The 71,878-nt window shown below is 46.8% G+C and overlaps 2 protein-coding genes across 3 annotated transcripts; both read left to right on the top strand.

The window, feature by feature from the left end:
• Positions 1-13,909: 13,909 nt before the first annotated feature.
• LOC149361762 (chymotrypsinogen A-like) lies at positions 13,910-32,653 on the top strand. Of its 2 annotated transcripts, XM_089572797.1 has the most exons (7): positions 13,910-14,447; positions 18,781-18,964; positions 21,699-21,822; positions 22,220-22,267; positions 23,427-23,571; positions 24,136-24,263; positions 31,850-32,653. In XM_089572797.1, exons 1-7 carry the CDS (start codon positions 14,387-14,389, stop codon positions 32,057-32,059), a joined length of 900 nt encoding a protein of 299 aa, XP_089428923.1. In that variant the 5' UTR covers positions 13,910-14,386; the 3' UTR covers positions 32,060-32,653. The 2 variants fall into 2 exon arrangements, with proteins under 2 accessions (XP_089428923.1, XP_089428924.1); XM_089572798.1 differs by lacking the exon at positions 22,220-22,267 and having other exon boundaries at positions 14,279-14,447.
• Positions 32,654-37,472: 4,819 nt separating this feature from the next.
• Positions 37,473-71,588, top strand: LOC149361761 (chymotrypsinogen B-like). Its single transcript, XM_089572799.1, has 6 exons — positions 37,473-37,696; positions 44,378-44,561; positions 49,311-49,434; positions 68,760-68,904; positions 69,477-69,604; positions 71,257-71,588. Exons 1-6 carry the CDS (start codon positions 37,615-37,617, stop codon positions 71,464-71,466), a joined length of 873 nt encoding a protein of 290 aa, XP_089428925.1. The 5' UTR covers positions 37,473-37,614; the 3' UTR covers positions 71,467-71,588.
• Positions 71,589-71,878: the final 290 nt, after the last annotated feature.

Here is a 71,878-nt window from a genome sequence, read left to right as displayed (position 1 = left end):
CTCTGAGACGCTTGCCAGTTTCCGCGCCTGCGGGAGGCGGGAGTTTTTCGAGGGCGGAGGCGAGTTCTGGCGCACCCCTGTTTGCTATAACGGAATGGCGCGGCTGTATTTATTGCTTGCATTTGAGACACCGTACTATTTTTTAAAGGCACATTTTGGTATTAGCCCCACCGTCGTTCGTAATAACTGGGTGTTTGTTACAACTGCGGCCACTATAAGTGGACTGAACTGCACTCCATTTCGCGCACAGCTGCGTTCTTACGGGGCCAAAATGATTTCCGAACACCACCAGCCTGCAAAGATGGTTCATGATTCTGTTGGGAGGTTCAGTGGAGTTTCGAGACTTGAGTGAAATTTAAATGAGTTCGGTCTACAAGAGTTAACCAAATGAAAATGTGTCCCAGTTTTAGAAGAAAGTTTCAACAGATCGGCATTGCGTCAACAGAAAAAAATAGGGCCGCATGTGGGCTTTTACCGCATAGGGTGGATTTAGGGTTGCTTAACGGTGGAACGAACCACTGGCCCGTCAGTGCAACGGTTGGGCCAAAAGCCTTTTCTCAAGTAGTTCACTCCAAAAAATCCGAGCACGAGCCCAGGGGAAATCTTGTATACCATAAAAAACCGCTGGGTACCGGGTGGCAATAGTGATAGAATCCAGCAGCTCCGAATGTGAGTGGATGCTGTACCAGAAGGCCACCGTTTTTTTTTCTTTTTTTATTTTACCACAAGTCCACGTTTTGGTCCATATTTTGACAGTAAAGCCACACTAATTCGTAATAAGTGAGTATTCGTTATAACTGCCACCACTATAAATGGACTCAACTGTACTCCCCTTCGCGCACATTTCGTTGAAGGTCAATTAAGCCACCTATGGTTGATGAAAACGCTGGAAAGCTGAAACGAGGCGTTTTATAAACCTGGGCCCAGGCGAAATTCTCATGAAGTACTATTGAACTACGCGAATTACTTAATCGCATTAGAAAGACGTATAAAACCACATGAGCAATGTACGCATTCTCATTTTGACTTATTTAGAATATACACAAACAAAAGCATGCTCCCAAACTATTTCTGCAGACTGGGCCATCGTGCAAACTAAAATGCAACCACATGCACTCAGTTAGCAGTAGAGTTCTTCAGCTTCACTCTATTAAAAGGACGATATCCAGTAACGGTAACTGAACGAAACATGGACTGCGTTAGGGCTTGAATTTTATCATGGACGACTGTGTAATGCAACAGTTTTTTTTTGCTCAACACTTCGGTTCAAAATCTGAACCTCCCGCCACTTCCATTATGCATGTACCTTTTCCAACTGTGCTCGCTGTTACTTCATGAGGTAAATGAAGTTTTTGAAGTAAATGAAGGAACAAACACTTTGTTGCAGCCACAGCTGCTTATGAAAGTAATGCGCGTAATTCTTGTATGTAATACTTGCATGAGACAGCATAATGTTGCCGCTTACGCGTGACAGTGATGTCGGGTAAGCAGCGCTCGAGGTCATTTGAAATTTGGTCGCACTCCAAGCACTAGGAATAGCTGAAAACATTAGCTCATCTCTCTAGAAGGTCACCGTTAGACCAGACGCCCTACCGATGGATCATTCATTAAAAACAAAGGAAATTGCAAGCGCACAGCGAATAAATATGCCACGCACACTTAAACACAAGGTTCTAGATTCTTTTTTATTTTGCTCAGAGCTTTACGGTGGCATTACATAAAATGAGTTTGCTAACTCAGCCCACTTGATCTTAGAAAACTACCGACACTGCTCTTGAGAAGCGTTTCACGTTGCTGGTAGGCGTGCTTCGTGCACTGTCGGACAGAGCTGTGTTGCTGAAAAAGCTACAATTGGACGGCGAACTAAGGACACCGCTCTTAATGTAATGCCGGGGCAATGCTGAATGAGCAGCTTCTTGTTTACGATACGAAAACGTCCTGTAAAAGAAATTTCCTTTTACCTACTCTCCATTTATGCAACGAAATGAAAATGGCTTTATAGGTATTTTAGAGCGCAGCTCTTAGGCACCTCATGCCGGGTTGAGCGCAGCGGCGAAAAAGCGAAGAGAGCGCGAGGCAGAAAGAGGAGGAGGGGATTACTGTAAAGTGAAGGAAGGTAAGCAAGGCCCCCATGCGGTTGGTTGGATGTACATTTTGATGAAGTAGACGTGCTACACTAGGAAAAAAACAACAACACAAAACCAGCTACACGGGACAAGCGCGCACTGACAACTAAAGGTTTAGTTAAGAGGGCACATAAATACATCCACGCACATAAAGGGAGGTAACGCGGATTTGACCCTGGGCACCACAATGGCATCATCGATGACGTAAACCGATGACTTCACCGGTAAGGTATACGTCCCTCGCCAGAGATGGCATCAGAGCAGCACGAGCTGTAGGCGCGCTGGCCCTTCAGTCGAGGTATCACCGGCGGCGCAATGCTGCGCTAGCTGCGCAAGTAGAAACTCCGAGCCGCCTCCGTTCGACACTGCGTGTTCCGTTTCGCAGCATGCGTTACGTATGCGCAGTTTTTCGAGCAGTCAGCAGCTGCACTCAGAAATAACATTACTTAGACGCGTAATCATCGGCCTATTAAAAAAAAATAAATCTCTCGAGTCTACTCAAGAACAAGAATTGCACAACTTTTGCCCACGTGTTTAGCCCACCATATTGAAGACAGTGCTAGAGGCAGGTGTAGCTGAGAATCGCACCAACACATTGAGCCTGCTTGGACCGATTTGGTCTGCAGTATTCTGTAAATAAATAAATAAATAAATAAATAAATAAATAAATAAATAAATAAATAAATAAATAAATAAATAAATAAATAAATAAATAAATAAATAAATAAATAAATAAATTTTTACACGACAAGACTGAATGCTAGGCTATTTAATAAAACTAAAATATTGACATATTTTGCAGAGCGGAGCCGCATGAGCGCGCACGTCTAAAAATGTTGGGGCATTTTACCTTTTGAGCCTATGCAGCGCGATGGAAGTAGAAAAGGTGTAGTTCACAATGTGCTCAAATGTGGGACAATTGCGCTTTACTCGTGAGGAGTTCTACATTATCTGCCAACCGTGAGGTGGAAGCGAACAACTTGAAATCAAATGATTTCCGTGTGTTAAGCACGTTTGTATCCTTTGAGTGACCGACTAATGCCGATTTGTACCTCCACAAGACTCCGCTGTTTTCGTCAAACGGACAGAGAAGGCGTTTTGAAAGGAAACTGTTAAAATTCTAGCAAGAGCAATGTTTTATCGTGTTTCTGCTTCCATGCTGAATACAAAAAGCTTATAGGGGCCCCTTCAGTCATGTAGACCTGGCACCCGACGAGCCAATCAAGTCGAACAGCAGATAGACAGGAAAGTGAATCTGTATGCCTTAACCCCTTCTGAATGACCGCGCCTGAATTCCATCTAAAACTTCCAGACCATAAGCGACCCGACCTATCCGAGACTCTTGAGCTGACAGTCCCCCTGTCCATACTTTTGGTGCGTCTATGGACCTCGCCTCAAGGTAACCTGTGTGCGGGAAGCTTTGCGGACCGGCGCTCATCCGATCATCTCTTCATCTCGTACATCGTGACGGCAAGCCTTACATCCCCTTCTCTTCTGTTCATCGCTCCTCTCACGCCCGTCGTCACGTCTAAAGTTTCATCGTAACTGCCAATCTTCTAGTTCGCGCGAGCGCGCCGATCATTCAGTGGCCCTGAGTAGTGTCACGGACTAACCATCATAAACAGCCCGACTACGCCCACTGCAGGGAAAAGCCCTCTCTCAAGAGTCTCTAACAAGCCCTGTCCTTTGCCAGCAGCAGCAGCCGTATCCTCGTACACTTCTTAAACTCCTACCGCCCCCCCCCCCCCCCCCTACCTTTCTGGCGCCCCCTCCTACGCTTGCCTTCAATTCGAATCCACTCAGCTACCCTTAAGGACCAGCGTTATTTTGCCTTCGCATTACATGCCCTGCCCAAACCCATTTCTTCCTCTTGATGTCACTAATCCACTTTTGTTTCTTCACCCACTCTGCCTGTTTCCGACCTCTTAACGTTACACCTACCATTTTTCTTTTCATAGCTCGCTGCGTTGTTCTTAACTTACGCTTAAACCTCTGTGTTAGCCTCCACGTTTCTGCCCCATAGGTGAGCGCCGGTAAGATACACCTGTTGTATACTTTTCTCATGAGGGATATTGGTAAACTGCCATTGATGATCTGAGATAACCTGCCACATGCGCTCTGCTCATTTTTATTCTTCTAGTTATTTCCCTCTCATGATCCGGATCAACGGTCACTACCTGCCGTAAATAGACATATTCTCTTACTACCTCCAGCACCTCGCTACCAATTTAGAACTGCTGTTTTCTTCCTAAAGTGTTCAACATTACATTGGTGCTCTGCATGTCATTTTTTATCCCCACCATTCTGCTCTGCATGTCTAACTGATTGATCATGCTTTCTAGTTCATGTCCTGAGCCACTTAGCAAGACAATGTCATCAACGAATTTCAGATTACTAAAGTATTCTCCAATAACTCTTATCCCGAGCAGTTCCCATTTCAGGCCCCGGAATTTCTCCTGTAAACAGGCGGGGAAAAGCATTGGCGAGATCTGGTCTCCCTGCCGTACACCTTTCCTGATCAAAATTTTATTGCTGACTTTATGGAGGACTATGGTGTCTGTGCAATCGCTCTAATTATCTTCCAATATTTTCACATGACACTCTTCTACACCCTGATTCCTCAATGCCTGCATGGAAGGTGCGGTTTCCCCTCAGTCAAATGCTTTCTCGCAATCAATGAAGGCTGTATATAGGGGTTGGTTATATTCGGTGCATTTCTCTATCACCTGATAGTTAGCGTGAATATAGCTTATTGCTGAGTATCGTTCACGAAGCCTGCTTGATCACTCGGTTGATTGAAGTCTAAGGTTGTCCTCGCTCTATTAGCGATTACCTTAGTAAATACCTTGTAGGCAACGGACAGTAAGGATCGGTCTGTAATTCAAGTTCTTGACGTTTGCTTTCTTATAAATTAACATAATGTTACTGTTCTTCCAAGCTCCTGGTACGCTCGAGGCCACAAAGGATTGCGCAAACATGGTGGCTAGTTTCTCTGGGACAATCTTTCTTCCATCCTTTAACAATTCTGCTGTTACCTGACCCTCACCAACTGCTTTGTTCCTTTACATTGCTCCTATGGCTTTCTTTACTTCCTCCTTTGTTACTGGCGGGATATCCCATTGATGTGCGCGACTGCCTCTCTCAGTAACGTTCTGATCTCAATCGCTACTGTATAGATTTGTACAGAACTCTTCGGCTACTTTACTATCTTATCCATATTGCTAATGACATTGCCCCCTTTGTCTCTTAGCGCAAACATCTGGTTTTCACCTATGCCCAGTTTTCCCTTCACTGCTTTTAGGCTACCTCCGTTCTTCTGAGATAGCTTGCCGGTATCCTGTCGAACCATCCTATCGCCTACTTCTACGGCGCACTCCGTAATGATAGCTGTGAGATGTTCGTTCATTGTTTCAACATAACGGTCATCTTTTTCAATTAAGGAGGAAAATCTGTTCTGCAGTGAAATTCTGAATTCCTCTACTTTCCCTCTTAACTATAACTTGTTAATAGCCTTCCGCTTCACTAGTTTCCTCCATTCCTTCTTAATATCGACGCTAATATTATGCCTTACCATTCTGTCGTCGCTACAATGAACCTTTCCGATTGCCTCCACATCCTCTACAATGGCAGGGTGAGCACACAGCAGAAGACTATTGAATTTCATTACATAAGTATTCTTCATTCACTCCTAGTTCCAACTGTTATCCACCCAGGGTTATGAATACATTCCTGGAAACAGACGCTGAATAGCATTATCTAGATCACGTCTCCTTGCCTGACACCCATCCTTATTGGCTTTGTATTGCTTACTTTGTGGAGTAATATAGCAGCTGTGCAGTCGTTATAAATATCATCCAGTATTTTCACATAAGACATTTTTACACCCTGATTCCGCAATGCCTGCACGAAATCACGGACTACAAGGCAACAAGCTGGGCAGTGGAGCGGCATGGAGCGCTCGCTCCAGGCCCAATGTCATTAAATTGGGCCATAGCTATCTGTCATCTTCTCTCTTCATTGGCTTGCCGCCACGTAAAAATATTTTGCAGGCTCATTTACCGCTTAGACACCAAAATGCAGTCAATTTAGGTTATAGACACGCCCTGCAGCATGCTAGCGCATAATTATCAAAACAAAGATACACCAGCGGATAACTCGTGAACGCAGGACATGTTCAAGCCTGCGCGCTACCCCGCTGAGAGAGCGCATGGCTGCCTCCGCGTTTTTTAACTTGAACCACTAACAGCAAACATTTGTAATCCTTGCTTCGAGCCAAAAAGCTTGATCATAACGATAATCAAAATGTGTTTGTTTTTAACTTTGCAAAGACACCATAAAATAACTGTAGGTAACGCCGCACATCATGAATAAAACCACCGCAGTGTCAAAGGGCCTTGGCAAAGGCAGCAAGTCAGTGTGTGCAGGCTTCACATAAGGCCATCTGCATATGTCATTTTTCTGCAGGACGCTGGGCTTTATGCAAGGTCAAGATTGGTCCGACCTTTGTGGCTAGCCTCGGGCCAAGCAGCGAAGCATGGGATCACTGCCTGATCAGCTGAAGAGCTTGTTTTGCCAATCCAGTCGGTTGCCTACCTGAAGCCACTGAGCGGCCTATGGATGGCAGGGCTTGTCTTCAGGGCTTGTCTGTCTTCAGGGCTTCTCTGGCCATCTTTCAATTCTCTGGCGCACCTTGGAACTCCTTGAGCTGATGTATGCGCATTCAACAGCATGCTGAAGGCTCTCATAAATTCCTTCCGATCAAACGTCCTTTTCGACGAGATATTTTATGACTGCACGTTCATGGAACTAGACGTCATGGAATGCAATTTTAATGCGCCACTTAAAAGCCGCGTTCACCGAAAATGCCGGCCTTGTGAGCTAAAATTAATAGGTATCGCTATGGCAGGTGGTCCGCAGCGAGCAACCTTGGAGACAGGTGGGCCAGCTAGGTGACGTGACGTTGCGGCGTGATCCCAACCAGCCCACCGGATAGTGAGAAAACTGCCCACGGCGGCTCTTGGCATTTAATGCTTGGTCGCTCGAGAAGAGCACCTTGGGCCACACAAGGCCCATCGCAGGGCAGTGGCGCATCGCTTAACGTCTGCACCACTGCGCCAGAAGGGATATGAGGACTCCAAGGCGCCTCTGAATGTAAAATAGGAGAATGAGCTTTTGCATGCATGGAAAACAACTCCGTACGCTATCGCGCCATACCATGAAAGCGGATGAAAGCGGAGCTGAAATGTTCTATTTTTGTTTAGGATACTGATAGACAATGACGTAGCCTGTTGATGCGAAATGGCAGTGTGTCAGTGAACGAGGGGGGCACCGCACAGAAACTGCAATTCTTTAGTTGCTCCAGACGTAGGTAAAAAAATGATCCTCATTACTTTCGCTAGAGCTACACCGGCCTATTATAACAAAGAGCCCAGCATGTAAATCAAAGTATCTGATGAAAACAAAGAGCAAAAATGCTTGCGCAATGTGCACGACGTAAGCTGACCTCCTCTGCACCTCTGCTTTGCAATTTTATCGCTTACTCAATGTGTCTTTATTAAAATAGTGAATTCTAAACCCTCATCTAGCAATTTTCGGGTCCCCAAATGTCGACAGAACATCTATCCCCGCCATCCCACTGGGCGATAACACTACATAAAGCTGTTAGCGCAATGGCTCGTTAGCCTAAGAGCACGAAAAGTGCCGCATTAAATTGTAAAGAAAAATGCAACATTTCCTTTTTCTTTGAAGAATCCATTTTAATTAATTTTACGCGCTGAACAGCGAGCGACGGTTAAATTGTGTTGCTTCGTGGAAGGCACAAAGTTGCCATCTGTTGAGAATCTGCCGAACTCGGAGCCTCTAGATTTCAATGTTGCCCGAATGATGGCAGAAGATGGTTGCAATGATTAAGTGTCCACTGTCTATATATCAGCGCTTACCGACAGCAAACAACGGGAAGGGATGCCCTCGTGCTGGTTTTTTTTTTTTTGCTTAGGGTGTGGGCATCTTTTTCGTGAAGATATGAATTCAAGTGCTTATAGCCAACATTCGCGCTGACCCAGTTTTGAGTACACCGTTCGCGCCAACATTTCTACATCCGTAATACAGAGCTTGCTATCAAAATTGCAATTTCCGAAGAACTTTTTTTAAGCATTCTTTCCCTGCCCATCTGCGACTAGCCTCAGCTGCGTGCATGGACGCTTAAGTTTAGTTTATAGGATTGGATTTACCGTCCCAAAGCAACGCAGACTATGAAGAACACCGAAGTGATAGACTTTGGATAACTTCGACTCTCGTTTTTTTTTTTTTTGCCTTGCGCTGACGTCATGCAGTACACGACTCTTCGCCATTTCGCCTCCTTCGCAAGGCAACCGCCGCGGCCAGGATCGAACCCGCGTCTTTCGGGTCACCATCTGATCACAGCAATAAAATAGTCACCGCAGCTCTTTTTTTATTAACTCTGCTGGATAAGTGATCCAGTTGAACACAGAACAAGACGAAGAAATAATAACATCCCCAACCATTGCTTGGAAGCGCTCCGTGGATCAAGATTTCAGCTTTGCGAAACACTAATAGCATTTCCCTTCGCTGTACTCATATTTTTCGGCGCATTCATATTATATGAAGAGCTAGAGCGACAGACAGAGGGAAATAACTTTAATGCCCAAGGGATTTGCGATACGTAGGTCCCTGGATGTCCGCACGACCTATCTGCACTACACGTCGCTTAGTTCATGGAGTTCACTGACGTGGGCGGGCCGGTCAGTGGCGATCTTCTGCCTGACCCTGTCCGTCAAGCGCAGTAGGGTCTCCCGTTTCCCATTCATCCTACGTAATTCGTCAGGAGCTCCAGGCCCCGCGGGGCAGAGTCCGCAGGGCAATCAACGAGAATGTGTGTAAGAGCAGCTGGGGGGGGGGGGGGGGGGGGTTACTGGGTACAGGAGGGGGTGTATGCTTCCAGGTGGATGCGGGAGACCAAATAAGGGGAGGAAAGAGTGGGAGTCTGAAGGCGCCACCATAATATTTGGTGGTAACTCTAAAGCGACTGGTGGGTGAAAGGTATAGTTGGCGTTCGGTGCGATATGCGTAGGTCAGCTCGCTGAAGGAGTGCGAGGCCTTGAACCTATCGCAACATCACTTCAAATCATATCTCAAGAAAAGCTAGCCTCGAGAGAATACATGGCGATCTCTGAATAATGTGTGGAAATAGATTCCAACTGCTCTGGCACTGGGTGTTCCGCATGTGTATGTCCTCATTTTCTCGGGGTGGAAACTTGTCGAAAGATACCGCTTATCTCAGTGATGACGTCAATGGGAAACCCGCCGGATAAGGCGTGCTGCTCTGTGTGCTGCAGTGCCTCAGTTCTTTTCGGGCTCACAAAGCACGAAAGACTCGTGATACAGTACACATCCAACATCGATATGACGCAGGCGTTGCACTCGAGAGGTGTCAAGAAACTGTGCGGTAATCAGCTGAAAAATGTGCAAAGTGGAGCCCATTTCACATAACGCTCCATGCACATAGCAGGCGGGTGCTATCAAAAAAGGGCGCTCGGGACGGTGACAAAGGCTCTCCGTTTTTTTTGATTGAGCGTCGGTATAGAAAAGAATTCGTGCCACTAAACAGCAAAATAGCAACGTAATGAGCGAAGGCGAATACTTCAGCCACCTGGGGATTCACCAACGGTGAAGGCTTCGCAAAAGCCTTACAGCATGGCATATAGGGTTCTGTTCTGTATATTAAGACGCGAAGTGCAGCAATCGGCTAGGATCATTTCCTAGATAAACCAAAAGTAATTAATCTTATTTATTTATTTATTTCATTTATTTATTTAATTCCGAATACTGCAGGCCACTTTTTGTAATTTCGAAAAATTTGCATAGGTAATGATGTTCTGTTTGTAATACAATAGCACATTTGAATGTAGGTGAGAAAATTACTTAGCTGGAAATGGCACAGGAGATATTAGGAGAGAAATAGGAATCGTGTGGAGTGCGTAGGGTGGATCATCCAAGATAGTTCTTCACATGCTTGTGCTACATTATTGCTGCAAACTAGAAGTGCCCATTTAAATGACGCTTGAGAAGAGCAGGGATTTTCTGTCCGAGTGCCGAGTTTGTAGCTTGACACGTTAGTACTCCGCCAGAAAAAGTTGTTTTACAGTCCTCACTGTTAAGATAGCATCAACATCAGGCAGGTACCACCTCACAGGATCAGGCGCGACGGCTATGTGCTTTACTCCAAACACGTGACAATGTAAAGAGCGTGATTTTGTAATGTTTTTTAAACCGCACACACTGTGACAGCTCTAACCTCAGGTATCCTTCGCCTGGCTGGTGCGCTTACGTTCTTGCATATGTTCTTGCATTAGCAATACCTCAGCAACGCTATTATTGTTCCGGAATTTTTGTTTTATGACCTGGAGTTGTAGGAAATAAGAATCGCGCTTTCACACTCCATAATTCTCAGGAATATCTTCGGATTTCAATACAGTTTTTTTTTTTACTAATTGCGACGCGACAATAGTTTTGGCTGTGATAAACAGCTGGTGGGTCGGCTGAGCATTGAACCATTAGGAAATGAGGTCCAGAGGAGTGTTTTAGAAAGACCATTGGCATTTTTTTAATATGATCTGCCTGTTTGCAGCAGCAATGCAGGTTAATACTTTATTTTCTACATACCGCTATTGTAGTGCGTCGGGGCGTGTTACACAACGAGATTCCAACGTGTCGACAGAATTTGTACGGCAGAAATTATAAGGGAACTGCGTGTTTGTTCCGCGTGCGAGATACCCAAGATCACCTGCACTCACTCAAAGGCTCATATATTATGTCAAACGCGCCGAAGAATGATTTTATTGTATGGATTAAAGGCGCACGTGGTAGTAATGTTATGCACACGCGCCACACTCCGGGCGGCCTTATGGTATGCGGTTGTGCTTAGGGTGTCTTTGGCTACAAGAAAGAACAGCTTGCGATTAGTTTTTTGCCACAGCTTGCCACGCTCTACCACAGGGCTCTTTGCGAGCTGAGATTAAGGCTTATCTCTTCTAAAGATTAAGCATAATATTTGCATTACAGGACTCCTTCAGTATCACAGCACCACTTCTCTATGGACTGCTAAAAAATTCAAGTTGCTCATAACTGTTCCTTTCATTCTGCTGCACCTAAGAAATGGAAACCTAACTAATCTTTTCCTGCTGATCATCGGCAGTTGCAGTGAAACACTTTTTTCCCCTTAATCAAGCTACTAGAGCATTGTATAAGCCCAATAGCACCAAGTCTGTGTCACTGCGAGATTAGTGCCAGACTGAGACAAGCGCAGTAATGTCCATAATAGTTTGCATTATTCACTGCACACTTGGTGCGCATTGACGTTTCCAAAAGTTGCAGAAAGCTCGCTATCCGTCAATATGTTTATAATGAGGCACCGGAACAATCAGGTGACAAAATAGCGCCTCTATTTTACGCTTATGCTCAATGTTCAAACATGCAAGAAATATCCTTTGCCGCTTTATGACAGCTTCTTCACGAACGTTCCAAAAAAATGAGCTGCTGCGATCAGTAATATGCAAGTTTTATTTCAGCGTACAACATAGTGCGGGTTCGTGGAAGTTATTGTCCCTGCCGCATAAAGTTCACTGAGCATCATAGGCCACAAAACTGTTTAATTAACTGGTTCATGTGCGCAGGGAGCTGGGTTCCAATCTTCCACAGAATGCACGAAAAATATCGGCGCGTCGTCTGCTAGTGCTGCTCCTTGGACCACACGAGAGAGCGCACGTGTAGTTGTTGCAAACATTTAAAAATTTCGAGAGGGCATTTTGCCGATCTAAACTGCGACGAGGCGAAAGCCTTTCCCGCAACGCTCTCCGGCTTCCTTACGCTAGACAAGGAGAGCTGCATATGCGGTGGCAGGTAGTCGGCGTAGCATAGTTGCGCTGTTAGTAATACTCAGGCAGAGGGGTTCAAGATATAGGGCAGACAACCAAGGCTAATGGACAGCCTTGGCGAGCAGATAACTTCAATGAAATAGGTTTGGTTAGCTCTGGTTAAAAATCAGCCTTGTACAGGACTCCTTATAGCACAGTGTTACGCCCCTGAGCAAAACATCTCCAATATTTGCATGCTCTAAGACCGCTAACAAGAAATCGTGACGAACTTTATCAAAGGCCTTGGCAAGGTCAGTCTGAATTAGAGCTGCTTGTCCGGTCTCATCTTATAATATCTCCAATACTGAACGTTCACTATGAATATTGGCGCAAGTGTCGCTCCTTTCCCCCTGGGTCAATGTGAAATTAAGATTTTAGCCTATGCAGATGATGTGACCCTCTTTTGTTGTGACAAAACGAGTGTTCTTCAGGAATTACATTTGACTGAACAGTTCTACGAGGTATCAGGTGCTGCTCTTAATTTAGATAAATACAAGGAGTTTTGGTCGGGCCGTTGGGGTACAAAGCTAAGTCATTATGGTGACGGAAGCTGGGACTGCGGGACCCTTCGCTACCTAAGGGTTCCTCTTCACCAAATTCGCAACAGTGTAGCCAACTGGGATCCACAGATAATCTCCATGACGCGACAAACCCAGGCTTGGTAAGGTAGGGAACTGTCAGTGTTTGCTGGGGCTCAAGTCTGCAACATTTTTTCATTTGAAAAATTTGCCTATGTGCTGTAGGTTCTCAAATGTGCGAGGAAGATAGTGCAGATGATGCACAGAATATTTGCTACTTTCGTACGGCGTTCCCAACGGGAACCGATGCGTCGCGGTAACCTATTTATTTCTTTAGAGTCTGGTGGAATAGGGCTTGTTCACATATTCGTGGATCACCTTCTTTCTCGTTTTTTTTTCTTTTTCATACCGGCAAACGATCCTTTTTTAGTAGCTATGCTTATTGGGCATCTTAGTGCTTATTTGCCTTCTCTTTTCGTACCCACTGGACACACTGGTCAGATACCTTAATGGGGATTCCTTAAGGGAGTTGCTGACACCTTAAATTTCCTCACTGTGTGCTTTTCTTTAGGCTACCTGAATAGCCTCTCCAGAAGGCAGATGACGCAAGCGCTTGCAGAGTATTTGTTTCCTGTACCGTTGTATCGGCAACTTTTTCTCGAGTTTCTTGACACCAGCGTTTTAAAACGTGTTAGACAAATATGCATTTCTTCTACTACAAAAACAGTCTTGTTTAAACTGCGAACAACATTCACGCTGCCTGTGAAGGCATGTTTTCATGCCAAGGAGATGCTTGGGCCTTTGGTGGTTAGTTGGCGGTGTATTCCCGCCTGTGCAGTGGACCAGAGACAATTGACCATTGTTTTATTTTTGCGCATTGATAGTGTGCTGTTCTGGGACGTATTACAACGAAGAAATAAGAAGGACATTGACATCACACATTACGGTATCCGTTTTTCGCCTGTGGAGAAAAACTGTGTTGTGCCATATGACCTATTTATGTTGCTAGGGCTATTGAGTCTCTGGAAGAGCCGCATGATGGACTGCCATGACGAATCACCACGGTCGTCGAAATCTTTGTTTCGTGAGCAAAGCGCTTTGGAGCGGTGAGTATATGCTATCCTGTAAGAGCCGCCTAGCTAGCTCTCCTGTCTGGATGCATGTGTGTGCCGCCCAGACTTTTAATGTTTTGGAAGATGGGGTCATGCAGGGGTATGGCGGCCTCGTGTTTTGTGGCGTAAGCATGCTTAGATTTTTCTTTTTGGCACTATTTCTATGGAATAAAGAATCAAGAGTCGGCGTACCATAGTGGTTAGCACGCTCGGCTATGGAATGAAGTATGGTGGTTCAATTCTCACCGTGCACAAAATTTCTTGTTTTTTGGTTAATGTCTGGTAGTCTTGACTAGCGACTGTTAATGACTAGTTATGACTTTTACTTCAGATGTAACGGACGGACGAACTGACACAGTCATGGGCGCGAGTGTGAGCCAGTATAAGCGTTCGCCCTAAAAATAGAAGAGCCTTACGCTAAATGAGCCGGCAGTTTTCGCACTGTATAGGAAAATGTTGAATAGGGCGAAACAATGCGGGCGTTATCGGCTCCAAGCGATAGCGGCGTCCCGTACGCGTAATCTACGACGCAAACTATGACTTGGCCGGACGGTATAAAACAATCGGATCCGCCTCCCACAGAGCAAAATATATGCAAGTGGGAAATGACCTGGGGATTTCCATGAATCAGGAGTTCGTGAAACAGGTGCGCAAACTTGTTCGACCGTCGAGGCGTGGAAACGCCAGTGGCTCTATTGATGATGGAAAAACTGACTGCGCTTCTCTCTGTCTTCTGTGTGGCCTTCGCTCAGCAGAATGGTACGCTTCCTTTATCTTTAATCACATAGTGCACACTTCTTCAAGGTCAAACAATGCGGATACAAACAGGGACACCCTTTGGAGAACGAAGAGGCTGGCGCATTTTGTGTTGCTTCTGTGTTCACCCCTGAGTGCCGCTTTTTCTGGAACTCAATATTTTACAATAGAGGACTATCAATTTCGTCTATCAATTCTGTTGGCGTTGCTAATGTCCTGTTAGTTAATTAGAATTCGAAATTTCCCATAAACATGAGGAGTTCCATAATTTCTTACGTTTCATTAAGAAATTTTATGGAGTCAGTATGGGGCGTATGGCTGTCGATACGAACTGTATGGAAGCAGGTACTGAACCTTACAGACCTCAATGGCATTATGTACACTGCATAGGAATCGTATGCAAATGGGTAAAATACTTATGTTCTCCACACAGGCTATAAATACGGATTTTTTATATATTTTTCACATCTTATGAACTATATATTCCCATAATCCCATAAGAGTGGCTTATATATGGAACGTTTAAGGAGGGTTGTTGCTGAGCATTCTGAAGGATACCTGCAGGGGGCACTTTATTTGTGGCAAGCGTCTTCCCGGCCGATGTCGGCGTAATTTGATGCAAATCGTCTTATGTTGTGCAGATCAAAGGGAAGCTTCTTGCTATGGCTTTGAGGCGTACAGCACCTGTAAGACAGAAATATAAACATTCTGGGTAATGTCTCATCACTGTACAGTTAACGCAGGTTTCGCTGAAAGAGGATAGAGTAAGGGACAGCAGGCGGGCAGTTGTCGCTGTTCTTAGTCACCACAATGAGAAGTATAGGAGTTTTGACCCACACTTGGGAAGCTGGGTCTAAATGTTCAACGTACTTCTGTCTACCATTAAAACCACCAATTCTGAAATGTCTTTATGTGTCGTTTTTGCACTTACTGCTTTCATCTGCCTTAAGTGCGATCGCTTAGTCTTTTAGGACACTTTCGGAGGGCTGTAGTAGGCGTCTTGACAGTCTGCACATTCCAAACGATCCGACAGGTGCACACATCAACGTGGAGCTGGCGTCATGATGATTTTGATGTTACAAAGTATCCCGTGTATATTTTTCTCAACACTTGATGACCTCCTGACGCTAACTCGCTGTCGTTACAACGCCTGCTTTATTTTTTTTATTGGAATGTATCTTTGCGCGTTACCCAGATCACCCACATGCTGGATCACAGCCAAAAAGCGTCGTGCTGCTTCCTTACGTCACCGACATGGGACACTGACCCGTTCACCGGTTGCGCGATATTTTGTTTTCTGTCCTTCTCCTTCGGTACTCCAGGCTTCGTCTATGTCTGCGTTATTTATATCTAAAGGCTGATTTATATCTAAAGGTGATTTATATCAAAAGGCTGAAAGATGCAACAAGCGTTTGTTTCATGATAGCCGCTACAGCCGTGGAAGCTCAATGGATGCGCTTGTGTTCGCGTCACATAATACGGGAATTGGAATGGGGAGACACATGAAAAAGAATCAGTAAAACAATTTGATCGGAGGAAAGGCGAGGAAATTGTCAGTTATGTTTGATATGTCAATAGTTTTCAATGGTCAAAAGTAACTTTGATTTTGAGGAAATGAAAGACGCCGGTGCTGGCACAGTTAGAAGTGAAAGCCTCAATCACGAATTAAGGAAAGGGGTGAGGGAGGGAGTGCAAGGAGGAACACGTGTCTTAGTGGAGGGCCCTAGAAAATTTAGATCACCGGTGGGTTCTTAAGGCGCTCCGACTTAGAACAGCTCAAGGAGGGTTTGCATTTTGCCTCTATTCAAACGGGATGGCCTTGCCGGCGATTTCATCCAGCTTTTTGGGGTCACTACGCTGACGATGCAGTAGTCAGTAACCAGAATTTTATGCTACGTCGAAGTGCTCAGCGGCGGAGGTGAGGTTGTACTGCACATGCATTTCGCTGACACAGTACAAAACTCGTACAATCGCGCAATGCTGAACTCAATGTTGGGAAAGGTCCTTCGTAGCGTCGACCGTTTAAACTTAGAGAGATACTTTAGTTATGATATTTCTGTTTAGAGCAGTGATGTCCAGAGTTTCGCATAGCTAAGCTTGGCGACACAAGTTAGTTCATTTATATGCTGCTTTTCATACAGCACAGAACCTTCACCGTGACCTGTCTTTAGATCGAAAAATCTGCGCGTACATGATATTTTTGCGCTAGCCGGTGAAACAATTTCTAAACAGTCGATCCGCGCCGCACACATAACGGACAAACTTGAAATGATAAATACGACGCCAGTGCTGCGATATTTACATGCATAATTATAATGACCGCCACTGAAGCACCGAAGGCGCATTTCAGTGGCACGGCGTGAGGTGAATAATCTGTTTGGTGTGTCCGTGGTTCAGCCAGGAAACACAAAGTAGCGATCATAGGATAGCCAAGGTGGAGGAAGAAAAACTTGCTCCTTTGTACAGACCTCGTGACAGGGAATTGATCGTGTGACCGACGGTCGATGCTGTGTCATACTATAACGACACAACGCCTCATCGGCCGCACCGACCAACAGCCATCGCCGTCCTTGCTTCGTTGGGCCCGCCACCCAACTATGTTTTTTCCCGCTTGTGTTTATGTTGTAGCTTCTACTGCAGATATCTGCTTCTGCTGTGCGCAGTTGCTTTTTATAATAGCTAGCGTTTTAGGTAAATAAATATTTACATTTAGGATTTCAACAAAATTATGCACTCTGCAAACGCTCAGCAAACGCGAAATTCCTTCAAGAGCGGCCGTTTGGCGGCTACAGCCCGTAAGCTCGAATAATGGCTCACATAGCTGCGCACAGGAAGCCATCCCTTGTGCTTGAAGACGTCACTTGTTTTCTGCTTGACTTATCAGACAAAATACATCATGCTTAACATTAATATTGCCTGGCTCTTTTATCTGACAGCATATTTATCAACTCACGCATGTTGATAACACTACAAGAAGCGTAACTTAATATGATCGCCCTCTAAAAAATGCGTGATAGCCTCGTTTCTACAACGCCTCTTCCCGTTCCTAGGTTGTATCCGGCGAAACTACCAGTTGTTATTTGCCTTTAAAATTATTAACGGCAACCTTTTGAAATTATTAGCGTTGATCAAGTGGTTAGTCGTAAGCTAAGTCGGTGATTTCTATCGGCTAGATTTTCACCAACGCTGAACAGCCGCCTAGTCGACAGTGAATAGCATCGGTATTTTGCGCCTGTAACGTGCGCGTATGAGACGTACGCAGTCGTCGTATATAAAGACCCATTTCGGAGGTTACTGTCGGGCACCACTTTTACTCATTAAAATTATTTAATTGCCCTTCCAGAAGTGCCGGCGTACACGAACTAAGTTTGCTCATTAGGCTTACTTGTCGTTGAGGGAGGCCTCCTTCGAATAGAATATGAAGATCTATAAAGTGTTGACAAGAGACGATTGTCGGTTTTTTATTCATTCTAAACTCCACTGAGAAACATGAAGGCTCAGCTTATTAATCCTAAAAATTGCGTCACCGTGATGTCTTCGAAAAGTTCGGCAGGTTGGCACTCAGGACTCCTCTTCAAAACCTCCGCCAATCAGGTTTTTCGGCGCAGATGGCACGAACGTGTGAGGCTACGTAACTCAGACTTAGACGATATACGGTTGGTGGTATCACCGTCCGTAGTATTTTGGCTAGTGTTTTAAGGCAGTGCGTGTCGTGGTCTGCAGATATGTCGTCCGATCACCCACGATGGTGGTGTCGCGTCTGCCTAGCGTGGTCGCATTTTGAAAGAGCGAAGCGGATTCGTCTGCATTCCGACCCTTTGTTTTGTGGCATCGTCAACAACATGATAGATTAAATAGACACCTTCCTTCCCATCAATCCACAATTCCGCACACCCATTATCAACCGTGCAGCTCTCAACTCCTGCCCCGTTCAAGGTATTTCTCTGGTTGTTAACAAGAATATCGCTACCTTTGCATCCTCACTACCCTGAACCAGTTTTATTCCATACTTCAAAAGATATGCGTTCGTCCCCTAGCTTTCTCATCACATTCTGCCATGCTCTTTCTACTAACACCAGGGTAGGTAGTCAAACGTTGGTCTTCGTTTGTGTCGTCTGCCACACTGCTGTGAATTTTTTTGTCATCTAGGCTCATGGGGGTGGGGGGGGGGGGGGGTGCGGGACTACAGCCCTAGGCAATAGAGATATTGCTAGTTTAATGCGATGTTCCATCGCACTTTGATGTAAAACACGTGCGTATCGCATTGATTCATCTCGCATAGCACAAGCAGGTGCGAAGGTATCACCCGTACTCATGCTTTCGTTCTGTTGCCCAGCCGAGTGTGGAGTGCCTCAGATAGCGCCGCAGCTTGACCCACATGACCGTATCTACGGGGGCACAACTGCTGTACCCGGCAGCTGGCCATGGCAAGCGGGCATCTACACTCACAGCTACCTCCACTTCTGCGGAGGTGCGCTCATCAACGAAAGATATGTCGTGACCGCGGCACACTGTTTGAGGCAAGTCGACTGGTCACTTTTTCTGCATCGTTCTATGAACACGCAATTACTGCGTGTGAAAGAAGCTAAAAATCACTGAAACAAAAACAAAAACAAGGGAGGATGTTTTATTCTATTTTGGGTTTTGGTTGGTGGTTGATTGATTAGAAATCAGAAAAAAACACCAAATGTAACAAGTGGGACCTCAACTAACGACGTCGGCACTTCGCGTGTGCTAGAGCACCTTGTATATAAATCTTACCGCACGCTTTTGAATGCAGGGCAGGGTTTTTTAATATTGCCTTGACGGGACTCCCATATAGACAATGCATATTCGAGTTTTGGTGGTACTTAAGTTGAATGCGTGGCGAATTTTACAGAAGAATATCAAGACTCAGGTTTCATTATAAATAGTCATGGACACACCTAGATGCCTTTCTCATATTCAACATGTTAGCTCAAGAGAGATTATGTATTAGGCTCATTCCTAAGTATTATTACGAAGATGCGTGTTATATGGTGGTGCCGGATACGATACTGTTCATGATGGATTGTTACTGACGGTGATGATGTGACATTAAAATCCTCTTAAAAGGGTTTTTACATATTAACCAGTTAGCGCAACAATTTTCTAAGATTTTAAGTCGCACTAGATGGTATACGCACCTGCTATTATTGATGATCTGACAAATGCTGCAGTCGTCAGCAACAACCGAACGATGGAAGATAGATTACTATGGGCGGTCATTAACGTATGCTCAGAATAACGCGTTCATAAAACAATACGGCATTTCGGATGTTACCGGGGACGTGCAGTACTTCTAGCCGTTAGTAGATTTGAAGAACAGGGGGTTAGTGAACATTTCGCCGCCAAATATTATTCGTTTTTGTGTCACACATGATGGTTTGTTTAAGAGCGATTTATGACCGACATTATTAAGGTTTTTACCGTGCCGAAAATTGCGTGGAGGTGCACGTTAATATCCTTACTAGAACTAATAGCGTTGCAACTCGTAGGTAGAGAGTTGGGTAGATAGGTAATGAGGTAGTAATTTTGTTACCTGCGCGTCTGTAAATTGCCTGAACATAACTTGGATTTGATCTTGATACGTGGAAATGTTTTGCTGGCTTTGGCGAACCCTCATTAAGAGCATGTGGTCTTGTTCAGCTCCTCCTCTCCTATTGGATACATCTGACAAAGAGCGATACCTTTTTCAAGGGAGCTTTTCGAAGGTTGTCTATTCTGAACGTAGTGAAGCTGCAGTATCTTGAGAAGAAAAAAGATTGATGCTTTCACACTGGCGGATCCTGAAAAGGCTAACTTATGCTGAAGGAAAAGCTGCCCGCATCAGCTGCGCGTGTCTCTTCGCCCTGCTTACAAGCCAGCTGCCACAGTCTTCCTGTATTCGGGCTTCTTGCGGCGATCGTCGGCGGTGAAGGCCTCCAAAGCACTGCTCCGCTTCATGCGAACTCCTGGCCTGCATGATAGGCTGTAACTTAACGAACGCTAACTTTCCATGTGACTTCAATTTTTGATCACTCTCTTTTCTCATTCTTTTTTATCCCTTCACTCCCTTCTCCCCACGCAGGGTAGCAAACCGATTATTGTTCCGGTTAACTTCTCTGCCTTTCCTCTTGTTCCTCCTCCTCCTCCTCCTTGACTGGGCGTGAATTTCACGCGCTGAATACTTTCTCTGATTACCAGCCGTGGTCACACAGTTCGCAAATTTTTCTGCTGTTGACAACAAATCAAATCGCCGCTCCAGCGCCAATACTTCGAGGCAGGCAACATGCAAAAGCGCCAATAGGGTGGGCAGCTTTTGAGTAGAGAAGGTAATCATGGCAGAGAGTGATGGAGAGTCTAATGGGCGCACTAGGTTATACATAATTTACGGGGATAAGGTTACAGTGGAATACGTTATTGGAGTGATATCAGAGAGGACTGCAGTGCAAGTACTTAGGCTGGTGATGGCGATGACTATGACACTTCTTCATAATGGACGTGCTCATTATGCAAGCGGCGATCTTCCTGGTATCCCTGGAGCATGAAATCACATCACTGCCGTTTGCTGCTACTGCGCGCGTGAAGAGCTGGTTTTCCCTGGTACCGCCGCACATGGTCGGAAGACCTGAATACCCGAAAATACTCCACGAGAGCGTTTTTCAAAGGGAGTATACTTCTCAGCGCAGTTTTGATACGTCGTAATATTCCACTGCAATAATCAATATATATTCGTGGATCTCGCCTCGGCAAGCGTCGATTTGGTAGCTATAGATCTCTCTGCTAACGTCAAAAAGTTCTACATTACTTCTCTATCGCACTCTTAGCTACTCGATGCGAGTGACTGACAAAATTTAAATGAACGTTTTTGCTGCGCATCTGAAGTGTGAACCGCAGGTTTCATAATTTCCATAACAGTATCTTATAATATTTCGCAGTTACCTCACAATTAATTGCTGTCCAGAAATTGCGGTCATTATATTGGACCCTGACCCGGAGCCATAATCACTATTTGCAAGCGGTTCAGGAGCTCATTCGCATACCCCGCCTGGCAGACTCCAACTCAAGCAGCCATTCTGCGCCGTTGATGTGTTTGACGAGCCTGCAATTCAAATTTTTCTGCACATTTAACAGTCAAATCTATTCGCAGTGCTCTCCTGCCCTTCCGGAGTGAACAGAGAGAAATACCTCACTCTGGGAGACACCTCTCTGCCTTTCTCAGCAAACAACGTCTCTCTCTCGCTCTCTCTCTAGGTCTACGACACCCAAGAACGTGAGGGTACACCTTGGTTCGCACATGCGTCGTGCCACGGATGATACAGAAGCGGTCTACAAGGTGGAAGAAGTGTGCACTCATCCACGCTTCAACCCAAAAATTGTAAGAACTGAAAAAAAAAGAAAGTATCGATCATGACCGAAACGCGCGCCCAATTAAAAGACGCTCTTGCACTGTCGTAAGCAAAAAAAAAAAGAGACCTCTTCGCTCCTTGTGTTCCCAAGCTTGCCACTCTGAATGGAGTCATCAATTGAGAACGGCGCAGTGCGCAGGTCTCGACACCACGAGTGGTTCGTCAAGTAGCGCCTAGATGCAGAGCGGCAAACTTTGCAAAAAGAGAGGGCGGTGGGGGGGTCTCTTACTTTGGTTCTCTATCGTACCCTAAAAGGTGCATCGCGGCGAGAGTGTTGATGAAAGTGTTGTTTACTGACAGAAAACGAACGAAAAGTAGCAAACAAGGTGGAGAGCCATTGACTGCGAGTTATTGTTTTTCGAACAGCCCAAAGCATCACTGAAAGATCCCTGCGGAATCACGCACGTGAACAAGGTAAAGTTACCTAGGCATTCAGTGATCACCGCCTGTAATTACCCACACCTCTTTATTTAATGTTTTGGCGTTTGTGTGTGAATTTTTTGTTTTCGTTGCATCTTTTATTCGCGGCGTCAGCAATGCCTTTCTATATTAGCCGACGCTAAATTCAATGGCGGATGGTTAGTATGTAGTATCGTGTTCTTTTTAGAATGTCTCTTTTCTGGGCTGCCTCCCTTGGATATCAAACGAATATACGGAACCAAATTTTCAATTTTGTGAATAGAATATATTTTGTGTAGCACAAGGGAAGGAATGCAAATTAAACAGACGTGTGTATCAAGATGCTATCCGCGCTACGCTGCCGCAAACACGGTTCTAGAAGTGTAATTATTGTGCTTCATCCGAAGTATCCCACACAGGCGAAAAGAAATTAAACAATCAAAAAGCCGCTTACCGCCCAGGCGCATTATTCGTTCACTCAAGCATTCTTCTGACTGAGATATCATAATATTTTATTCGACCTATGCAATGTCCAAGTTTACCCTCAAGACAGTTGAAAACAGTAAAGCATCATGAGGGATACAACTATCTACCCGAGAAGCATTGTAGGTATTGTGTTTTGTGCAACCAAACCTCTGCCATGCGAACCTCACCCAGCTCACACCAACACACCAACAAGATGTTTTTATTTCCCCATGTAAGCATGTAATGGCCCCATTCTGCACGATAGCCACGTATCTGGTTTGATGCTCCTGCCGTGCCCACTTCACCCAGCTCACACCAACGCACACACAAGATGTTTTTCTTCCAACACACCAACAAGATGTGGTTCTCTCCCCATGTAAGGGCCCCATTGAACACGATAGCCATATATCTGGTTTGATGCTAGAGGTGGAGAAGCCTGCAAGGGGCTGTTTTTTTTTGATGCCGAATTAGAGAGGCGCATTTCGGTTGAGATAAACTTTTGGTTTGTCTAGCGTCCCTAAAGAACCTAAGGACACGTTTGCATCTCCTATGGCTGAAATACTAATCTGTAGTAGACTTAGGTGCGACTTAAGTAAACAGCTTTACTTATTTCAGTGTCTTTGTATTAGCTTAATGTGGACAATGAATACTTATATTGTGTGGCATTTGAATTGAAAATTTTCAATATTTTCTCTTTTTCTGACTTCAGGCGTTCTCGCCAGACATTGCGATCATCAAACTTCGAGAGAATGTGACCTTCACGCAAACCATATCTCCGGTGTGTCTGCCCAAGCATAGAGAGGAATTGCCAATAGGATCCAAGTTTTATGTTACCGGGTGGGGTTCGACAAAAAGTAAGACCACACTGCCATCTCGAATATACCTGAGTGTTTTCACTGCAATAATAGAAGACATCCTATGACACACATTCCACCTTGTTGTGAACTACATTTACTATGTGCCATCGTTCTTCCACCGCAAGCCGTGTCATTTCATATTTATAGCTCAGAGCGTATAAAAAGGCAAAAAATATGCTTTATACTTTTCATATCTGAATGTTGTTTACAATGACAAAGGCACTATTTCAGAGAGAAGAGGCGACCCGGCTTGTTTCTAACAAATTGTAAGAATACGCTGTATAAAATGATAACCGTAGCTGATGGTGATTACGAACTATAACGTTGTGCTCACACGACAAGTTATTTATATTGAAAGGCAGCGGCCTGAAATGTTTAGATGCACACAACTCCAAGAAGCTAACTATGATTGCTTTTGACTTCCATTTTTTGCATGCACCTGAGCTTGAGACTGCCGGAACGTTTGGAGCCATGTGTATAGTATTTAATTCTTTTGAATGAGTAAAAGGTGCAGAGAAATAAACAGATGGCCCTCGATGTGTTCTCATTTTTGAACCGCAGGAACAAAAAAAGTCCTTAAGTCTGCGGAACTCAAGCAAGCCATGACTAAAGAGCTTCCTAGGACCCACTGTCCATACCTCAGCCCAGAGGTTATGTGCACAAGTCATACTTTTGGATCTTCATGTTTCGTGAGTTCTTTACACGTTACAAAACTTAACGAAATAAACTGCGGCACATTAGCCGCGTCTTCTTATGAAGGCATTATGTACATGTATTCTAAATTCACTAGGCAGCCTTAATGTCTCTAGCATTCAGCCAGATGCGCTTTCGAAATCCTGAAAGCCCATTGCGCCTTGTGGGGCTTTTAGTTTTATCTACAGAAAATGAAAGTTGCTGCGTTCAAATTATCTCATTTTCTGCAATCCTTCGAGCATTAAGGTTGCTTAGCCTTTCCTATATAATCTGTTCCGTTCGGAGAATTTTGTGAAGTGGTTCCCCAGATAACCACCTGGTCATCATGTTCAAAGAAGCAACGGTCGCTTGCTTGTGTTGACGTAAGGTTTCTATCAATTCAGGCAATTTGCTCTTTCGGCCAACAGCTGCGCTGACCGTGTTCTGAACTGCAGAAATCCATAGAAATGAAAAATTTTGCCGGTTTACAAAGACAGCAGTAATATCTTGGTAGCCTCCTAGCAAGCCAAAAGGATCACTCGTACATTGCTAACAGTTTTGTAGCATTGTATGCACGTAACCATGTAGCAGTTGAGTAATCCTATCACTGAGCGCATACCCTCGTTATGGTGCAATACGAATTGAGATGTTAAAAAGTGTCATCTTTTAATACGGCAAGTTCTTGCAATTCCAAGTAGATCCAATGAAGTAACTGCGGTGGCGCGTTGTCCTTGCGCCGGCGGCAGCGAGGAACGTGGACACGGAAGCGGGGCATGGCGTGCACGGCAAAGAACGTCACGTCACCATACCCAGCTGGTCACTTGAGGCGGCTGAGGGACAAACTCCTAATTTTTCTATCCTAGCAATCCTTGTTCATCCACTCTGGCGCGGCCTTTCAAATCTCTGTCCTAAGCGTCTTGCACCTCGCATCCAAGAATTACTTTCTGTGGCGCGCCTTTGTCAAACCGTAACCACTGAGCCACCGCCGTAGCGCTGTAGATATGGCGCTGGGCTGCTAACACGAAAGACGCGGTTTCAATCCCTGCCGCGGCGGCCGAATTTCTGTCAAGGCAAAATTCTGGAGGACCATGTACTGTGCGTTGTCAGTGCACGTTAAAGAAGCCTATGTGGTGGAAATTTCCAGACACCTTCACTACGGCGCCCCTGATAGCCTGAGTCGCTTCAGGACATTAAAGCCCCATAATTCAAACCTTGGTACGAAATCGCTCACAGTTAAAACGATTTTGCCGGACCTTCTATTGAACTTTAAAGCTGCCACCAGTAAAAAGAAAGCTAGAAAGTATTAATTAGTGCATTTGATGACAGACTGTATCGAAATAATGGTTAAATATTGGTAGGCATGCGCCCTGTGGGGCCGCGACCATGTCGTGGAAGCGCGCCACGCAAGATGAATCAAAGTGCTAACCACTTAGACCAAAGCCAAATGACCCTAGTGCGACATTTCTTAAAACCACGGCGGCGGCTCAGCTTTAGCTGGGCTTCTGACCCGTAGTACCCGGGATCTAACCCGTCCGCGGCGGCCCCGTTTCGACGCAGGCGAAACGCGAAAGGCGCCCGTTTGCTGTGCGATATCAGTGCACGTTAAATATCCCCAAGTGGTCGAAATTATTCCGGAGCTCTCCACTACGGCACCCCTTTCTTGTTTTTTTCTTTCACTCCGCCGCCGCGGTGGCTCAGTGATTATGGCGCTCGGCTGCTGACCCGAAAGACGCGTGTTCGATTCCGGCCGTGGCAGTTGAATTTCAATGGAAGCGAAATTCTAGTGGTCCGTGCGCTGTGCGATGTCTGTGCACATTAAAGAACCCCAGGTGGTCGAAATTTCTGGAGCCCTTCACTACGGCGTCTCTCATAGCCTGAGTCGCTTTGAGACATTAGACCCATATAAACCACAAAAGAAACCATCTACTTTCAGTACCACCTTCCTCCCTTCTTTTACAGCGCAGCTTAGGTGTCCAACGAGTAGTGAGACAGTTACTGCGCTTATTCCTTCCCAAAGAAAAAAGCTAAAACCACCAATTTCGTAATGCGCCAGTCACCTTTGGCAGGGTCCATGCTGTGAAAGGCAAATTGTAGAAAGCACGGCAGATAATGTTTATTTAACGTCGTCTGTAAGTGAAGAGAGCAATATACTACGTGTTTTACCTATGAATTTACACAATTTTTAAAAATAGGCTGTTTGAGTTAGAAGTAGGATTGTTTCCTCATTCTATTGCCAGCTGTGTCGTATATCAATATACAGCTTAGATGTCTTAACTGGCAGGCTGACTAACTGATACTGATTATTTAACTTTTTAACTATTACTTTTAGGCTCCTTAATTATTTAGAGGCGTGTAGCCCAGCGTAAAAAACATCCATATCAGTTTTTTGAATTTCTAAAACGCGCTTACCCTCGGCTCTGTGGCCGCACAAATTTGAGCTATTTTGAGGAGTTAGGAAGGAGATGTTGCTTTCCCTACAAGCTTCTCGTAAGCGCGCGTATTTTGGCGCGATGTAGCCAAAATTTGGTAACCGCGTTTTCGAAATTCTAAAAATTGCTAACAATATTTGTTACGGTGGGTTACATGCTAATTATTTCTGGAGCCGGACAGTAATAGTTAAATAGTTAAGCATTCAATATTAGTTCTACAGTCTGCTATTTAGCAACTGTTAGCTGTATTCTGATGCACTACAAGGCTAACAATACTGTGCCGAAAAAAAGAAGCCCTCTTCGAATCCAAAAAGCCTACTTTTAAAAATTGCGTAATGTCTTAGGAGAAACAAACTGTATAACAAAGCTCTGTACCTTACTTCTAGTCACGTATGGGGCAAAAACGTGGAGGCCAGCTAAAAGGGTGGAATTTACATAAAGAACAGCACAGCGGGCTATGGAAAGAAAAATGATCTTTGTAACGTTGAGATACATGAAGTGGGCAGAGGAGCTCAGGGATCAGGCCTTTGTCCTGTAGCAGACGTAGTCATGCTGATGGTGATGGTGAGGGGCGAAGGAAGTTGAAGGGGCTGGTAGAGGTTAGCTTTTGTATCGGGACTAGATAGTCTTGAACGTAACTTGCCGCAATCGGTCTTGCCATTTTAAGATTTGCATGGTCATCGGCTTGAAAGATGACGATAACGTGTCAAAAGGTTCTGACCGGCCGTAGGCCGCCGCGCTATGAAGCGGGACTCGAATGTAGCGAGTAGGTACTAATACCTGCATAAGTATGATCTTAAATCTTAAATGTCCTACGAACACTAATAGAAATAGGTTCTTAGATTTTGCTTAAATACAACAATAACGATGGACACTGCATTATGTCGACGTCACCCGGAAGAGTGGTATGAGCGGCTTTCGAAACTGCGTTATCGTGCCGAATTGGTCATGTTTTCTGACCTCCTACATAAATGGCCGGCCCTACCTATGTGTGGGGCTATGCCATAGTGCTCTCACCCCTCTCAGCTACTGTGACAATAAATCAAAAGTCATTTCTTATGCACAACACACTAAGGTTATAGAGATGATCTATAGACTCTGTGTTTGATCTTTCGTAGTGCAGGTCAGCGCTGTCTCGTTTGGAAGCTAAGCCTGCACCTCTATCTGTTTTTCAAGATTCATAAAGGTTGTATTTAGTTACAACAACGAAAACTTTTACACAGATATTTGGGCCGATAAGCGATGGGGCAGGTCAGCGGTCCAATACAAATATATAACAATAGCACATATTTTAGCTGTTACATAGAGAATGAGTATCAAATAAAAGTTTCAGCTGCGCCTATGTTCGAAGAAAGTGTCGCTTGTAATTAAGTTTATAAAATTCCCGGCCTCTTTTATTTCGACCGGCAACAAGCACAGTTCCGCAGTTAACGTCTCACTCTTTTTGGAATATTTTTGCTAATATTCAAACAATATTCGTTGGTGTTATTGCTACACTTTTCTTCTTCAATTAGGGAACAGATCTGGGATTTTCGTATTTAAGGCGGCTTTCGAAATATACTATGTGCTCTCCACTACTTTTTGAGCGGTTTTTGGCAGATCCTGCCCACCCCTCGTTCTTCAATTATTAGGACAAGGTGGCCCACCAGAAAGACCTGGCGAAAGCATTTGTCACGAACTCTCTCTATCGAAAGGTGCTGAAGCAATCGGAATTGGAGCATGCAAGCAAATGGTGAACAAAAAAGCACTCCCATATTGTCATGTGTGTTATTTGTTATTTTCCACTTAACGTCATCTTCAACCAGCGGGGAGCCGATCACCGGCAAAGAGGAAGAGGCTCGGTGGGAAATCGCTCGTGAGCCCGGCCGCGACCGCTTGGACTGTCTCTGGCGCCTGCTCTCCTGTGGACCTGGTCCTCTAGTGTCCCCACGACCCGCGTCGTTTGAACGACCCGTGACATTCTGGTGGAGGTGCGGGGTCTGGTCGCCGACACACTGATGCTGACTGCCTGTCCCACGTTCCCGTCGAATCTGTGCCTACTGATACGGACCACTTTGACATCTTCCTAGGTACTCTAATTCCTGTAGATATGGCTGCGCGGCAGCGACTCGACCCCAAACTTCGCGCCGTGATCTCACATTTGGAGGGTCAAGGAGGCGTAGTTCCACGTCCTTTTGTGCGCGTACTGCCTAATTTATGAATCCGAGACAACATCCTTTATAAGAAGAACTTTGCCGAGAGCCCGAGGTCATGTCTTTTGGTTGTGCCCACTGATCTACTCGACGAAATTATGGAAGCGTCTCATGATGACCCCTCCTCAGGACATCTGGGGTTCAGTCGAACGCTCGCGCGAATACGGTCGAAGTATTATTGGCCACAACTTGACAAGAAAGTTCGCCATTACACAAGAACCTGCCGCGAGTGTCAACGGCGCAAGACCCCACCCATGAAGCCTGCGGGACTCCTTCACCCCATCACGCCACCGCTCAGTCCGTTCCAGCAAATTGGTATGGACCTACTCGTACCTTTTCCTCAGTCGCGATCGGGGAACCGCTGGATCGCAGTTGCGACGGACCACCTTACGAGGTATGCCGAATCACGTGCTCTGCCGTCATCAACGGCTTCGGATGTGGCTAAGTTTTTCGTCGAGTCAGTTGTTCTTCGGCACGGTGCCCCAGAGGTCCTAATCACTGATCGTGGTGCCGCGTTTGTGTCCCAACTTCTTTCCCAGATACTGAGCTTAAGCCATACCGCTCACCGCAAAACTACCGCATACCACCCGCAAACAAACGGGCTGACCGAGCGCCGTATAAGACCTTGGCTGACATGCTCTCAATGTATGTAGGCATCGAGCACCGAACCTGGGACGAAGTGTTACCTTACGTCACTTTTGCGTATAACACCGCGGTTCAAGAAACTACCGGATTTTCACCATTCCGCCTGGTGCACGGCAGGGAAGTCACTACCATGCTGCCCCACCAGCCTGACGTCTACACCCACGCTGATGCTCAACTCGTCGCCCAACATGCGGAAGAAGCCCGACAGCTTGCCCGCCTTCGCATCCAAGCCCGCCAGCAAGTCGATGCTCGGCAATACAACCAAAGCCATCGGGATGTTCAATTCAATCCTGGTGATCGCGTGTGGGTGTGGACTCCAATTCGACGCCGTGGCCTTAGCGAAAAGCTGCTCAAAAGATACTTTGGCCCGTACGAAGTGATTCGCCGTATAGGCGAGTTAAATTATGAAGTGCTGCCGATAGTAACGCGTGCGTCCCGCCGCCCGCCTGCCTCCGAGGTTGTTCCCGTCGCTCGCCTTAAGCCGTATTGTGACCGCTGGGAGCACGTGGCCTAACTTTTCGCGCTTTACGCGTTTTTCAGCGTTAATTTTGCTTCTCTGCGCATCGGGACGATGCGCCTTTCGGGAGGAGAGCAATGTCATGTGTGTTATTTGTTATTTTCCACTTAACGTCATCTTCAACCAGCGGGGAGCCGATCACCGGCAAAGAGGAAGAGGCTCGGTGGGAAATCGCTCGTGAGCCCGGCCGCGACCGCTTGGACTGTCTCTGGCGCCTGCTCTCCTGTGGACCTGGTCCTCTAGTGTCCCCACGACCCGCGTCGTTTGAACGACCCGTGACAATATTACCTCAGCATAATATAATGCGTCATGAGTTCTATGTTTGAATTAGGATCAATTATCTTTCCTGTGACTTAAAAGTTCATTTAAAAACACAAATATTTGCTAATTTCTGCATCGAATAAAGGGCTTCTTTGTAGTTAAAAGTGCGCCATCGGAATATTAAGACCGAACTTTACTCTCCGGCCGATGCTTGTTCAGCCTCTAAACTGGCGATAAAAAACTTGGGGAGGTTCCCTCTAACAAGACTTCCAGAGAAAGCGGCACTAAGCAAGTTTCGTTAGAAGGCTTACGGACAAATTATTAGGGGCAGCGAGATGTCAGGCTCTGCATCACCTGTTAGAAGCGAGCATTGCTTAGTTAGTTGTGCTCTTGTTTTGATAACAGAACCACGCCTCCAAAGCAATCTTCTTCGGAATCGGTTTAGGACTTCTGTGTGTGCATAAAACATATTATTCACCTTTGGCACCCAGAACGTAGTCAGAGGTGCGCTTAGTCGCAGTTACGTCATTTTAAATCCTGACCAGAGGCTGTTCTGTCGCTTCATCATGAAAGATGGTTTCATGTGCTCCCCAACGGCCACAGATATCCGCAGCTCCGGTCCTTTCAAGCTAGTTCTCAGCATCTGTCAGCAAACCATGTCTGATTACCGCACCCTTTATTTTAACGAAATATTGTAAAATGCCCAGTTACGCAGATAATCCCATGAAGGCATTGTAAGCAAAAAATCGCGTGCATGGCGCTGGCAGGTGGTCCACATACAACAACCTAAGAGATTGGTACGCCGTCTTGGTCACGTGGCCGGCCTTGTGGTGTCTTCACGACCTGCCGCAGTGGCAGGTGGCAGTTAAATTAACTACTGGTTGCTCCGGAAGAGGAATGTGGGCCACAAACGCCCACCGCTCGGAGCACCTGCCATCGCGGGGCAATCGCTTTATCGCTGTACCACTGCGCCAAGAGTGGCGTGAGGGCTCCCGGGGGTCTATAAATGTAAAGTCAATAATGAACGACTGTGCATATATTAGCTGTGACCTACTAAAGCTATCGTGTCATGCCCTTAAGACAGAGCTTAAATGTCTCCTACAATTTTTCTCTCTGCCCGTTCACATCCTGATGTCTTAAGGCAATGTTTTCGGTGCGTGTAAAGCACATGCGCCGGAGAACCGTTAGGCTCATTAGAAATTCAATCGCAACCCGTGATGCTAGTGGCTTGCGGTGGCAGCGCATCTTCGCGGCGTGTTCCTTAACGGCTTGCGACGTTCGGCATTATCTGATTTCGGCGTCCCGGACCGTATGTAGAAAAATATGGGAGGATACGGCTTGGGATGGCACGCCGGAGTGCATGCTAGCTCGGGGAAAGAGTGACTCCTCCCGTGAGAACGCGCTAGCAAATCCGCGCGTGTCAGCGAGGTGACAAGCTTTGCTGATGTGTGAAATAGTTGAAAAAAAAAATGTTTACCCAAAGATGCAAGAGAACACACAAAATAGATATGGCTTCTGCGCTTCTTTAAAAGAGAATATTTCTGTTTCTCATTTTAAAGGGCGACAGTGGTGGTCCATTGGTGCACCGAAGGAATGGAACGTGGACCCTATTTGGCGTCGTGAGCGGTGGCCCACGGATCTGCGGAGACGCCGTGAACTCTCCACAGTTCTTTTCCAAAGTGTCGCACTACGTGAACAACTTTATTTTACCATATATTAATCCTAAAACATCGCGCAAAGATATTCGCAGGATCTGCGCTGTTATCTGACTTGTACAATTGGAATGCTCTGTGAAGAAACTAATAAGTGGCGGAGTGGGCGTTACTGATACGTGCGTGAATTAAAGCTGAAAATAAATACGGCCATCACCATAATTTCGAAACAGCCAACTTAATGGTATGTAAATAACAAATGTGGTATTTGAATGTCGGATGAATGTTCGCTGCATACACGGAAGTGCACGGGGCTGCGGAATCAAGTCAAGCTTAACATCAGCCTTTTGCCCCGCGGTCATGACGAGTAATAAAATGATATAGTTCTGAGAAACACCGGAATAAAAAATCCTAATAAATGCAAGCAAAAAATTCTTCGGTTGAATTTCAAGTCTGAAATTGCTGATTTTACCCTGAGCTACTGCTACAAAGGCATAAAATGGATTTAAAAGTTGTATAATTTTACACGGCTGACAGAGCGGCTTTTGGCGCTGACAGACGGAAATGAACTTTTGTTTTTCAAGAAACATTGCAGTTATTTTTGGAAAAAGTATGAATTAGAAGTGTTAGAACCATTCCTTTTGTCATTTCGCAAATTTACAAGTTTGGATCTCCACAGAATGTATTAAAAAATTTGTTGGATTGTTTTACTTCGGCAGTAGCTACATGCATATTATTTTCTGCTCAGCACACCCATCCTACAATATTTTTGGGTCTTAAAATATGGGAAAAGTAAGATAACAAGCATCGTTGAAAAAGTTATGCGTGCAAAGAAGGGCATATTTCCGAACAATAATAGAACAAGGCGGGGTAAAATCATGAGGTACACATTTTTCATCAATACTTACCTATCCTTCCTACTACCTTAAACGAAAAGTTGAGCATTTTGATTTTTAAGTTTTTTTAGATAAGTTTTTAAATATCTAGAATTCAGAGTATCCGATAAATGCCCAATTTTGACTAGGGCTAAAAAAAATTCTAAGATGATTTTATTTAAAATCATTATGCAAGTCCTTTTGTACCTGACAATACAGGCCAATACTAAAGTTTAGCATTATATTCTCCTACACTAAAAAATTAAAAGCCCAATGAGCACCATATCTCATTCACTTATTATTACTGGATATGATCGTTTAAAAATAGCAATGGCTATGATCTCGACTTCTAACGGAAATAATGCGCTGCGTTTTTGTTAGCAGAATGGTAAAACCTCAGAAAATACTACGAGAATGTGTGCGTGCTCGTTACCTTAATTGATAAGTCAAAACTTAAATATGTTTGCTTCATCGAGTGGCTTCACGAAGCGTGGCAAATGTGAGTCTCAATTTTGCCGTACTTCAAAGGTGTTTCGAGACCCATTGCCTCAAAATCAGGTATATAGAAAGGTTGACTCAAAGTTTGAGAAGATTTCGGCAATTATAGCATGAGTATAGTCTTGCTACATTCCGCTTGCGCAGTCCTGCAGCAGTATTTCCACGATGTCATGATGGGCATCTGTTTTCTGATTTAATATCAAGCGATCAAAGACTTTCGATACAACACGTTAACGCTGCCGATGAAGGAAGCCGTACCTTCTATGAAACCCTTGCGATTCCATTGACCTGAGTGTCCTCGATGAAGATGTGAGCCCCCCCAATTCGTATAAGCGTCAACATTGCCATATGGGACCCGAAAACCGACCCCGGCTTCATAGAGGAAACATGGAGCTGCTCATAGACTCCGGACTCGACATCGCAAGAGGTTTCACTTGTTTACGCGACAGACAAGTTTAGGTTCTGGCGACAAGTGTCTGCGAAAAATCGCGGCACCTGAACAAAGCCCAACTCGCGCATTCTTGGCTTTAATTGCTGAGCTGAGCAATACGTTCCCGCTCTCAGATCCGTTGTCAGGGACGGAAATAGTCCTGCCACCAGAGCCTACCTACGACATAAACATATCATTGCAAGGCACTAACAATATCAGTTAAAGAAACTCCTACCGTGTTACCGAGACTGCTTTTCTTCGTTTTCAAAGAGGCTACGGCAGATAACAGTCCCCAAGCCCCGCAGATGAATCGCCAATGCACACGAACCGTCCAAGAAAGTTCACACCGAGCCTCTGCACGAGAATACCAAGCCATTAGAAATAAAGTCGAGGAAGTGCTGCGTTGCATCATCTTGAGCAGGCTTTGCACTAAGGCGACCGCAAAGCGCTGCTGTCCGCTTCGAAAAGCGAGTCCTCAGACCATGTGGACTGTTTTTCACTTTACACTGTGAGCACATTCTGAGCATCACTGTATAGCTTTTTTGGAAGGGGCATATTATTGCATGAATTCAAAATATTGGGAAACGCCTAAACTGCGAATTTAAAATATTATAGACACTTATTTTAGTTGTGTGTTTTTTTTCTGTAAAATTATTCGTTAGACATTAGAATATATGAAGCCCGCATGGTCTTTTTCTACGCCTGATAAATAATTTGAAATTGAATTTCTTTTCTCATGCCATTTCAGTTTTATCAACCGAACGATGGCGGCGGCGCGTATTTGGAGTCACCTGATGCGGGGAAAAAAGTTCAGTATTACTGCTGATACGTAATTTTAATTCACTACGACACCTAAACCAGTTTATTTCCAGAGCTGGGATGGCAAGAAGATGAATTACCAGTTACATTGCTCTTTCCTAATCTGCCTCAATCGACTTAAACACCAACTGCACGTCACAGCCATAGTCTGGTTTATAAAATTGAAACCAAAACAAGGTCAAGAAGATATTCAGTTTTAAATTATTTAGAAGGCGTCTGCAAATATCACGGTATGATCCTTATGGAGTAATGTCTAACGCACAATTCGAAATATAGCATGCAGGCAGAAATTTGGCGTCTCTAGTCTTTTAAAAGTATAACCCAATATCCTTATCATGGCCCGCCCGCATCGCGTACTCAACGCACACAACGACTCGCTGCACAATTTCCTTATTACTAATTAATATATTCATAATTACTCATGTACGCATCAGTGTATACCAATAAGATATTTCACCAAGTCAGACACCACAACGCGTTCGCTAGGTCCAACTTTATTCAGCTTAAAACAACGAGGCTTCTGATTCATGGGTGGCATGCCCGTCCGGCAATCGGAAGGTCATTGGTTTGATCCAGGTAATGTACCTTGCATGTCTTCATGAAATTTATGATTTATTCGTTTCATCGGGAATTTTCGCTCTCGGACAAGGGTGCCGGCGCCGGCTTTTTTGCGATAGGGAAACCGTAACGCAGCCACATTGAAATTTTAGTATTTGGAACTATAGAAGGTACTTACCTGAGAAGCTAGTGTTAAGAGCATATATAAAGAGGTACAAGAAAGAATACGCGGTGTAAAAATTCTCGTATGAAAGCTGAATGGGGCGTTCAGTGGCTATTTTGTTAAGACATGTAAATCAAAGACATCCGTAGGTCCAGTAGGTATAAGATTATGAAGGTATGATTGCTTCGCCCCGGAAGCTAAATTAAAAATAAATGACATTTCAATGACTTCAGGCCACACATTGAAGCGTAAATCGTGGACAATGGCATGACGAGTAGAATGCAGCAACCGGAAACAAACTGTACTCTATAAACCGAATAATATGCAGACATGCTGCCAAGAAACATGACACATATGAAGAGATTTCCCTATGCAGGCTTAGGATAGAACACACACATGCAACACACTCGCATCTTCTAAAAAACTGTCCAGCAGCGCACTGCCCAAATAATGTGTGATCTTCTGTCCGTCGTTCAAGTTTTAACCGTGTGTGGGAGGGTAGAACCAGAAAAGAGACCTCAGTTTCCAGAGGTGTACAGAACCCGAATACCTCGACATCGGTCCTTTTTTGTCGGCGACTGACAAAATTTTTCCCTAAAATCGTTCCGAAGATTTTACACAGCATGGGCTTCCTACACAGAATTTCGAATTACAATTGATTTCAGGCTTTTATCACTCCTCAGGGAATGGCTGAATTGTTTACTTCACAAGTCAGGAGCTTCGCACTCTGTCCAGGCAAGGGCTGTTGAAGAGCCTGCGTGACTTTATAAAGATCATACGTTTAGACTTTTATTAATTCTCTCTACACACTTTGATTATACACTCCTGCTGAATTTTAGGCTCTATATACCGCTACTTTTTTCTGCTTCTTGAAAACATCACCTTGACCATAGTTGACCATTAATTTTCCCTCCGGAGCTGTTTGGCGGCCGTTTCCTTAGCGCCATTAAATCCTCCATTATCATCATATGCCTGGAACACGATGTTCTCACTGTGTTATTGCGATAGAAGAGAAGTATAATTTCTCAAAACAACGTGTTCCATGGTCTTAAGCCTGCACGCAGCGAGGTACGAAATTTCGCACTGCACCCTTCTGAAGGGCTCCATCCGTATAATAGCCATCACCGGCTTCTAGCAGGCATCTCTTTATTTATTTATTTATTTAGTAAGGAACCCACAGCGCCGTGGCATTACAGGAGGAGGGGGGGGGGGCAATGTACAAAAAAGAAGCACACATGACACCTCCGCTCGCAGGCAGAGTTACAAGCATAAAGCGTTCGCCATGCACATCTCACTTCAAACCTTTCCGCGAAATCACCGCTATCTTTCTCTCAAGCCTCCAGTGACCACTGATCTACCCAGCTTCATTATCCATAACAGCTTCACCTACCCTCCTGTAAGCTGCGACGGACATAACCCTTCACCCTTTAAAACCCCATGCAGCAGCTGAACGGACCTGCGATGGGGTGAACAAATTCAGACTCAAAGGGAAGTCCAGCATTAGAAAGGCGTTCAATGAGGAACGGAAATGTACAACCAATACTGTTGTTCCAGATTTGCCGCATCATATTGTTAGACCTCCGGCCAAATATTTGTTGGATATCATTTTTGAGAGGAATTAATTCAAGGGTGCGCAACCGAGGCATTCACTCATCAACATTTCCGTACCCGCGCTTCATCGCTCATCTACACAACAATAGAGCAAACGAAACCTACGGGGAGAGGCGTTGTTTTCTAGTGTACTCAGCTCGGTCTCTCAACAATGAAGATGATGAACGGCAGGAACTAGAGCACCACTTAGCTACAACCTTAGAATGGATCTCTTGTGATTTGGCGCTTGCAGAACTGAGCACAGGCGTGCAGAATTGTATCTGTGTTGCAGTGCGAACTGTACGCGGAACTGATGTTTCTCAAACTATAAGATATTTTAAAAAATGCACAGGTTCAGTATTGTTTGCACAGGTTCAGTATTATAATGCACAAGTTCAGTATTATAATAAGGCATTGTCATTAGTTTTTTTCTTTGCAGTTCTATGTGCAACTGCAAGAAGCGGAAAGTTGAAGGTCGCGAAAAGAGCAGCTAGTGCTTCCGCTGTACGGAACAATACATAAAAGGGCAGATAATGCGGGTGTTATCTGCCACCAGCGATACCGGCGTCGGTAACGCGTTATCTATGGCGCACATTATAAGTGGCTAGAAGATACAGCAGAGGCGGATCTACCCTCTACAGCATAAAACATCCTCCAACTGGGCAATACCCCAGGGGCCGCAGTGAAACAGGGTTACTAAAAGGTTCTTTAGGGCTGTTCTGTTCACCGAGGCGCGGAGATGCTAATGGCGCCAATGAGCATGAGAGAACTTACAGCGCTCTTCTCGACCCTGCTTTGCGTGGCTTACGCACAGAACAACGGTACGTATTCTCCTTACTTTCTCGCGCCATGAACGCTACTGCGTGCAATGTTTGTTACCTGAAGCCTGTCCGCAACAGTATAACGTTTTTACGGGCACAAAAGCGGGAAAGTTTCAGACTGTCGTCTTTCTCTATGAGAAAGTTATTCATGCGGCCCAGAGTATATTTCAGGCAGGGATGTCTGCTCTGTCGACAGCATTGCACCAGTTGGCTAAAAATAAAAAGAAATAGAAGGGGGAGTGGTCGGAGCAAACGCTCAATGGCTGCTTCTTTTCTTCACTGAGAATGCACCCGTTGTGAGTCTTTACCCGCGATTAGCTGATTCTCTCGCGAGAGAGAGAGAAAGGAATTTTAATGAGGGAAAGGTGGAGAGGTCGGCCGGTGGTAACATGGCCCTGGCCTGCTACTCGCGAGTTTCAACTTGCCCCTGCCTTCCCACTTATGGTGCCGTCTGTAAGGTCTTAATGCGATGATTTAATGCTTGCTGAATTCAATTGTAAACGCTTCTTCCCACCTTCGCCACGATTAAGAAGTGCGTTAAACATAGTTTGGGCAGGATCGGAGAAACGTCTCGCTAAGCGGTGCACTTGCAACAGCTTGACTGCGAGCATCTAAGGAGCGTAATGATTACTGTTGAAATGCAGAATTCCGGAGCGCATTCTTTGTCAACTGTATTATTGCTCATCAAATTTACCCCGGTCTAATTAACAAAGATTCGTTGGTTGGGTTTATTGAGATTTAACGTTCCGCAGCGACTATGGCTATCAGAGACGCCGTAATGGACGGCTCTGGAAATTTCGACCACCTGGGGCTCTTTAACATGCACTGACATCGCACAGTACACGGGTTTCTAGAACTTCGCCTCCATCAAAATTCGGCCCCCGCGGCAGGGATCGATCCCGTGTCTTTCGGGTCAGCTGACTAGCGCCGTAACCACTGAGCCACCGCGGTGGGGCCCATTAGCAAAGAAGCGCTTGCGTTCTGCATGGCGTATCGGCCTACATCTTCTTGAGCCTACCAGGCGCCGTTTTGTGTTTGCTAGGCAGATATTTGTATTTGTGTTTGCTAGGCAGATAGAAGGCACACTATGTGCTGTGCCGAGAAGAATGAAACATAAGGTTCGCCGGCATTTTAGCTTCCGTACGGAAGCGGTAACCACTTTCACATTTGAAATCAAAGCTCACATATGCTAGTTCTTTCGTTTATTACTCATTACATAAATTTAAACCATTATTCTGATCATTTCCGTAATTCTTGTGTAGCGACAAATGAGCAACAGATATTCTACATCTCTGCTATGATTTACTGAACACTACTACTTCACTCAGCCTTTCTCAGCGCCACAACAGTTGATGAACTTCTTATTACGGCCAGAAAAACCTCCAGTTACTGTTTTAAATTCAGATTCCCAGAGCTACTTGAGCAGAACTGTTGCTGAGGAGATAGAAGGATAATTAATTCAAGTACCTGATTAGTCGCGCCTAAAATACAGTCGAAAAATATTTTGTTGCAATAAAAAAGTAAGCAGGGACAGGAGTTATTCATGCAGTTATCCTTGCGAGTGTTTAATTGAGGAAATTAATTACCATATTTGAGTTGTCTGGAAGCGTGCCTACGTGAAAATTATTTGTTGTTTGCTGCGCTTGCTTTCAAACCGCGCACACTGTGGCTGGATTTGAAATAGGCACCTGGTGACGTTGTATTGGACAGTATAGTAAACATTATTATATATCCCCAACTTTTGGTCCATGCTCCTGGTTTCCTTCTATTTGGGCCGCCGCGGTGGCTGAGTGGCTATGGTGCTCGGCTGCTGACCCAAAAGACGCGGGTTCGATCCCGGCCGCGGCGGCTGGAATTTCTTTGGAGGAGAAATTCTAGAGGCCCGTGTACTGTGCGACGTCAGTGCACGTTCAAGAACCCCAGGTGGTCGAAATTTCCGGAGCCCTCCCCTACGGCGTCTCTCATAGCCTTAGTCGCTTTGGGACGTTAAACCCCATAAACCAAACCAAACCCAACCAACCTTCTATTTAAACAGCACGAATTGAACATGACACCTTTTTACAAACGTAGAATAGGTTTTCGCTTGTACTTAGTCATGTGCAGAATTATCAGGTGCCTTTTTTGATACTTGCTTGCGTGTACCAAGACGGCTGTACGCCTGAACCTTTCGTATCAGCTTAGCGTCAGGGCAATAACTAAAGTCAATCCCTCCTTCACATGCATGTCACTCTGGGGCCCTATTTGCATAGCAGTGTAGAATGATGACAGCTCTTTTGCTGCAGGCACAGAGCTTGCGTTACGGTGGATCAGCCACCAGTATTTTCTCGACATTATCAACTTGCGTCATCCATCTGTCGATGAGCCCTAATGCTCATTGAGGGAAGCCATTTGCTCTGAAGGAATGCTGTGGCAATGATTTCTTTTCTTCTTTTGAATAGGCATTGTTTCGTTATCGATTTAATTGCACGGTGTTATCGCTTTTGATTGTCGCCGCAGGCTAACGGTCTTGTAATATAGTGGCGTGAGCATTTTGTTTTTGCAAACTCTTGACCCTTGGACCGGTACGCTTAACACATTCCAGACTCCTCTAGATGATGTGTGCTTCTTATCTCTAAAATTTCACCTAATTTTAAACAATGTGACGCAGAGGACATGCGCCACTGTTATCCCGACGGTTGCCAGTTCCGCATTGTCGAAGTCGCCACTCCTTTGTTCTTTTGATTTTCTTTTAAAAAGAAGGTCAACGGAATGAAAAGCATCCTTTAGGGTTATCCTCGGGCACCAACTCGGCCTAGTGACGCCCTTACATGCCAATTCAAACATTACACAACGCAGCACACCGCGTGGAAGTGGAAGAAAAGAGCTAACTTTGAAGAATACAGCACAAGGTTGAAGGCAGAAGGCTAAGAGCCGCGTAGTGCTTCCTTGTAGAACTAAACCCCAAAAAGGTTGAATTATAGCCCTTTTGTTTCCTTTTCTTCCCGATCAAAGTCATTATGTGAAACTGTACGTTTAAATGTGAGCCGCACAATACATTCAGTAATCTAGTTATGCCTTCTTGTGCTCTGAAGGCTAGCGTAGTAAGGGAGGCATAAAGTTAGTTCTCCGCATCAGATTGGCTTGGAAGATTGGTGGACATAAGGAATCCGCAGCTGGCAGAGGACGCAGTTATTTGAAAGCATATGGTAGATACCTTTGCCCTGCTGTCGGCGTTGTCAGGCTGTACAGCTATTGGTACTGCAACAATATCCTGCTCGAAAGTACCGGGAACAAAGCTTTGAAGAAGGGTAGCAGCGTTCGGATAACGTCTGCTGGCAGATGGCACAAAATCTGAATTTTTTGCGATCAACAATCTAAGTCTTTATTTTGTTTTACATGCATTTGTAAACGGTAAACTACCGTGGTGGCAAAGGGGTTATGATGCTCGGCTGCAGACCCGAAAGATGCGGGCTCGATCCCGACCGCTCTGGTCGTATTTTGATGGAGGCGAAATGCTACTGACCTGCGTGCTGTGCGATGGCAGTGCACTTTAACGAGGCTTCGGAGGTCGAAATCATTTGGAGGCCTCCACTACGGCGTCCCTCACATCCTTTGTCACGTTAAAATATTAACCCTTTAAACCAAACCAAACAAAAGACGATAAAAAGAACGGAAGCGACTTTTTTTGATTTTGAGGTTATGTGACTGTTTCTCGTTAAGCATTTTTTTTTCTGTCTTTGACCACGCATTCTATTACAGCTCAGAGAGCCATGGAATCTGATCGTAGGCCTCTCTGCTATGTTCAAAACCAATATAACAAAAAGCACTATTTTAAAATATCGATGACGTCGCGTTGCCCAGATATTTATCGTAAAACATATCTTCTTCCGCAATAAATAAAGTGCGCTCAATACTCAAATTACGGCAACGCCGGAATGATGATGACTTAAGTGCTCGCCCTTTTAAAGCGGTGCCGTGTAAAGCATTCATTGGAGTTAGCGACGTTATCTAAATTCGTCTGCCAATTAGCGACCGCCACACTTTCACCTTCCGAGCTCAAGGGTTGGCTGGGAAGGAGGAGACTGCAGCCACGCTTTGTTCTGAAGTTTGGTTCACGGATCGGGATCAGTTTGTTGGCTCGTAGTGTGTAAAAATATTTAATAGTGGGTAAAAAAGCTAGTGACACGATTTTTGTCATAGAGACACCATTTCGCCTTGTGTCAACAAGTGCGTTCGAACATGCGTCGCATGATCGAACATGCGACACGTTTTAACACAACTATGTGTGTCGCAGTTTTGTAGCAGTTCCCCGCAGAAAGTTTAGAAATGTTGTGGTGCTCCTAGTTTTACTATACTTTCCTGAAAAAAAAATTATTTTTATTTTTTGTATTCATTTATTGATACTGCGATTCTTAGTTATCTTGAAAGATACCTATTTAGTGGTTGCGTCGGCGCAGTAAGTAGGCCTTGGGTATGGGAACATTGCTTTTATTATAAACTTTAATGGTGAGATTTTCTATCACGCTGAAGAACTAGTAATTCAGTCCCGCTTATATGCTTCCATTTTTTTCAACATTTTCATTTCCAACACGCAATTATCGCCTTCCGGAGTCGAACTGCACCCGTTGTTTCAAGCCACTTCGTTTACTGCTATTAGTAAGCTTCTCCGGAACCTGTCATTGTCAATCCAATTGCAGATACTTTATTACAGACTTAACGTCCGGGGCCGTCTGGACAAAGAAATAATCTTCATCATTTGCAGAATGAATAGGAAAAAATTCCTATGCCTACTCAAGCACATTAATTTGCAGTTATTTGCACTGAAATAACTTTTTCTGTGGGAGATTTGGTGGGTTTTATATGGCCACTCATGAGACTCCATAGCACGGCAGCGCAACCCAAATTACCTTTTAGTACTGGTTGTATTACTTCCGTTTTAGGCAAAAATGGCAGGTACCTTCATCCTCTGCCGCATTTATGACTTATATCGGTTCATGAAAGAAAAGGCCAGCTACTGAAAAAATGGAAAACTCACAATTCTTGGCGTAAACCACTCTACATATGTAGCGACCATATATTTTAAGAAGATGACATTTGGACCAGGTGAGCTGTTTCAATTTCTGAATAAATTGTACTAATTCTACCTGTTTACTGTCTACGCGTCAACCGAACAGTAGAAATCCAAGCAGCAGAGCAACCTGTGCTTCCTGTTAAAATAACCTGTTCCTCCGAGCCTTTTGAACATTGCTTTTCTTCATAATAGGCGCAACTTTGTTCTATCACAGTCCAACCGCCGCATTTTCGACTCATCTGCATTCCGAACGGTCAGTGCCTTGCACGCATAGGAGTCAACTGCAATTTTATCAGTATTTTAAATCGGTTCATTCGCTTTCAACCGCTAGAACTACCAGCATTCTGGGCCGGCATGCACAGTTCATAGCGCTTTCATTCGAACCTATCCTTCATCATGGCGCTCATTATCACACCACTAGAGGACTCATGTGTGTCCACTCTCTTTTGCAATGCTTTTAGAGTCATTTTGACTCCATACTATGCCTTGAATAATGCTTGCCTATGGGTTTCTGGTCACATCACAAAAGTGACATCTTCAGACACCACTTATCGGGTTCTGCCCAATCGCCTTGGAAAGCAGTTATTTTCATGGCACCTCACGTGTTATGTCTACACTTTTGAGCTGATCATAAACAAAAATAGTTAAAAGGTTTTTAGAGAAAATGTCGCACAACGTATAGAGCCAGTCACCGAATGACCGGATCATTTGCAAGATGAAGTACTCAGGAGCACTGTGTCTTCATCTGCGAAGTTAGGATATGAGCGGAATGAGCGGGCTATTGGTAAGATAAAAAACTGAAGATCATTGTTACAAAGACGAGTTTCTTGAGCTCACTCGCAAGGGTGAGCGGAATTCATTGACAAGCATAAGCGTAAGGCCCTTTTTGGCCCATGTTGCCCCGTCGAATTCCTTAGATCTCCATGATCATCTCATGTAAAACTCCTGAGAAATGCATGCCCCCAAGCACTGCTCGTAACCAATTCCCATCTCGCATGGCGCGAACGCTCGCTGTCGCTAAAAAAAGCCACTGGGTATCACAAGAAGGTACTGCTGATATCCCTTGCAACGAGGCAGCAGCTTTCACCTAAAATTTCATAGTTAGCTAGAGCTGAGGGGAACGGCACAACAGAAATCGCTTGAGTGCAGAATTTAGTCAACAGAACCTTTAGAAAATGCCGTGTCCTCTACCAGCGCAGGCGAAAGAACTACAGTGCTTTGAATTAATCTGAAAGCTTTCACAAAGGCGTGCTTGGTCACACATGTGCTTGTTTGTTGACGTAAATCCCTAATGTGAATTACTAAAGAACCCATTCTCAACTGAGGTAGCTTGAGACATTTATAAAGGTTATCTGTTTGTCGACTGCACTATCAAGCTGAGCTGGCTCGTATGCAATAACCATGTGAAAAGATACGATGACATAGCCAACTTTGTGCGTGCACAAAGACTAACACATTGTTGAAACTGATTGCATTGCATAACATAAGGACATAACTATTGTAGCACTTCTTCGTGCTTGAGCTGCCCCTCTAATTTGGGTTCAGGGACTCGCTGGCGTTTCGTTAACTTCGTTGACTGGATCATAACTAATGGATAAAACTTGCACTCATTTGCACACTGCATTTTCCAGCCCAATGTGGAGTGCCGGAGATACCGCCACAGCTTGACCCAGAGGACCGCATCTACGGTGGCTCCACTGCAATACCGGGAAGCTGGCCATGGCAAGCGGGCATCTACACCAACAGTTACCAGCACTTCTGCGGCGGCGCTCTAATCAACGACAGATACGTCATCACTGCGGCGCACTGTGTTTGGCAAGTGTCGCCTTTAATCTTTGGCCAATTCTCTGACAAAGATGAATTTGAAGTTCTGTAAATGCGACCTTCCTTTACAGCACAATTAGACTTGAAAGGATCGTTAATGACGCAGGAGCGCATCTTAGTATCATTAGCCATGTTGCATTACTGAAGATTTTCTTCTGCTGTTGGTATATCGATTTAAAAAACGATGCTCATCATTGGTCTCTAAAACATAGTATATGATTTCGTATTCAATTGAAAATATCAGTATTATTTCTTCTCTCTGTCTGAAAGGAGTCAGCATTTCCGTTTCCTATGAGTCGCATTAAACTGCTCTTGATGCACTTTTTACCACTTTATTTTATCAATCTCAAGATGTCCTGAAGCGCCGCCAAAGTTTTCCCTTGAGTGCTGATTTCCAATTCAGTCTACATAAGGCCCACGTATATGGTAACAGATGAAAGCTGTGGAGGCGTCGACCGGAATGGCAGACCTTAAAGAAGAAAAACTATGCAATTTCCCGCCAGCATGTTTTTTTGACAATAAGTATAGCTCAGAACACATGTCTATTATCATGGTATAAGGTGTTGTGAGTATGGCGTCTGACATTTGAATGGCTCTTTAATTTGGGGAGTGTGTACTGCCATCTAAAAAAGGAGGTTATTGCGTTGCTCTGCTATATGTCTTTGTTGCAGAATTTTATCATGGTTATTTACGAAAAGTTTGTGTCAACTCAACGCCCTCCAAGCAGAAAGATGGCACAGTTATACTCTCCATGCAGAGTTTAGTTATCGCTGGAACAAGAAGTTCTTTGCTTTCTTTCGCTATGAAGGCACCCTCAAGTCTATTCGCAGTCAAAATTGGCTCTATGTTTTTGTACTTTATGTGCTGCGACAGTACTTAGCTGTTTATTATTTTAGAAAGTACGCGGTAAAATTTAAAAAAAAAATACATTTGTATACAAGCCACAGATCTCAAATACGCAAGAGACGGTTTTAAATGTCCTACGTATCAACCACAATAGACATTTGTTGATATGAGCAGCCATTTAACTTCTTACTAGCATTACAAGGTACACTTCATGCGCAGGAAACATGCATATGATACATAGCAATCCTTTTTTGCCAAAGGTCACAATTGTAACATACCAAGCACCGCTCTATAAGTGCTCTATAATGGACACTATAAGTTATGTTTTGCACCTTAAAAGCGGCAGTTTTTAGAGTCTATGTGGTGCCACTCACCGTATTTTTTTCTGAATCATATGCGGTAGCTCCCGTTTGACTACCTACATTTTCCATTGCTATCTCCTTATAATCGTCTTGCGCCCGAACACACTTAATGAAGGTCAAAGGCTTGTTCCATATCTCTCCATTTAACGTTGCCCTCAGCCAGCTGCGGGCACCCTATACCCACAAAGTTACCCGCCTACCTAACTTTCTGCCGTCCCATGCTACCCTTGATTCTCTCGGAATGCTGCCCGGTACCCTTAACGACCATCGGTTATCATGCATTCGCATGACATCCCTTCAAATGCTAATATGCTCCTCTTTTTACGGATGCCTACTCAAAGCATTACAAATGTGAACCCTTTTTGAGGTCTCTCCGGTCTTCAGACTCCTGACTATTACAACTCTCTCAAAGCGTGCATTCCAAGAAGACAAGGCCTTTTTTTATGACGCCAAAGTGGTCACTGCAGCTTTTTCGCATAGGATCCACGTGCATTTTTTTTAGCAACGGAAGGAAGAATTGGTGCCCATTTTACGTAAAAGACCACTGCAGCCATGTACTGTAGAGCCTAGCATCTCCAGATGCGAAAAAAAAATAGAAGACTACTCAACTTCCTACAAGCTCTTCGCTATATAGCAGGCTTCAAACTGGGTCTCTCTTAGCGCTCCTAGCCAGATGTATAAGGCCGTCTATGTAAAATATTCAGCTTAGCTTACCAATACTATCGTATATGCGTATTGCCTCCCGTCGCACATAGGACAGCTTTCGAAAGGGATCAGCTCCTCACGGGATCCGATATGGTGCTTTCTATGCTGGCAGTACCTGCGGCACTTGGTGTAAATGCCGGAATCTGTGTAAAGCCTCAGCGAGCGGAGCGTCCACCCGCCAAAGCGCCACCCAACTCCCCACCACAACTCGGTCATCCAAGAGCACTGAGTAACACAACCCCACTTCAAAACGTTATAACGCCTTTACCCAATGAAAAGCCACTAAAAACCGGAGCGAAAGAGCGAGGGCGAAATCGGATTCAAAGAAGCAGTGGGAAAGCCAGCTACCCTCCAAAAAAAAACACTGACTAGCCTCGTGACTACCCTGCTTCGTGCTTACGGGGCCGCCGCCTATCTCCACCACCAGCGACCCTTTAACCCCCCACCTCCACCCTCCAGAAAAATTGTCATTTGTTTGAAAGCACTCGTTAAGGTAAAATTTTAAAGTATTAATTGAAGGTAAATCAAACTGCTTTGGTGTAATTTTGGCATCGCGTTTCGTGGTTTTTCTATTAATTATTTCTTTTAATTGGGAGTGAGTTGCTTTGGCAACCAACCAGCGCAAGCTTTGCATTTCTGCAAGTATTCTCATATTGTTTATTGCAGCGTACCGTGACTAACTACAAGCCTTTGTGCCACTACGTCGATAAGTATGGGCAGCTTGTCTTCGCTCATGGCTTCCGCAGTAGCAGGTGCTTAGGCAGTGTTGAAGTACGTGACTTCTGAAATGTGTTACATAGATCATTGCTGAACATAACATTTTAATTTTGACTAATGCTGCTAGGACTGATGAAAAGAAAGAGAGTAGCTAGTTGGTCTTTCTTCTTTCTTAGATAAATAACAGCAGGTTCTCCAGGGTTAAGTTAAAAAAAATTACTGCATGCTGCTGCTCTATGGTAGAGGTTTTCAAACAGGCGAACATCTTTTACGTTACTGCGCTACAACAGACTTCCACTAACCACGTAGGTAGCATACCAGCTGCGCATGTCCTTTGTTCCTTACGTGGTTACTTAAAGTCTCTGTTGTAACACAGTAACGTTCTTTCAATCATGAGTCAGTGCCAACTCGCCGAACTTGCTACTTTACTCCAGTGGTGGAGCCATTCATGGGCACCTTGACGTACCACTCCGCCATCCATCAACAAATATTGACAATCAACAGAAGAAAACTAAGCTGCTGTACAGCGTTAATGAAATTTTATCCGCATTTTAAGGAACTTTCTGAGCAACCATTTAATATCTTCATCTTATATATACGTGGTGAACGTTTCTACATATATATTGCTAATGCCATCGTCGTCAGCAGCGGAACTTCTTAAGCACACTCAGCAAACCGCTGGCTTTCATACGTGCCAACAGAGAAACATCAACAGCTTCTGGTAGGTGGCAATCTGGCGAACACTTTGCCACATATAGCGGCTGTCTCCTGAAGTACGCTTAGAAACTTTTTTCAAAACTGCACTCAAAATAATACATTGCATGGTACGACCAATCTACAGAATACCGTTCTACCCTCAACATCAAGGAGCTGCCCTATCTGAGCTTAAAATGGGCAGGGGATTTTATTGCGCTGTTTCAGAGGACACAGCGCACTGTACAAGAACGAACTAACAGATGCACAAGCAAAAGCTTATCCAACTTATACAAGGCTTATATATTTGCACAGGAAGCGGATCTCGCAAGAAGACTCGTTCATGTTGTGAGAGCCACTTGGTGTGCAAACCAACAGTGATCCAGATAGAAAGCGGACTTTGGACACGGTCGCCTTCATAGGTTGGATCTTGAGTGGCTTATAAACTTACTGTTGTCCTTCAGGACAGTATCGTAAGTTTTCTTCCAGTCATTGATTCGTCAAGGCTTTCGTCCGGCAGTAAACGCATCTAATTACTCGTCGAGGTCACGCAGCTGTTGAATATTTCTGCTGCCGAGACCTTGATCGCAGGATGTAATCTCGGTGCGCCCGTGGCGCTTAGGTAGGAGGACATGGCTGACACGCCCTTTGTGCGCTTTAAATACACGGCTTGACCATGTGGTCGAAATTAGCCCGGAACCCTTCATAAAATCCCGTTCACATAGACCGCCAACAGCTTCTGGTAATTATTGCCGCAAATTCCACACCCCTACACCGAATTCGACATGCTGACTGTGCACCCTTTGCACGCTGTGATTCTTGTCACAGGCCTGGGCCTGTCACAAGATTTTTGTAAGCGTGAACACTTGAGATAATCCGAGGTCCTTACTTAGGAGAGGTATCTGCAGACCTGCCTTGGTAATCTCTGAGGCAGTTGTGATATTTATTCACTTTCTGGGCAACGCGGGGCCCGACACGCACGTTTTATTTGTCACGTTGATGTTATATTTTACGAAGAGTTTTGTAAAATATGTACAGCCCAAGCGAGTTGCTCAAGGCCGTGCAGCGTGTCTCGCGGTGTATTGACAGCGTTTGAAATCATTCGAAGCTGAGAGTAACACTTTTTTCTCCTTCTGATGCTTACGGATTCAACAGGGATATAAGAACGCCGCTGCACGGCTGAAAACCAGACCGTGTTGTGTGTGCATTTTTGTCATAAGCTGAACAAGCGCATCTATTCCGGCTACACAGTTTACCATCGCACACGTTTTCTGCCCCTTGTCTGCCTTTTCGAGTGCGCAGAGAAAAAATAATCATAGCTCACGCAGATCACTCGTTCCTCTCCTTAACAAAAATATTATCAAATTTTCAAAAAATATTTTCAGCAAAAGTATTTCCTACGCTTCAAATTTTTCAGGGCTAAGCTGTCCACAACCGTGAGGGTCCACCTTGGTTCGCACACTCGCCTCGCAACTGATGATACGGAAATGGTGTACAAGGTCGACGAGGTGTGTGCACATCCGCGCTTCAATCCCACCAAGGTGAGAGCTGGTGGAAACGTAAAGAAAGGTGCTCTAGCGCCTTCAAACGTTGTTATATCTTCAATATTTTCTGCCAGCATGGCTGTTGAAAGTTTATTTAATGAGGGAAGAGGTGTAAAGGTTTATAATAGTCAGTACTATGACATATGTTTTTCCAAAATAGCATAATGTATGAATCGGAAGATCGCTCCTCTAGTGCTCACACGATTTCGCCGGTGTTAAATCGGGTCTGATTGCTTCCTGAAATTACGCAGCATTCTTTCAACTTTAGTCTCTATTTCGTAAGTAATTACTATTCCCTTGTTTTTTTTCAATTTAATCTGATATCCTTTTCTGGCTGGGAATGGAAAAGCTTGCGGTGATTACTTTGTAGTGCGTTTCAGTTTTCAACATGTCCGTATTTCTTGGGCTGTCTGCCTTTCGTATCTTAGTGAAGCAGCGCAACGGCACAAGGCCAAGGGAAGAAGAGTACAAACACAGCGCTGAGGACAAACACAGTGCCGTTGCGCTGCTTCACTAAGATATGTCAGACCAACTCGCCCACCAGTTCATGTTGCCTTTCGTAGCAATGTCATACACTTTACAAAACTTGTGATCCCATGGAAGGATCACGTTTGTCGGCAGAACCTCGCGAGGCAGATTTCTATGCAGATAGGTATGCCAATATAGGTTCCTCAATACCTTACTACAAACTAAGTTGCGGATGGGTATGTGTATACGGAGCTGTAACCATGCGACACATAACAACCACGAATAATGAAAAACTGAAGAACCCAACTACTCGTGCAGTGACATTATTAGCGCACTAGAAGTGCAGCTGAGTGTGAAGTGTTAAAGTTGTTATTTAGGCGTAAGCCTTCCTTGGCTCCCGAGTACCGTGAAAGTAAGTCGTAGATTGCAGTTGTCCGCCAAAGAGTCCCCAAGAACGGTCAGTCATAAGTTGTATGGTAGTCAAAATAAAATGGGAAGGTTATTAACCAGTAGTTGATAGGCAGCATAAAATACGGCCAGAGTATCTTCCACCCAGGATAGGTGACTACAACCAGCTAGGCCTGCTTGCCGAGAAAGAGACGCATCCACCCCGTTCTCTTCATCTTATGCGCAGTCAGCGATGCCGACCACGCAGAATAAGCATCGCATCTTCATGGGTGTGAGATTTCCCCTTAAACAGCTGAAGTCCGCGGGGCGAGTTAAAAAGCGCCGCGCAAAAGTTAAGGCCTCAGCTGGGCAACGTGAGTAACTTCAGTTCGCTCAGAACGGCTTGCCATGTGACGCGCGACACGGTGATTCAGCTCGCTAATTTCATCAATAATAACATAGGTTCCACCGTAGTGGCACAGCGCATTCTGGGACGATTCGCGCTTTCCGACAGGACGCCACTACGAGACCAAATCACCAGGGTGGTAAGTAACGTGACGGCGGTGGACCTCGTAGCGCACTTTAGATCGACCTTGGGGGGCGAGAACACAAAGGCGGGTAAGGTTCCTGGCTTCTTCGGCGACACAGATCTTGATAAGGCTCGGCAGAAAATGGCAGTATGGTGTCCAGTGTTAGCGTGAAAAGCGGGCATAGAGTAAAAAGAAGTGGCTGAAGCCTTTAGTTCCATGGCACGCGGTATTGAACGTGTAAGTGATGAATGGCAGGACGCTGTCCCAGATCTTATGCTTTGAATCAGCGTACATCGTTCGGCTCGTGCGCTCAGTTAGGCCATTCGTCTGTGGACGGTGAGGATAGGAACAGCGAAAATGCGATGCGCAGGAAGGGAGAAGTAGCTCCACGACCGCGGTGAAGTGCCGAACACGGTAACTGATAATAATTTTTGAACGCCCATGGCGGATCACTATTGATTGCAGCATAAGAGAGAACACATGATATGCTGTAGCCGTGGGCAGGGCTGCCGTTTCACAATACCAAGGTAACGCAATCCGCTATACAGCAGTTCACATGACCGGATTTCCGAAATGGGTACTGCTGATCTATATGCCCACTTACTCGGACGGTGCTGTTGATGGTGTCAAATGTGATGGTGACGAAATGCAACGCTACAAGATTGCTTCTATTGTTGACACTGAGTGCAGCTGGCGGCGTACCGCTCAATCGCGGACAGAATTTTCGGCCGATAGAAGCGGGTATGGGTACTACGATGGAGCGTTGGTGCTGATCCAAGATGTCAAGATGTCGGGTCGTCGTACATGACCTGCAAGAGAGAGGTGTGCAGGCTCTTCAGAACTACCAGGAAGAAGCGGTGGCCCTCAGAAAAATAGTTTTTCTTCCATAGGAGACCATCTCGAAAACAAAAATGGTTTGCACCGGAAGGGTCTTCAGCCTCCCCAAGGAGACCGTGCGGTTGAATCTTGCTGCTGTTCCTCTTTAAATATGGTGAAATCAGGAAAAAAAAACCTGTGACACTGACGAGTCGCAGTGGTGGAAATTATTGATGTTATACTCCGTCTATGGAAGGGGCAGCCGCGAAAGACAGTCTGCGTCAGCTTGCCGGCGACCACTCTTGTAGGGTACTTTGCAGTCATACTCCTGTAGTCGGAGAGCCTACCATGCAAGGCACCCGCACGCGTCACGAACGTTAACGAGCCATCAGAGGGCATGATGGTCGGTGACGATGGTGAATGGGCGTCCGTATAGTAATGAACGGAAACGCGGCGCGGCGAAGATGATGGTTAGGAACTCCTGCTAGGTGACTGTATAATTGCGCTTCGGCTTACTGAGCGAGTGACTCGCATACGCCTCACGGTGTTCTTTGTTGCCGCAGCGCTGGACGAGAACAGCGCCGAGCCTAACACCGCTGGCGCCGGTTTGAATCTCTTTGTGGGCGGATGGATCAAAGATGCGAAGTACAGGGTTTGACGCGAGAAGGAATTTTAGTTGCCTTAAGGTAAAGTCGCACTCAGTGGTCCACATCTTTCAGAAGCACGACTGCCAGCCCTGCAGTCTTGTAGTATTGAACTGCCGTCTTGGCTGGATCAGGTCTGACGCCTTCTTTGTCAACGACGTGTCCAAGCACTAACGCTTGCAGTAGACCTAAGTTGCATTTTTTAGAGTCAAGCACAATGCCAGCTTTCCACACACAGTTCAGGACGAGAGGTAAATGGTCGTTGTGCCCACTAAACGTCTTTCCGAAAATGACATCATCTACTGTGCACATGGATATTCCCCATTCGATGGTGGCGGGCGGAATGAAAAGGCCGAAAGGCATCGCATTAAATTCCTAAAGGCTGTCAGGTGTAATAAGAGCTGTTTCTCTTTGTCCGCGGTATGCGCAAGGATTTGCCATTACCGCGACAGGAGGTCAATAGAAGAAAATCAGGAGTCTCAAAAAAGCAATCCATGACATCGTCAATTCGAGGGAGGTGGTACACGTCTTTTCTTGTGACGGCATTCAGACAACGATAATCCACGAAAATGGTCATGATCCATCATTCTTCTGACCAAGAATTACTGGAGCAGCCCAGAGACTCGGCGACTCTTGTATGACACTTTTCGTTAAAATCTCCTTCACTTATTCATTGATTACCTTGCGTTCAGACGGTGTCACATGGTAGGGCTTTTGTCGGATCGGGTGTGAGGCGCCAGGGCCAACATTCTGAAGGGTCTACACGAGGGGATGGAAAATGGGCCGATAGTCTGTGAAAATTGAAACACAGCCGAGTGTCACAGGAGGAGTGCCAACAAAACACGGCGCTCATATGTGGAGAGCAAGTTTTCGACCTTGCGAAGTAATCGCGACTCGTCGCAAAACTCTGGCGCTGCCGCGTCCTAGGCATCGGTAACCAAGGCAACGGATATTGTACAGGCATGGCTGCACAACGCGTTTCAAGCCTTCAGGAAGAACTACACGTTCTGTCTAACGAATCACTGTTCACAGTTCAGCGCGACCGTTTGTGACGGAAGCTATGGCATGAGTAACGAACCTATTCTTTTCGTGCAGGTCATATCGTTCGCCTCCACAGTCGCATACAACATGTCGAGAGAGGTATCGGGGCAGGAAACTGGTACATGTAAAGCCGATGGAAGCACAGCAATAGCTCGGGTAACACAGAACACACTCTCTCAACTGCACTAGCCTTCCACAAGGCCAGTGGCGAAGCGTTTGCCGACGTTGAGCTTATAGCGCCCGGCGACGCTATAAAGCGCCGGCGCTGAGGTCGGCGTTACAGCGCGCGCTAGAAGAAAATAAAGATGGACAGCGCGTGCTCGGAGCGCACGCCCGGCACGGGCAGTTCGGAACTAGAAGCCTGCCACGCTGGTCATCTTGCTCTGGTGCTCCGCTGCGACCCCGCAAATCCTCAACAGTGGTGACCCGGCGAACCGTGCCTTCTATCCCAGTGGCGTCCTAGCATGGCGTACTGGCAGCACCCAAGTTTCGACCCGCCGCTCCCAGCGTTCCGGCCTGCAGGCGTCGGCGGGTGGTTCGCCGAATTGGAGGCTGCGATGTACCTGAACGGCATTACCATTTAGCCGTTTAAACACGCAGTCCTTTGCGACATCCTCCCGCCCGACCTCCTGCGTCGGCTCACCTACTCTGCCTTGGGCTGCAGGCCATACGATGAGCTGCGTGCGGCCGTCTTGGCTGACTTCGGCGCCTACTATGTTTCGCCGCCGCTCTACGACGCAGCGGACCCGTTTTCGCCGCCGCCAGCTTCTGGCCCTGCACTGGCCTCGCTCGCGCCCACGCAGCCTTCATCAGAAACCGGCCCGCCTCAGCAGCCCCTCGGGGGTGGTGGTGGTGAAAACATTTATTAAATCATAGGGAGAGGTGTTGGGGGTCGTGACCTGAAGGGTCACGCCCTTACAACCACTAGGTGGGATGCCTAGACAGGTACCCCATTGGCGTTTGCCGCAGCCCGGGCGCGCTGCGTTAAGGCCCTTTGGGCCTCGAGGGTGCAGCAACCGGACAGGGTCGTCTCCCAGTCCTCTCGGGTGGGGTTTGGGATAGGGGGTAGGGATGGGTTCTGCTGGCAGGCCCACACCATGTGGTAAGTGTCAGACACCTCCCCACAGTGTGAGCACCGCCCGTCGAATTGAGGATCGAAATGTTGCAGAGTTGCCGGGCACAACATCGTGTTGGTGAGCAGGCGCAGGAGTACCCGCTCGTTGACCTTCCCCAGCCCTTTGCACGGGGTGGGAAGAGTTTGGTGCGTGGATTTGTAATACTCGCATATTTCTTTAAAAGTATAAATCGGATTGAAATCAGTGTCCTGGTCGGCGTCGGGTCCCGTGGGAAATGCCCGGAGAGAGAGCGCGCGAGCGGCGGCGTCGGCTGCCTCATTTCCGTGGACGCTTTGGTGACCTGGAGCCCAAACGAGAGATCGGTGCGCGGGACCCGAGTCTCGGCTACAATTTTGGTAAATGCGATAAGCTAGGGGAGTAACCCACCCTTGCGTGACGTTACGCCAAGCCCCTCGCGAGTCGCTGATTATGTATTTGGAGGAGGTGTGAGAGGCTGCCAAAGCGATGGCAACCTCTTCTGCGTGAATTGCTGACTGGGCCTTGAAAGTAAGGGCGTCTACTGTTTTACCCTCGTGGACAACCGCGGCCATGTGCCATCCCCTGGGGTCCGGGCCGGACGCGTCCACGTAGAAGACTCCTGGTTTGCTACGAAAATGGCGGCCCAAGGCTTCCGCCCGCGCCAGGCGCCTGCCATTATGATCCTCTTTGGACATATTGGTGGGGAGAGGCCGCACGTGGAGGGCGCGTCTCCAGTGTACGGGAAGGCGGCATCTCTCCTCTGTGAATTGAGTGTGCTGGATGTGAAGTCGGGCTAAAAGGCGGCGACCCGACCCTGTCTTTGTGAGACGAGTGTATTGTTGTTGTGGTTGTTGAGGTGGGCCTCCCGAAGCTCCCTAAAAGTGTTAACCATCCCCAGTGCCAAAAGGCGGCTGGTAGAGGTAGAGACCGGGAGGTCCAGCGCTCGTTTCATGATTTTGCGGAGGATGACCTCGAGGGCATCCTCCTCCTGTTTCCGCAGGTGGAGATAGGGAGTCGAATGCAAGATTCGACTGGTCACGAATGCGTTCGCCAGCCGCAAGGCGTCTTTGCATCGTAACCCACCGCGCTTGTTGGAAACCCGGCGGACCATGCGGCCCACCTGGTCCCCCACCTGCCGGAGCTTGGCGAGTGTTGTGTCGCAGCGTCGCTGGTTGTGTATGAAAAGTCCGAGGACTCTGATTTCCTTGGATTCGCGAATGTGACCGCTTTGCAACGAGAGATTGATTTGGGTCGAGCATGTGCGCGAGGGACGCAAATGCACGAATTCCGATTTCTGCTGGGAGCATTGCAGACCACAGTCTCGAGCATAGCGGTCCACTATGCTGGCGGCCGTTTGCAGGCTAGTCTCCATATCCCCCAGGCGCCCTTGCGTAGCCCAGATGGTGATGTCGTCGGCGTACAGCGCGTGCTGGACCCCTTCGACCGCACCCAGTAGGGCGGGTAGGCGCATCATGGCAATGTTGAATAGCAGAGGTGACAGCACCGCGCCTAGTGGGGTCCCCCTCGTGCCGAGCAGGAAAGGTCCGTGCTCTTCGTCCTGTATTCTGATGTAGGATAGTCTGTCCGTGAGAAATTGTTTAACGTAATTGAAGGTATTGGTGCCGCAGTGAGTTTGACTCAAATGTGTGAGTATGATCTCGTGAGTTACGTTATCGAACGCTCCTTTGAGGTCGAGCGCAAGGACTATTTTGTCATTTTGGGGGTGTGTAATGGGGTTCAAGATTTCGCGGTCGAGTTGGAGCAGGACATCCTGTGCGGATCTATGTAGGCGAAATCCGAACATTGTGTCCGCGAAGGTGTTGTGTTGTTCGAGGTACTCGGACAGCCGATCTCGCACCATCGTCTCCATCAATTTGCCCACACACGAGGTGAGAGAGATGGGGCGGAGGTTGTCCGTGTCGATCGGTTTTCCGGCCTTCGGGATGAAGGTGACAAGGGCCGTTTTCCAGTCAATGGGGAGCGGGGTTTCCCCCGTCCATATCGCATTGATGTATTCTAGAAGGCACTGGTATGCTGAATCAGGAAGGTTCGCCAAAATTTTGACGGTGACCTTGTCCCGGCCCGGCGTGGTGCCCCTCTTCATTTTGGCCAGACCCGTCCGCAGATCGTGAAGCTGGAAAGGCTTATCCAACTCCGAGTTTTCTCTGCCAGCGTAGGAGTAGGCCGATCTGCGGGCGTCCTGAGTTGTGCACAGGTAGCGATCCCGGAGCGCCTGTGCCAACTGCGTTGTATTTCCTTGGAATGAGTGCATGGCTTTGTGTAGTTGCTTCTGCGTTTCTGTACGGGTATGTGTTGGGTCGATGAGGGCTCGGAAGAGCCGCCACGTGTTGCGGCTCGACATCTGCCTCGCCGCCGTGTTTGAGTCAGCGAGTTGAGTCAGCGAGTTGGGCCGCATACTCTGCTGCCTGCCGGGTGAGGTCCGCAATGCGCGCTTTGAGCTTCTTGTTGTGTTTCTGGCGCTTCCAGCGGCGCGTGAGGCCGCGGCGCGCTTCCCAGAGGTGGAGGAGGTGGTTGTTCACGTCCGTGACCACCTCGGTGAGCTGTATCTGCTTCTCGTGGGAGCGAAGGTGCGATATGACTGACCGGGACCAGTTTGCGTATCCCTGCTCTGTGATGTTCGTGTTGGTGTCGGACGGGAAATTTTGGCGAAAGGTGGTCCAATTGGGGATGCGTGCTAGTGAGGTAGGGCGCTTTAGGGGCGTGTATAAACAGTGGTGTTGATGATGCAGTGGTCGCTGCCGAGGGTATCCTCGGTGTTGATCCAGTCTGCGTGTCTTATGTTGCGAGTGAAGGTGAGGTCCGGGCAGCGTGTTCGCCAAATGCAGCCGGTACAGCCAGCGTTGACAGCGCCGCCCATGTGTCTCGGGTCACCGAGTTGCCTACGAGAGTAGGAAATGCCGGGTCGGTGTGAAGGGTGAGGCCCATTGTTGACGCCAACTCCGCCAGCATGCGTCCGCGCACTTCCTCCGTACGATAGCCCCATAGCTGGCTAGGGGCGTTGAAGTCGCCCACAATCAGCAGGGGGTCGCGACCCGCCTCTTTAAGTGCACGGCTAAAGAGGTCCGCGAAGGTCACTCGCTTCAGTTTCGGGGAGCAGTATACATTAAGTACGTGCAGGGGAGGATCCGATCGGCGAAGGGGAAGGATCCTTACCATGGCGTACGAGTACGGTATGTTGAGATCGAGGTCGATTTCGGTGGCTGTGTACGACTTGTGTACGAGGAGACACGACGAGGGGTCTCGCTGGAACGTCACGTAGTTAGTCAATTTCGCTGCCGCTCCTGGCTCCTGGAGGGCGACCACGGCGGGTAAAGCCTCGATAGTTTCTAGGTAGAGGCGCAGGTTCGCGCGTTTCTGGCGAGCCTTGAAGCCTCTGCAATTCCATTGCGTTACGGTTACCAACGTGTGTGTTTTCGGAGGTGGGGAACGCTTGTTAGGCCGTGCCGCCATCATTAGGATTGGAGGTGAGAGACGGGGGCTGATTGGACTCTGGCCTACAGCTAGCACTGGGTGGGGGTGCGGGGTTGGAGTCCTGCGATGCCGCGTCTCTGGGATTACAGATAATTTTCTTGTGCGTATTGAAGGCTCGGATCCCCTCGAAACCGCCGACTGGTTCGGGTGGTTTTCGATTTCATGCAGCGGCTTATGGCTGCAGGGACCGATGACGAGCATTTGGACTCCATGCAGTTCATAGCCGTTTCTACCATTTTCTGAAGCTGGGAGGTGAGACGCGCCTCCATCGCGGCCATTGCCGACGCGAACGCGGGCGGCAGTTCGGGCTCACTCTCCATGGCGTCGGGACTCGGGATACCCGTCGCGGCAGTTAGCTTTTCTTCCAAATTTAGAATTTTGGCGAGCAGTTGCCCGATCTGTGCTCTAAGCTGCTCATTTTGTCTGCGGCTTTCGACATCTACGCCGTAAGCCGAGGAGGGGGAAGTGGGCGAGGGGGGAGGGAGGAGAGGAAGCAACCCCTGCCCAGCTGCTCACCTGAGTGTGTTGTTGCTGCGTCGGGGCCCGGGCTCCGGCAGCGCCACTTGGTTTGAGGCCGGGAAAGTGCTTGGCGTAGTCTCCGCTAGGGGGCGGTGGCGTTGCCTGCTTTTTCTTCTTGTTTTTCTTCTTTCTCTTCTTCTCTCCCGTTGTCTTCTGTCCGGGAGATGAGGAAGCCGCGTTGACGTTTTCCTCGCGCGAGCCGGTGGCGTTATTGCCATGTACCGCGCCGCCATTAGCTCCGCCGGTGGTGGGATCTTGTCTGTTTCCAGACTCTGGCTTTTCGAATCCTCCATGTCGAGAGGGCTTGACACCGGCAAGGTGAAGTCGACGGAATTTTGCCGTACAATCTTTCGAGCCTCTGGGGTGGGCTAGTCCACAGATTGCACATGTCGGGTTGCACTCGTGTGGCGCAGGGCCATCCTGCGTCACAGTCACATTTTGGCCGCAAAGGCCACACTTAGACGAATTCGGCGCGGGGCAAGTGTCCGTGCGGTGTCCCACAGTACCACACTTTACACAGGTGGGCACGGTTCGCTTGTATTCTCGGACGGGGGTAAGTTCCCCGTTGTAGTGGACGTACCGCGGGACCACCTTTCCCACAAAGGTGATCACCGCGATGGATGATTTTCCAAGGCGGCGAATGCTTGCAATCTGCCCGCCTCTCCAGACAATTTGGGCGGTGAGCGCTGCGCTTGTTTTGTCGTCGGCGATGCCTCCGATGACGCCACGGCATACGTCTCCAGTTTGTTTCAAATGCCCGTGTACGGGCAGGGTGCCTTTGCTTGTGGTCAAGCTGATTTCGCCGATGAGGCGATCGGCGAGGTGCGGATTCCGTACTCCTACAACGAGAAGATTCTGCTCCCAGGCAGGGACGATGTTGAGAATGTTCTCAGAAGCAGAGATGCCGAGGTGTGCGTTTAGAGCTTTGCCCAAGTCACCACGTCGGAAGGTATTCCGCAGGTCGGCGGTGACCCTGGGCTTGAGGATGACCACGTAATCTTCAGGATGCATCTGTGGCATAGGACGGGGCTTCCACAGACGCGACTGAGCTTGTTTTCTAAGTGATGAGGCAGGCCCGTGCGTGAGGCCTTGCTGCGTAGCTTGGGAGGCCGGCGATGTGGCAGCCTGCTTGTTGGAGCCGGCTCTGCAGCGCCGGTTGACGAGTTGGAAGAGCTCCTCGTGCTCGAAGCGCGCAGGTTCCGCAGGAGCTTCAGGTTGGGTAGCCGGAACAGTCGTCCAGGCCATTTCGGAAGGGTAATAGCCCCTTAGAGGGGCTTGAGAAGCCATCTTGAGATGTAGCGAGGGTGTCACCGCCGCGGGAGCGACGCAGCCGTTAGGCGAAGCGTCCACTCCTCGCGGCAAAGTGGAAATCGCCCCTAGCAATGCGAAAATTGGGCCCACCTGGTGAAATTTGGTGGCTCCAGAGTCCTGGTGATGTTAGAAATCCGCTCGCTCAAATTTTAAGAGAGGCCGAATTGATGCGCCCCAAGAATTAGCTACACTTGACGGAGCCGATATGGCATGCGTCCCTTCGCGTTCTCTCGCGGGCAGCGTCTCCAGCCCCTCGCCGCCTCGCCGCCACTCCAGTCCAGCGTCTCCGGCCCAGCTTCTTTAGCACCGACCGCACCAGACGCTGCCACATCGCTTCCGACAGCATATCCTGCTACTCCGGACACGCTAGCAGCACTGTGCGACGACTCCACGGCCCCAAGTCCGCAGTCTTTCCCTCAGCAGCTCGTTGAGGTGCCTGGCCCACCGCGGTTTCTCACGTCAACGAACTCAGCGACAGATGCACCTCGCGCCATCTTGTTCAACGCCTCCGGCCATACCGCCTCCAATAAGGACGATACAGCGTCTACGGCACACTTCTCTCATCTGCAATAGTGCCGCCGTCAGTAGAGCTCTTCCTCGACGAGTGCCCCATTCCGCCATCTTCTGTAACCTACTGCGTAGCATCGCTGCCAACCGAAAGATCCCCTGCCGCCTCATCGCTCATTCCGCCAAAGCCGTCAGTCACTGGCCTGAGCGATCGTGCTAAGGGCGAAGTGAGATTACCGGCACCGCAGCATCTGTCAGATACCAGCCCTACTACCCAGGCGGCCACAACGCCTGCCCAAGAGGCCCCACCCCAAGCCTTCAGTACTGTCAACCGCTTCTCGGTGTCCTACCCTGGACGCTCGACACTGTCGCAGAAAGCGTCTGCTTTGGTGTCTGACTTCAGCCATCTTCAGCAACGAATGCAGAGCTACCCACACAAAGTAGTGCGGCAACTGCCCATCCACCGTGTCTCTTGCTGTCAGCCAGCCGTCTGATGTAGCAGTCTCAGCTCCACGGCCTGTCACTGCCACTGCCTTCTTGCAGCCACCCACAGCCGACCATGCCCACACGCGCATCAGCACTGGCCAGTTGCTCGGGACTGTCACTCCCGCTTCACCCAAGCACCTGACATTGAGCCCAGAAACTTCTTCTGGCATCGTCAAAGCTGTCGCCGTTATGTCGACGGTCACACCACAGCTGCTGTCAGTCCATGGAGCCGTTTCGGCCGCTCCTGTGCTTGTGACCGCGTACACGGCGCGTCAGATCCCCATTGACATCAGCTGCAACATTTCAACACTGATGACACTTGTGTCAGCGGGCAGCACTACAGTCGGTGACGGCCCGACCATGGCCTCCCCTGCCCCCATGTCAATTGTCAGCTCGGCACCCGGCATCATTAGCCCATTGCGCAGCAGCCAGGCTCGTCCACCTGAGCCCGCGCACTCTACCCGACGGCTCTTCCCGGAACCTGACATGAACTTACCGGACCCTACATCTCCATCTCCATCTCCGAGTACTCCATCTCTGCCCGTCGGCGCGTGCATTTCGCCGTTCCTTCTAGGCGGGGGCCCTATAGCGTCCGGCGACGCTATAAAGCGCCGGCGCTGAGATCGGCGTTACAGCGCGCGCTAGAAGAAAATAAAGATGGACAGCGCGTGCTCGGAGCGCACGCCCGGCAGGGGCAGTTCGGAACTAGAAGCCTGCCACGCTGGTCATCTTGCTCTGGTGCTCCGCTGCGACCCCGCAAATCCTCAACAAGCTCACCGGTGTGACTGTCGACGTTAACGCTACACATCTGCATAAACTCGAGCCAAAGAATTACGTCGTGCGTCGATCGGGCGGGCACCGCCATTTCCGCGCTGAACACTTGATCACTGAAGGAAACCGTCGCAGTACACACTGCAGTTGCAGGCAAGGTTTGCCACAGAGACCAAAAACTGGACAGTTTTGTCCCACCGAAACAAAACTTTACATCCGAAGAGACACCTAAACGCAGCACTCAACGAAAACAGTAGGACTGGTATCAACTAAAGCCTTAGCAGGTACTCCGTCCACTAGCCTATACACTTTGTTCTGAAAGATAACTACAGGTAGGGGCATCTCTTTCGGCGGCTGGAAGACTTCCAGCGACCTCACCCCCATCGTTCGCGCCGACTAGTTTTCCGGCGTAGGCGAGGAGGAGGGATGTCGGGGTGATAGAGTGCGGGAAGCTGGAGGCGGTGTCACACTTCTCTTTCATGCCGGCGAATGATTCCGCATTTCTTTCAGCCATGGGTTGGCGGATGCAGGCGGGTTTGTATGGGCACCGAGAAGAAACAGATTAGTAATCTGGCCGCTGAAGATATTTTGAGGAGCCGAAACGGGATGGTTCGCGGCGGGGACAAAATCGCAGGATGTGACCGAACTGACCGCAGCGGTAACACACAAAAGAGGGTCCAGGAGAAGGCGGCCCCTGCAAGTAGTCATCGTGAGAAGAATTGGGGCGAAAGTTCACGTCATATGTGGCCGGCGTGTGCTGGTAAAAGCGGGTTGGTGCTCCGGGGGTGATCGCGGTATGTTTCTCGGCCGCAGCCCTCGGAGGGGGGGGGGGGGGGGGCGCTTGGGATACTGAGGAGGGAGCGGTGAGGAATTTCAAGTGAGTTCCATCGACTGGGTCGACACTTTGCGGAAGATCTGGTGGATCATGCAAGCCAGATCGCATGACGATGTTCTGTCAACAGGTGCCACCGTCGTCACTCCGGCCAAAAGCTTGAATTTCGTTGTGATGGGACGCATTTTTAATGTCTCAAACGTTCGGCAGTGCTGGACGACATCAGACAAGGACTCTAGGCTTGTTTTGTCATTAAGAAGATCATAGATGTCTTCAGCGAATCCTTTAAGAAATGGGCTAACTTTGTCCTCTCCTCTCGTGCGAGGAGAGACGACCTTGCACAAATTTACGATTTTCTCAATGTTCTTCGTACATGTCTCATCGGGCAGCGGAGCCCCTTGCGCAAGGGCTTGTTAAGCCCGCTTCTTCTTCGTGGCAGAGTCGCCGCCGCATTTCTGTACTACCTCTAGAAAGCGGTCCGATGGCGTGAAATAATCCTGTTGGTGGTCATACCGCGTTAGGGCCGGTCCATTAGGGTAAAGACGATGTTGGCACGCCGGGCGGAGGAGTCCCGCTTATTGTAGCGACTCACCCGTTGCTAGTGGGTGCGCCTTTCATCCACGTCGTCGCTGGTTCAGCCCGGCAACGATCGTAGCTCCCAGTAATGCTGCCATGAACTGCTGCGCACAGACCTCGGGGCGTCGCCGTCCGGGACATCAAGGGCAGAAAAGCAAGGCGACGACTCCGCAGAAGTTGAAGCTGGGGATCCATCTTCAGGGGACCTGTGTACCTCGCACCTCCACCAAGATATTACGACCGGTGTATATTACAACCAAGGCGGGTAACTAAAACCAGCTGGGCCCGCTTGGTGATGATGTCCTCCGGCTTAAAGGTGCAGTGAAGGGGTATCTGAACTCGTCTTTTTGCTGCGGGAACTCAATCTACACGTTCCGAGCATTCTTAGAAACCTTGATTTATTGCCCTGTGTCGCCGATTTCCCTAATTAATTCAGATTAACGTCCGACTCCCGCCTTTCTTTTTTTTAATTCTACCGGCATGGTGGGCGGAGTCAATATATACTCGTGGAGTGCGTTCCAGCCAGCTCCGTGGAGGCTTGTCGCTCTGCCATCGGCGGAGTAATACGCAGTAATCTGTAGTAGCAAATAGTCCCCGCGTATTTTTATTTCTGCGGGCTTATTTTGCGGCTATATTATCTGCGACTGGAACTGTTTATTCACAGAAAAATAAAAAAACAAAATAAAGCGAAAGCAAAGCCTATACGCAGCTGGCTGAAACGCATTCTACGCGTTGGTCGACTCCGCCCACCGTACGGGGAAAATTAAAAAGAAAGGCGGGGGCCGAACGTTAATCCGATTTAATATGGGAAATCGGCCACACAGGTTAATAAATCGCAGTTTCTAAGAATGCTCGGAACGTGTAGATCGAGTTTCCGTGGCAAAAAGACGAGTACAGATTTCGTCTTCACTGCACCTTTAATGGCGCATACCCCGAGTCGAGGCCCAAACGCATCCACCTCGTTCTCTTCACCTGTGTAGCCAGCGATGTCCACCACGCAAAACAGGCAAAGCCTCATCTTGGGCGTCCTAATATATGTATTGATAGTAGTGATAGTTAGTAAACAGGTAGTAAAAATTGTGAAAGATGGTGATAATGGCAGCTGCCGATAGTGATAGTTAGTGCTATAGATAGATAGTGATAGTGACCATGATAGCAACTGATGGTTGATGATTGATGTGGGTTTAACGTCCCAAAGCGACTGCGGCTATGAGTGTTGCTGTGGTGAAGGGTTTCGGAAATTTCTACGAACTTTGGTTCTTTAACGTGCACTGACATCGCACTGTATACGCGCCTCTAGAATTTTGCCTTCATCGCCATTTGACTGCCGCGGCCGGGATCAAACCCGCCTCTTTCTGGTTATCAGCCGAGCGCCATAACCACTGAGCCACCGCTGGCCCTGCAGAAATGATAGTGATAATGACAACGATAGTGATATTTGGTATAGACGCTTTACACCGCCGTATCATGGAATCTGCCATCCTAGATCGCGTTATCACGTCGCCATTACACGCCTCCTAACGGCTCGGCGGGCTCGTCGTCGTGACGGCTGCTACGTCAGATGTTTCGGTTCTGACAGGCAGTGTTCAGACTAATACGACTGTTAAGGAGTGGGAATACGACATTGTGGTTGGTACAAAGCTTCGAAGAACATGTGAGCACCTTTATTTGATTACTTTAGGCGTGAAAACGTGATCAGGATGCAGGTCGCGGAGTTCTCCGCTTGTTCGAGGCAACGGGTCGATCACCTGAATGGTTGTCTTCGCATCCGGAAAAGGCTTAATTTTTTTTACTGTTATTATCTAACACGGCAAGGTTTAATGCTTCTGCGGCAGCACAGGTCGTTGTCGTATTTCGTACATGCAGGCAGACACCGGTCTAAAACACTCGTATTCACATCGTACGCATTTATTTACGACCTGCTAAAGGTCCCTATGAAACCTAAAATATTTTCTACTGGTTTGCTAAACATAGAAAGGCGACAAAAATAAATAGACACCTAAATGTTACCTAATCATGTATGCAGTACCATGCATCAAGCAGCCTTCACAATTTATTTATTTTATTTATTTATTTTTAGGCTTTGCAGGCCTACAGTTTATCTCCCGGCCTTGGAGTGGCCAAAGGAGGAGGGGCGTACAAATAACAATAATGCAACGGAACAATACAAGCAGAGATATAGAAAAGATTTATAAATAGTGCATAGAATACCAAACCAGTCAACCAGCTGTAGAACAAATCACGGAAAAGGATGGTTAGCTAACATAATAAAAAAATTCCCAACACAAATACTGCAGAGAACATATGTACAAATGAGTCATAAATACAATATGAGTGAAGTAAAAGAACAATATTGCAGAGATAGAAATGGATATATAATTCACAACACCATGATAATGTCAGTAATTCAAATACTGAATAGAATCAATACTGGTTAGTAGCGACTGATGGAAATAGTTCTAATCTGTAATAGTGCGCGGAAAAAAAGAGTATTTAAAGACGTTAGTTCTCGCATTGTAGGGAGTTAGAGAGCCAGCGTGACGACGTCGCCTTCGGCGTGCCGTCATTGGCGTGACATAAAGCTCGGAGACACAGCGCGGAGGTTATTTTTAAGAAGGAATAGAAATCTGAGCCGTTGGATTTTTCTTCTCATTTCCAGCGTCCGAATGTTATTTTGTTCATTAGAGCTGTCAGGGAATCTGCCATACGGTACTTGGAAAAAAGTAAATCTTACGCTGAATTCTTTCTAGTGCATCAATGTTAGTTTTGGTGTAAGGGTCCATTACTGTAGATGCGTACTCAAGCACTGGTCTTAGTAATGGTGTGTAGGCTGAACGTTTAGTTTCGGGAGGAGCTTGTTTCACTTTATGGCGCAGAAGGCAGAGTTTACAAGCTCGCCTGCAATCGTTTCCAAGGATTCCGCGATATAATTGTTATAACGCACGCATGGCAACGCGCTAATGCTACACGAAGCTCACAATTATGTCAGCCTTACGTATAAAATTCTGGTATGCTCTATGTTCGATGTGCGGACATGAAAATGCTGGAGGTCTCATTGGTTGTAAGTAGTCAGCCGGAGTCAGTTTTAGAGACTGCCTCGCATGGACCGTGAGGAAGTAGCAACCACCGAGCACGGCAGCCGTAACGCAAATGCTTTATTCCGATTGTAGTCCACGAAAACCGAGCGAAGTTCAACAGTAGCACCAAGACGGCGTGCAACACACGGATTGAGGGCAAGCGTTGTCCGCTGGCACGGCTATGCAGTGCAGAATATGCATTAGCGGTATGTAGGAGCGTAAGTCGTCTTTTTTTTTTCGTACCTAATTCGGCCTCGGGCGCTCCTTTTATGAATAGCTGCCAACTTAACTTACGAGCAATAGAGTTTAAGCACAATGTACAGCAAATGAAAGCACGAAGTGACGGTTTCGGTGGCGGAACAGCCTGTTCATGCGGTTACGTTGTGCACTGACCCTCGCAGATTTGCCAAGATCGAAACCTTTCTTACTGTATTGACTATCTAGCGCCGGCGTGCGTGTTTGTTGCGTTCGCCCGTACGAGAAGGGTGGATGGTGAACGGGCGCGAACAGGGGAACTACGTCCTTTCGCAGTTCGGTTCCCTGAAGCTCGCAAACGATTGCATCCCGCATCTTTAACTCTATGTCAGTTCTTGCAATCCACCACAGAGCACGCATTTTCTCTGCCTTTTCATATTTTTGTAGGAAGAACACATTCGGCAGCCACCAGCAACATTTCCACTGCTGCGTCGAGGCTTACACGCCGGCGACTTACGAGACCCGTAATGCGCCATGTTCGGAGCGCACTTGTGGCGTAATCTGGTCTCAAATGGATAAACTGCGAGGTGCAAATAGTCTATAATGGTGATGTTGATAGTGATGTGGATGATAGCGGTTAAAAACGATAAATAAAATAATAGGGCAAAAATAAAATAAATACAAATAACTAAAATCCAAAGAGACACGAAAGAAAACAAAATAAATCAAAGAGAAAACAAAAACAAATAGAATGAAAAAAAATGAATGAAAAATCAACGATGAAAATGGAGTGAGAAAGAGAGGAAAGGGTAAGGCTTTCGCTTTCCCACTCTTAGCACACTCAGTATAATCCTGTTAATTTCATAACGCCGCGGTGGCTCAGCGGTTATGGTGTTCGGCTGCTGACCCAAAAGACGCGGGTTCGATCTCGGCCGCGGCGGCTAGAATTTCTTTGGAGGAGAAATTCTATAGCCCCGTGTACTGTGCGATGTCAGTGCACGTTAAAGAACTCCAGGTGGTCGAAATTTCCGCCGCCCTCCACTACGGCGTCGCTCATAGCCTTAGTCGCTTTGGGACGTTAAACCCCCATAAACCTAAACCTGTTAATTTCAGGCATCCATAGTTTAGGAGAAGTCATATTAAACGCTATGAATTGAAGCAGTTCAACTACTGCAAAATGCTTTCATAGAAAAACTGCCTTCTTTCGGCACCTGTTCCGAGCGTTTGGTTGTTTCTCTCTGCCCTCTCATAATTTCTACAGCCACTGACTGCCTACTAAGAGCTTACTTGCAAGCCACCTATCCACCTTGATATGCATACTAAAGTTTGGAAGCTACTTTTGATTGACGGTGAGCTGAACACGCTGATTTGAGTTTTTAAGTTAGCTTTGGTGTGTTCAGTATTTCTATGGCTCATGATGCGCCGGTGTAAAAATGAAATGTGTTGCAGGAAATGCGGATCCCACTATTGGATGCCTCATACATATTAGCCAGGCTCGGCACCTGGTCCGTGGTTGCTTCATGGGCCACCGCCTGCGCCTGATTTTATTCTTAGTTTTGGAAATCGCGCAAAGACTCCCTAGCCGCTTCCAAAACTGAAAAGTAGCCACCATCAGTCGTCTCTTTTAAATGCAAACAGTGCATCGTTGGCGTCGCTGTTTCGAAGCGCAAAGCTTACGAATGCAACATGGCGAATACGGACAAGTTAAAGGAGTGAACGGCAGACAACCAATTTTAACAAACAGCATTTCACCATTCTTGGATAGCCTAAAATATGTTGTAGGGGAAAAAATTATTGTGAAATGATCCTCCAGTTGAAAGGCCTTGAACAGTAGCGTCTTTCCATCGGATTGCCTTCCACTGTTATGTGTCATCTCTTCTTGCTAGCCTTGTAGCTGGGCTATGTCTGCGTAGTTCTCTTTTCTGTTAAGCTTCTGATGATGGTGATGGATTTTATTTGCGCAAAGGTAGTTCGATCTCTAGAAGTCAGTGCTCCCGGAGAGAGAACCGCCCCTCCAGCGTGCGGTTGAGCCTAGAAGTGGGAGTACTAGTTGCCTGCATTGTAATACTCTGTGCATATAACCTTGTCCACTGGATAAACAGGTGTAAAAAATACTACTTTCGAAATCACCTATAGAATACGGAAATAGGCAAGTGGTAATAGATGGTGGGCAATGACACAGCTAGGTTTGCTCCGGCGGTGGTTCGAATCCCGCTGGGGAAAGAGGGGGGGGGGGATGTGCTGGTTACTGTTCGATTGGAAATGTACGTGTACGGAAGTTTGCGCTTAAGACCACCTTCATTTTTAGCCCCACGTTCTTCGCTGTTTCTGGACGATGCTCGCCTTAATTTGCCAAGAATACGAGATAAACCCAGTAGGTGCTTTGGAAAAAATAGGTCTGCCATTGGATGGTTGGTAGATAGATGAGCGGTAACTTGTAGCAGGCTTGGGTGCCCCTGATGGAACCTGCGTTTGTATTTTCTGCGCCACTTGTGCAAACTATGTCCAAAAAATTGTACAGTGCTGCGACGTTTCACTACACATATAGCAACCCCTTTTCTCTTTTCGACTTCCAGGCAAACATTAGAGACATTGCGATCGTAAAACTTCGAGAGAGTGTGAACTTCACGAATACCATATCTCCAGTGTGCCTGCCTAATCATAAAGAAGAACTGCCTGCGGGATCCAAGCTTTACGTCACTGGCTGGGGTGCTACCACAAGTAAGAGCGCAGTTCCTTCTCGAAGTTCCCCACGTGTTCGCAGTAATGTGGCTCGTCTAATGGCGCACGTGCAGTCTTGTTGTGAACTGTACTCAATCTGAAATGTCCGGTGCCATTTTTTCAAATACATCGAAGGGTATGTGAAGACCCCAAAAATGTCTCTTTATCCCTCGGCACATATCCTTTTCTGCGTAAAGCCATGAGATCATTTGCATTGACACGATAAGGCGTTTAATACAAGAGAGGTCACCTAAATCCTCTGTTCAAAGTACGTTTCGTAAAGTGTGGGGATAACAAAAACTTGCCCTGCTTTACATTACAAAACTGTCTAATCATTGAAGCGTGTACTATACTTCACAGTTGCAGATGGAGTTCATATGTGCATGGAAGCAGCTAGAACGCCCTTGGCTTCAATTTTGTGCCTGTAACCAAGACTGCGATGTCTTAAAATTCTAGACTTCTGAAAAGCATTTTTATTTATGCTTCTATAAAAGGTTACTGTCCACAGGAAGCAGGAAAAATGTCTCTAAAAGAACACGCCACTTACTTTAGTCGTCATTCTCGAACTGCAGGAACAAGAATCCTCCAAAAGTCTGCTGAACTAAAGCAAGCCATGACCGAAGAGCTTCTGGATGAGAAATGCTCACATGTGAATCCTGATGTTATGTGCGGAAGCCATACATTCGGATCGTCCTGCTTTGTGAGTGCCTTTGTACCTTATAAAGCTGAATGACATAAACTTGGCACTACTGCCGATATTTTTCAGAATACTGGTGTGTTGGGCTGTCTGGTTCGAGATCATGGTGGTAACAGCGCGAAGACAGGACACACAAAAAAAGACAACACACGCACTTGTTTTGGTATTTGTGTCATCCCCTCCTCGCGCTGTTAGCAACAAGCTGCGCTTCTTATCGGAGCAATACTTGCATGAATTCCCTTTTTTTTTTAGAAGGAATGCAGGTGGTTTTGTTGCAGGTCACATCTACAAATAGGATGTTTCCTTGTGTAATGAATTATTATGCTGAAACAGAGCAACCCTTCATAAATCGGCAGCAGTATAGGCCTTAAATATCAGAAAGACCCTTACTGCTTCACTTTTTTGGAACTTTAACAAATTTTGCAGCGTCATTCATGTCATTCTACATAGATTGTGTAGATTAGAGACTTATGGAGACCCTTCAATGTAATATTCCCACGAGCGACCGTGTGAAAAAGCCCCATATGGATATGGTTTTCATGTACATTGGCCATATGGGCGATATGGGACATGCGCGGTAGGGGTCATTTGGGCGGTAGGGTTCATATGGGCGGTAGTGGTCATTAGGGCGATATCGGCAATATGGGTGCGCATTTTTGAAATTTTGGGAGCCATGGCGGCATCATTACGATTTACTTTGTAACTCGTGGATACATGTGTGAAATGATTGGAAGGCAATAAGAAATACGAGAAAAAAATCGCCGCATCAGCACCTGCTGTCGAACTGGCGACCTTTAGATTCCCGGCTGAGCACTCTAGCCACTAATCCACATCGAGCGCGGGAAAATGCGGGAAAAAGCCCTGAAACAGAAGATTTATAGACGAGCTTCCCTTTTTATGGTCTCTCAGAATCTCTTATTAAGCTCTACTTCTCCAGCATCGGTGTTGCGTTGCAAATAACAACCAACCCGTAGCTTGACAACAGCACCAGCGATGTCAGTAAATGAAAATTTTACGATGAAAAAAAAACGCCTCAGTGAAGGACCTCTCTATTGTTTTTTCTGTTCAGTTCCCGCGAACGATTCACAGCGGCACTGGCAGTACGTCCTAAGTCCGTAATATGTGAACCCATTAGCTTTTCTCCGCATTGAACACGGATGCTAAAATATTTTGTTAGCTCAGAGCGATACTATCAGCCAAGAATGGGTGCTGGATGTTCGTCCTGGATCCCTAAATGATCTAGAAGGGCGCCCCCAAACGCTGCCAATATTGTTAAGGTGATATGCATAGGAAATAGAGTAATAATAAAGTAGCCTTCTGGTAGGTCCAAACAATCCGTCTATATATGTCATTCGCAATGTCAGCTGGAAGTGATTGCTCTGTCTGGGTGTGATTTCAGGTTTCGTTCCTCGCGTGTTCATTGGGTGTCGTTTCTGTCTGCTGGCTACTAGAGACGCCCAGCGCTGAAGCTTAAGGTTCATGAGAGCGAATGAATGGCTCCGTAAAAATAAATGCTCTCACTGCTGCCAGTGTGGCATGGCATCCATCTTCGTAAGCAAGGTGGTCTTCACCTTTGCTTAGCTCAAAAAGTCACACCTAGAATACTAACATTGTTTTTGATTTCGACGAGGTGCTTTCCCGTTTCGGTTTTCAAGGGCGACAGTGGTGGTCCGGTTGTGCACCAAAGGAACAGAACGTGGACCCTGTTTGGCATCGTGACCGGTGGCCCGTGGACCTGCGGAGATGCCTCCGACTCGCCTTTGTACTTTTCCAAGGTCTCTCACTACATGGACAGCTTCATCCTGCCATACATGGATCCTAAAACACCCCGAAAAGAAATTCGTAGGATCTGCACCATCACCTAAGTTGCCGACCTTGAATCTGTATAGCAACCAATAAAGTTATACGAAACAGGTAAAATGAAAAATGGGTAAATAGAATTAAATAGATGTCCGTATCCGGGCAGGAATGCGGACAACAAACACTTTACTACTTGTTGTCTGTGTATTTTATGCATTTTGAAGTATTTTCTACGGGACAAATAATAGATGTGTCATGTAAATGTTATGAAAAATAAGGTTTAGCGTCTCTGAACGACGCTCGGGCTGTGCGAGACGCTACAATCGAAGGCTGTGGATTTATTTGTACCAGACGGTGTTGTTCAGCGCGCCCTGCTTAGGGGCATTTTAGAGCATCATACCCATCAATATGCAGCCGCCGCAGCCGAGATTCCTCCCCTCCACCTTAGGCTCAGCAGCGAAACGCCAAAATCACTGA

Source organism: Amblyomma mixtum, chromosome 2 (genome assembly GCF_055824585.1).
Source record: "Amblyomma mixtum isolate Tamu chromosome 2, ASM5582458v1, whole genome shotgun sequence".
In the NCBI taxonomy this organism is placed as follows: domain Eukaryota; kingdom Metazoa; phylum Arthropoda; class Arachnida; order Ixodida; family Ixodidae; genus Amblyomma; species Amblyomma mixtum.
The sequence above is the reverse complement of the archived record's forward strand: the minus strand, read 5'-3'. Positions and strand labels throughout refer to the sequence as shown.

Bases quoted from the DNA above. Each gene is read 5' to 3' on its own strand.
- LOC149361762 (XM_089572797.1), top strand. From the start codon at position 14,387: ATGATGGAAAAACTGACTGCGCTTCTCTCTGTCTTCTGTGTGGCCTTC. The intron at 14,448-18,780 runs GTACGCTTCCTT...TCTGTTGCCCAG, and splicing joins GGCCTTCGCTCAGCAGAATG to CCGAGTGTGGAGTGCCTCAG. The intron at 21,823-22,219 runs GTAAGAACTGAA...TTTTTCGAACAG, and splicing joins CACGCTTCAACCCAAAAATT to CCCAAAGCATCACTGAAAGA.
- LOC149361761 (XM_089572799.1), top strand. From the start codon at position 37,615: ATGCTAATGGCGCCAATGAGCATGAGAGAACTTACAGCGCTCTTCTCG. The intron at 49,435-68,759 runs GTGAGAGCTGGT...TTCGACTTCCAG, and splicing joins CGCGCTTCAATCCCACCAAG to GCAAACATTAGAGACATTGC. The intron at 69,605-71,256 runs GTGAGTGCCTTT...TCGGTTTTCAAG, and splicing joins CATTCGGATCGTCCTGCTTT to GGCGACAGTGGTGGTCCGGT.